The 72,089-nt window shown below is 35.0% G+C and overlaps 1 protein-coding gene and 1 non-coding gene across 2 annotated transcripts; one reads left to right on the forward strand and one right to left on the reverse strand.

Moving 5' to 3' along the window:
* Positions 1–24,333: 24,333 nt before the first annotated feature.
* On the reverse strand, positions 24,334–24,653 carry LOC138832826 (large ribosomal subunit protein eL39-like). The gene has a single exon (XM_070030951.1). It carries the CDS (start codon positions 24,651–24,653, stop codon positions 24,498–24,500), a length of 156 nt encoding a protein of 51 aa, XP_069887052.1. The 3' UTR covers positions 24,334–24,497.
* Positions 24,654–48,615: 23,962 nt separating this feature from the next.
* Positions 48,616–48,722, forward strand: LOC138833038 (U6 spliceosomal RNA). The gene has a single exon (XR_011373757.1). It is a non-coding gene; the product is annotated as a U6 spliceosomal RNA (small nuclear RNA).
* Positions 48,723–72,089: the final 23,367 nt, after the last annotated feature.

The following is a 72,089-nucleotide window of genomic DNA, read 5'->3' on the forward strand; positions in this document are numbered from 1 at the left end:
AATTCTATTTAGCTTGCCCTCTCCACACTCAGCAAAGTAATGTAGTGTGTCCCTACAATCAGTCTCATATACAAGGCCAGAGTACCTTAAATTACCATGCACTCATAATTGTCAGCAAGAGCTTCCTCATTGTCTATAAATCCTAAGTCAGTGTTCCAAGACAAACATCTAATAAATTGTTTAGAAAGAGATCGTTTGACCCATATAGATCATCATGTGTCCAAAAGTTACCCCCAAAATAGGAAGGGTGACAGGAAAAATTCAAGATCTGAGGGAAGATTTCTTTCTGGGGAAATTTTGCTTCTAACATTCGTGTTATCAAACTTTGAGGTAAGGCCAATGCAACTGTCATTTTCTGGTGAAGTGCAAGATGCTTCTTAGTCCTATTATGTTCAATTAAAAAAAGCTACAATTAAGTGATTCTAAGGACCTTCTTAGTACCTTGAGTAAAGTGCATCTACTCTAGAAAATCAAGAGATTGGGGGATTGTACAATTAAGTCTTCTTTTAGTTGCAAACAGCCCAGCAAGCAAAGTTTATCTTTATTGTACAATGATATACTTCTGTGAACTGTAAAAATATAATGAACAAATTATAAATACAATCTCTCCATTATAATAAGACAATTAGGAAAAATATAACACAGTTTGTAAAAAGAAACAAATGATTGGTAAAAATATTAGGTTGGCTATATAATGAACTAAAATGCATGGATACATATGTGTTTATACATATTGTTTTGGCTTGACCTGGGTTGTTTTCCTGATTTTTAGAAGTACTTCTTGTAAATAAAACATTCCAATTCTTAATATATCTGCAGAAAAACCTCTCCGAGTGTATTTTTGAAATATTTGTAGACATGCTATGCAAAGAAATATAGAATTTTTGTACTATCCTTTCAAATTTTCTGTTTGAGAGGAGGAGATTTTAAGATTTCTGTTCAAGGAGCCCCTCCTTTCTTCTTATTTCAGATTCAAGTATTTCATTTACTTTTGGAAAATAATATCCATGGATGACATACAGATTAGTATAGAAAACTGAATATGTAGCAATGAAAAGTAAATGAGTTAAGATCTCATGTTTTTCAAAGATACTCTAATAGATCTATCCTTAAATGGGTTTATGGGGTATAGCTGAGCATCTAGTACCTGGAAAGAACTATAAGCCAATGGACATTAAAATGGATGGAGAAGGTGTAGCCCAAAATGAACTTTAAATAGCTCAGGGGTATTCTTAAGCAAAATGGAGGTTCTAAACAATAGTTTGATGTAACATCTTTTTCCTTTTCCAAAAAGTAGATATACTCAAAGAGAAATCAGAAGAGCTGACTTATTTTTTTATGCAACCTCTTATATAGTTAACAGAGGGGAAAAAAACGAACAAAAATCTGTATTCTTTACCTTAATGGACACCATATATACTGAATTTGAATTTCTATTTCTGTGGAATTCACATTCTGTAGACACAGAGGATATTAAGTGAGAAAGTTAACCATAACTTAATGATCATTTCCAGAGACTGGTGTGATACTGTTAAGGATTTTGTTGCCTTTTCTCACAGAAATGCATCAGAAGACATTTACTTAACGTGGGAGACAGTCCAAGTCAGGACAAGCAGAAGGTTACAGTCTCACAGTCTTAATGCTATTCAGGTTTGAAATTCTGGGGCAGAGAGTTTGCAAACTGTTCTTTAAGAAACTAGACATCTTGTGTACATATTTATCTAATTTGGGGAGGGGAAGGGGAATAACAAAATGCTGAAACAAGGACACAGGATGACCCATTGCAACAATGATACTTACAAGACACTGTTGGAAATGAACTTTACTTACTACAAAGAAGGGGGTAACAATGCTCCACAAGAAATGTACTCATTACCTTACTGCTGTAACTATAACCTCTCTGGACAGCAGCTTTACAAAACAAAAAGGAAAGAAAAGCAAAAAAAGTAAAGAAAAGAAACTAGACAAGTATATGTAAGAGGCCTACTTGTTCCCAGTGAGGCTGGAAAAGAGGGACTGTTTCCTTGCTGGTTAGTTTTCTCCTGGGTCTTCTAAGCATCAGTTCAGAGTTCCCTCTTCAGTCTTGGAGCAGCAATTCGAAGTGTATGTTTACCACTGATTTACAGGCCCAGCCACATGGTGCCCAATAGGTGCCAACAGTAGTTGGCAGCATTCAGTGGTCTGAGTCTCACAACCTTCTTCCACCACAAATCTGTTTCCATAATTGCCACATCTTTGCTTTGCACTACTAGCCTTAATCATGATAGCTCTTTTCTGCAACATTCACACTTTTCTCTGTTCTGTCACTTTTCAATTATTAGTTAAAATTATTTGTAATAAGTTATTTCTGTTCAAATAACTGGAGTGATTTCTGACCATATGTCCAACCAAATTAAGCCCTTTGATAAAGGGCATAATTTTCAGTAAGACTTTTATAATATTAATTAGAATCCTGATATCCTTATTCAGGAGATTAGAACTGAAGTTCCGTTGATTAAATTTGGTACTAATTACTTGTATTTTATTTAAGCATATATACAGTTCTTAAGTGCACTAATATTTGTGATATGTTTGGAATATTTCCTGGTACAGAGAAAGAATAAATGCTTCTTTCTGTGTGTGTGCATATGTGTGCGCACGTATCTAATACATGTATGTATAAACATGCTATATATTTTATATTTATATGATATGCTTATATACCTGTGGCAGAAATAATATAGAATACATATATAAGATAAAATTTGAGACAACAATGTATTATTGTTGTTTAAGTAAGTAAATATAAATTTCTACAGCAGTTTCCTCATTAAATTTATGAGTCTCCCATAAATACATTGAATGATAAATGTTTGCTGTGACAGCTTCTTGTTTTCAGAAATCTTATGTCTTTCATACACATTGTCAAACTTTATGTTGATTCTTCTGTCTTCTATCTTCCCTGCTGTCTGGATAGAGTGACAGAAGTCTCATCTTCAACTAATTTACAATGACCCCAGTTATTCTGTGGTATTTCTTTAATCAAATTGAGGGGAGATATATTACAATTTGCCATTTGATCACTACAAAGTAATCTTTTATTACATAATTAATTTTTTAAAAGTGCCAAACCTTTTTGTAGCATACCTTACTAGATAGATTAGTTGGTAAGAATTGAAAGAGAAACAAACATTTCTCTGGGATAGTATGTGAGATTAGTCATTTAAAAATTAAAAACTCATAAATATCATAAATGATATTAATATTCTCTTCAAAATATACCTAATGGATTACCATTTATCTGTGAAACTGGACTTTTCTCTTGAGATTTATGAGATGTCTATTCTAAGGAATCAATATACTTTCTTTAAATTTTGTGAATTTATCTGTGAGTATTGTACATGCATAAATTGTTAAAAATCTCTTTACTTTGCATTAAGGTAGTTGCTTCATAATTACATTTACTTTTAATGCTGAACTGATTTGCATTTAGCTAAATTGTATTCACATTGAACAATTTATTTTAGAGAAGTTTTGTGAATCATAAAATATGCATTGTTTTCCATAGTGTGGTATTAAGACAGAGTTGGCCAGATATCTGATGTGTTCATTATTTAGAGCTCTGAAATCAAAGGTTCAAAGTGTTGATTGAATTCTACACAATTTGAGTTTAACAGATTATCACAAAATGTAAGACCACGAACATTACAAATGAAGTTTATAAATTCTGTGTGTTTTTTGAAAGATATTGAATTTTTCTTAGTTGTTTTGTTATATGAAAAGAATTTATAATTGCCAGACAGATGTATGTCAATACATCAAATCCTTAAGCAACAACTCTACAGATAAATTGATTCTCATATATATATATATTACAGCTAGTTATAGGTGTATAGTCTGGTTATCTATTTTTAAACTTGATTTGGAATTCACTATAATAAGGTATGTTCTGAGTCTTTCAGTAAGCTTAGAAATTCTACAAGCTACTTTAAAGCTCCAAGTATCAAATGCCAAAAAACTTTCGTGGACATTACATTCTAACTTTAAAGACAAAAACAAAATATAGCCTTCTAGTTAGTTTTAAAGATATACAATTCTCTCTTCTGAATAAAACTCAAAATATGTGTTTTTTTTGTTAATAGGAAAAACCTATCAACAAGTAAAAATTATGCCTGATTCATTTGCATGAAACACTAATTCTCTGAGTCTAGAGTTGTGACATTTAGCTAAAGACAACTTTTAGGCAATTGTAAAAAAAAAAAAGATTTTGAAAGTTCTCTTCGTAATCCTTTAGAGTTCTTAGTATGACTATTTTCTTTTATAAAACCACATGGACTTAATGGAATTGTTTACAGAAGAAGAAATACAGACTATCACCAAAGAGTAACAATGAAATAGTGGTAAGCAAAGGCAATTTATAAATAACAAATAACCTTGAACTGTCTGTGGTTCTTTTATGTGACTAATTCACCTTTGGCTATATGCTACAATCCTCAGAGTCTCTAAGGACTGTTGTCTTTTAGTCAACATTTCTGTTAGTTGCCTTTTGGATTAGTTCATTAACCACTTACTACCATAGAGCATTTCAGGGTAGATCATCCTTTTTGTTCTTGGGAGGAAAGGAGAAAGAATAAGGCAGGCTGGAGTGAGAGAAACCATAGCTGCTTTGCAGAACTCTTTGAGGACTGGACACAAATTACAGCCGGACTGGAAGACATCAATTTCTACCTTCAAAATTGTGTAATTGTGCCTAGGGCCAGTTCTCTGTAACAAATAGGATACAGAGTCCTTTCAATCTATATCCTAAACTTCATATCACTCTGTGGCAAGGGCAATAATCAGAAAATTAATTAAGAAGTCACTGTGTGCAAAAGCATTTTAAATGATGTATTTCATTTTGGAGGAAGGAGCAAAGAAAGAGAATTGGAAGGCAGAAAACAGAAGAGAACTTGGAAGTTGTTATTTGGAGATTATCTGGATATTTTGTGAAGCAAATGAGAAACTTCAACAATGTCATTTATTGGCTTCTAAAACTACTCTTGCAAAATCAGGAAATTCATCAAATAATGAACTGAATCCCCAACCATTCTCCACTATTTATTCTATCTCATCTTTGGAATGTGTCTGGAAGAGGAAGCCATGTGTTTCAATAGGAATGATTTATGGGTTAGTTGTGTTATCCAAATTCACTTTAAAGAAGTTACAAATATAGAGTGCCTTTCAAACATTATAAAGACAAATAGCTCTTTCTTTAGCTGTTTGGAATACATGAGATGATAAAATATGCAATATAATCCATTTGTTTTTTTGCTCAGGTTTTTTGTGTGAGAAGCCACTAGGTGACAGTGTGACAGAAGAAAATGAATATGCCTCTGTGCAGTCATAGACACCCTCAGGGGCAAGGCTTACATACTTATTTTTTATTTTTTTGTTGGTTGATGGGCTTGAACTCTGGGCTTGGGTGCTGTCCCTGCACTCTTCAGCGCAAAGTGAGCGCTCTCCTGCTTGAGCCACAACTCCACTTCTGGTTTTCTGATGGTTTAGTGGAGATAAAGAGTCTCACTGACTTTCCTGCCTGGGCTGGTTTTGAACCCCAATCCTCAGATCTCGGCTTCCTGAGTAGCTAGGATTACAGGTGTGAGCTACCAATGCCCGTCTTGGATTACTTTATTTTTAAAGTAAAACATTTAATTTGAAAAATAAACAAAAACTACCACTTATAGAGTTACTGTTAGGTTAAAAAAAGAGTAAAGAATGAAATATTTTTTCTCATCCTCCTTGTCCCATTCGACTAAAATTTCTACCTCCACAGGATTTTCAGTACAAGGTGCATGCATCTGACAAGTCTCGTGATTTGTTTTAAATAGCTTTATTAGCAGTGTAGAGTGGCTTATGCCTTAATCTCAATACTGGTAGGTTGAGGCATGAAGATCTTGATTTTGAGGCCAGCATGAGTTACATAGGTTATTGCAGATCAGCCCAGGCTACATGGGAGAAACTATCTCAAACAAATAAAGCTTTATTATTCCAAAACAAAATCACATTTTTAAATATGTACAGACATATATATTCCTATTATCATTGTCAAACATGTAGTAATGTGATGATTATAATATATACGTAGTTCATTTTTACATTTTATTAGAATCAATTAGTTGTACAAAGCCTTTAGTCTTGACATATAAATACAATAAATCTTTACAAAGCCTTCTGAGGCTTCCTGTGTGATTTCTAGCTTCAGCTCCCTGCAAATAACATAAGTTTATTCTTCTTTATGGCTGAATAATACCATTGTATGTGTGTTTGTATATATATAATATACAATATATGTGTGTCTATATAATATAATATTTCCTATATATTATGTAATATATTTATATACTTAAATGTATATAGTTTATATTTTATATATATATACATACATAACATTCTTGAATCGTTCATTAGTAGTAGGGCATCTGAGCTGTTTCTGTGACTTGACTATTGTAAAGAGTGCTACAAGAAACATTGGTAAAAGGCAAAAGATTTACATGATCTGAAGAGAAACCAGAGTATAAGAGGAAGCAACAATGCTTGATAAGAAATGTACTCATTATCTTGCCCATGTAGTTGTAACTCCTCTGTATGGTATTCTCACAGTAAGAAAAAGAAACATTCGTATGCTAGTGCCTCTATTGTATCCTGACTTCCATTATTTCCAAAAATATTTCTGGATTTTATGGTACTTCTATTCTTTTTTGTTGTTGTTGTTGAGGGGCTTGAACTCTGAGTCTGGACGCTATCCTTCAGCTCTTCAGCTCAAGGCCAGCACTCTACCACTTGAGCCACAGGACCACTTCTGTTTTCCAGTGGTTTATTGGCGATAAGAGTCTCATGGATTTTCCTGCCTGGGCTGGCTTTGCAGCTCAGACCTCAGACCTCAGCCTCCTTGGTAGCTAGGATTTCAGGTGTGAGTCACTGGCCAGGCAGTACATCTATTTTTTTAAAAGAATCTTCATACAAATTTTTGTAATCAACAGGAGAATTTCCTCTTTCCACACATTTTAACATTCTCTATCTATCTATCTATCTATCTATCTATCTATCTATCTATCTATCTATCTATCTATCTATCTGTCATCTATCCATCTATTTATTGGAAGTAATGAGTTTGTACTCAAGGTCTCATGCTTTCTGGGAAGGTGTTCTAAAAAATGTTCTATGATTCCCTCTTCAGTGTCTAAGATGTTTTAATTAACATCTTTTTGCTTAAACAAAACTGTAGTAATAAAGATTACATTTCTTGAGTTCCATGAGTTATTCTAACTAATGATCATCCTTGTGGTGGTAGTGACATCTCCCAAATTATAACTAGCTTGTCAGAAATCAGGGTTTGTGGTTTGTGTTGATGTGAAGATGTCTTCAGGGGGACAATTTGTTCAACCTGAAGTTTAAAAAGTACATTGCAAGACATCATCTAAAAAGCTCACATTTCAAATCAGTCATATATACTTTGGTAGATATTTGGGTTGTTTTTCAAAATCACCATATAATTCTTCTTCAAAATTCCCTCATGTATTAGTAACACTTGCCTATGAATATCTCTTTTTAAATTAAGCAGTAAATTAACTCTATTTCTCCCCATGTAGTAACCTATTACATATGAAAATGTCTTATATATGAAAATGACTTACATATAAAATTGTCGATATAAAGATGTCAACTTCTTTGGTGAACTAGCTTCTTCAGCAAGAAATTGAGTTGTGGTATCTTTTTCTTGGGAATGGAGTTGCTCATTTTCATGTTCTGCCTTCAGGGAAAATGTTACACAGAGAAGCATTAAGTTAAGAGAAATGAAGTATCTTAAGCCATTGCTTTACATCAGGTTTTTTTTTCTGTCAGAAGGGACTCTAATAATATGAGAACAATGGCATTATTAGACAGACATATTTGGGCTTTATCTACTATGAATGCTACAGAAAATGTATATGCTTGAGATCCAATGCCAAACATTCTCTACCCTCTTTCTATTTATATTACTGATCTTACTGCATGGGAGCACTTTCCTACTATAGGTAGACTTGACTAAGGACTGCTGTATCCTCATAATTTCATTCATAGTCATGGTGCATTGAAAAGATACAAATGTTAGTTCTAAGTGACCCTGAAAATATCAGTATCAGCCCTGTGGTATAGGGTGGATTGGGTAAGAGTTAGGAGTGACAAAAAAAGCAGATACAAAGTAAAAGTGAAAAATACAATACATTCATTCCAATATATTCCCAATATGTTTCAATCAGTGTATCTCAACCCACAAAAGAAAGGTAAGCTCTGAATCAAGATGTGTAAATGTTCACATAACCATTATCATACAGTTTGAAAAATATTTACTGTATGTCTAATATATCTAGCACTTTAAAATAGCCATATTCCCTCTTAAATATAGAAAATGAGATTACAAATAGAAAACCACATGATTGAAATGATAATATATTTAGTAAGAACTATTTCAGAAAAAAGAGTGGCTGAAATTTCCTATAGAATATATAGGTATAACTTCCATAAGAATATATAAAATATTCCATAGAAATTTTCTTTTCACTCTGGTATGGTATAGATGCCAACCTAAGATAGGAAATGCTGAGTACTACTAATCTTATGTATATAATAAGGAAACATGATAATATGCATTCTCTTAAAGGACCCCCTATTGCACTGAACATTACCACTTACGTGGTCTGAGAAAGAAGGGCTTAATTAACGCCTTGGATTTTAATAGAAATTCAGACTCTTGGGCTCTGATACAGCCCTGTTGACTCAGAATCTCTGTGAATCAAACCCCAAGTGAGGTGGATGAGAATAATTAGTATAGGGCACAGAACAAATATTTTATTGAGCCCAAATCTCCCTGTTTCCAAGCTACTATTTACAAGTCAATAAGTCACCTTGTGGAGCATGAATTAATTGCTTAGTTCACTAGCATTTATTTAATGTAGTGAAGGTCTAGGCTGAAAGAATTAATTAAACTGACAAATTATATTCCAGGATGAAACTGTATGGCCATTTGAATTAATCCTCAGACTCAAATTTACACAATTAAAATATGTCAAGAAAAGTTTTCCCATGATCATGGTATAGGAAGTAAAACCAATAAAAATGAGTATCTCATTTTTAAAAATAAGGATTTTTATTTAGTCACGTGTAGTGACTTCACTATAATGATAGAGTAGAGATGATATTTAAACCCATACTTTCAACTGTTTGAATTTGAAAGCTTTTACCCATGGACATGTAAAATTGCACATTCTAGGAAACAGTATGTGCCCTTGTATAGTCGTGTGTTGTATTATATATACAACAATGTAACAATAGTGCAGGTGATAAACATCCTTGACCAGGAGAGAGAAAATCCTGACACTTCTATCATGCCCCTTGGATCACCTGCTCTGGAGGGAAGGAGGCTGGGTGTCATGAGGATCTCAAGTCACTCTATGGAGAGCTTTCTGTGGACAGGAACCGAAGGCTCAAAACTAAAATCTATAAATGAGGGAAAGGTAAGATAATTCTAGACATGCGAAAGCCAAGTGAATCTGTCTGGAAAAACTTGCCCTTCATGAAAGGCAAAAGAGAGTTTTATTGAAACTAACAAATTTATAAATGAGTAATAGGAAAACATGGTAGGTATTTGAAACTCACTGGAAAGAGTAAGTATACAAATTCAGGATGCTATCATATTTCAAGGGTGATGTGTAAATCATATCTTCATCACGAAATACTAAATACTATAATACTAAAATAATTAAAATCATACTTTGTGTAAAAACAGGTAATAAAGAAAGATGTAAAATAGGATGTCAAAACTTCACAATGTGGAAAGAAAGGAGTAGAAATGTAGTCCTATATTTTCTATCTTTTTTGTTCTTACTTTTAATGATCAGATTAAATTGGTATCATTTCAAGATAATTGACTTATTGTAAGCCTTATGGTAACCACAATGGTAAAATTTATAACAAATAAACCAAAATGAATAACAAGTTAAAATAAGTTACTAGATTAGCTAATAACACAGGGTATATGTGCATGAGTAAAAAGGAAATGAAATAACAATAAAACTAGAAAACAACTTATTAAATATCTTTAATAACATTTCACCTATTGTCAACTACCTTTGAATGTCACTAGTTTAAAATTTCCAATTAAAGGACATAACGATAGCTGGGTGCTGGTGGCTCATGCCTGTGATAATATCTACTCAGGAGGCTAAGCTCTGAGGATAACAGTTCAAAGCCAGCCTGGGCAGGCAAATTGGTGAGTCTATCTCCAATTAACCAACAGAAACCTGAAAGTGGTGCTGTGGTTCAAAGTGGGAGAGCAGTAGCCTTAAGCAAAAGAACTCAGGGACAGTGTCCAGGCCTTGAGTTCAAGATCCACAACCAAAAATTAAAAAAAGGACATAATGACTAAGTATATAGAACAAAAATAAGACTGAACCATAGGTTCAGTACAAGATATCCATTTTACCTGGAAAGACTTTCAGACTGAAGATGAAGCATAAGTTAACATTCCATAAAAATGAAATTTTAAAGAAAACAAAATTAGCCCTACTAACATGAGAAATATTAAAAGCAGGAAAAAGAGACAAAGCAGGTTACTATATCATGCATAAATAATCAATTTGAATGATGACAATTTTTACAAGTGTGTATTCTTGCACAGTGTTGTATAAACTAATATAATACAAATATTAATAGACACAAATAAGAACAAAAATCCAATAAAACAATATTCAGAGAACCTAATGCCTTACTATCAGCAATGAACATATCAACCAGACAAGATGTCAATAAAAATTAAAGTAAAATATTTAATTACTAAATATAGTAAAATGGACAAGATGGATCCAACAAATATTTATTGAACATTTTATCCTACAGCTGCAGTATGCACATTCTTCTTATTCTTATCCATTCTCAAGGATAGATCACAACACAGGCCACAAAACAAGTCTCAACAAATTTTTTAAAAATTGAAGTCAACAGAGCATGTTTCCTCCACACAATGTAATACAGATAGAAATGAACAATAAAAAAAACCTTGGTATCAATATAGGAATGTTGAAATTATACAATTTAGAACAACCAATGTATCAAGGAATAAGTCAGGAAGAAATGTTTAAAAACATTGACATAAGTGAAAATACAGCCACAACAACTCAAGACCTATAGAATACTGCAAAAGCAAGACTGAAAAGGAAGTTTATAGCATCAACATAAGCGGTGCAAAAGCAAAATATCACAAACAAGTAACCTATTGTTATATCTCAAGGAATTAGAAAAATAACAAATCTAAAGTTAATCTCAGGGAAAAACATCACTCGATTACAAAGAAATGAAACTAGAGATGAAAAGTGAAATATGAAAAGTGAACATAATGAGATAAAAAAGATAAAGTGGTGTTTCAGAGACTTGTACTTATCACAGTACTGTTCATGATCACCAGGAAATGCAAACAACTTAAATGAACATTAGCTGAAGAATGAATGAAGAGCATTCGGCATACATTCCCGTTTTAACACTGTTAAGTCATACCAACAAGGTGTGCTATTAGTGCCTAAGGAGTGTATTTAACCTGATTTAATAGTGAGACAATGTGTACATGCATTACAGTATCATATGTTGCCCCCATTGATACCTATAATTTTATTTTTATAATTTTGTTTGGTTTGTTAAGATACATTCATTTAAGAGATTAACATCCATTTCTATCCTTAATTATACCCAATTAAGAACCCCTTTGTTATGGAAGGCAATATATTACAGCAAGATTGGGATATGAATAAAGAATATAGCAGTATAATCTTTTGTTTGATGGCATAATGCAAATTTGTGACACAACAATACCATCATCATCCAAAATACATAAGTCGTTGCACATATGTGGTTAGAACTGAAGATACAGTCCAGCAAAAAGACAAAACTGTGGATACTTACATACCGACATTAAATTCTTCTTTATATTGCTATATAGATTTTTCTTTATTGAAGGGGAAATCTCATATATTCTAATAATCCGGAGTTTGTTTGCTTTATGTGAGTATCGTCTTAGGAATGCATATTACGGCAATGGGAGTATTAATGCCTTTCGAGGTTAGAAACATTTCTTTTAAGCTGAGGAGAAAATATTCTGGGAATTTGTCGTTGATGAAAGGTAGCAGCTACCTTCAGAGACTTTCCAAAAAATAGGTTCATTTTTCATATCTGCTCTATTTATTATCATGATTCTTACCGTCCAAGGACATCACTTTCCATTAAAGGGATGAGCCTTCGCCATCCCTTAAGGCAACTCAATAATAATCTCCCTCGTCTGTTCCTACTGAAGCTAAGAGCTGTGACCCAAAAGTTAAGAAAATGCCTTTTACTTTTCCTGATTCTGTAGCAGATTTACTATAAATCTTTTTTTTTTTTATTGTGGAAATACCATACAAAGGGGTTACAATTGCATGGGCAAGATAGTAAGTACATTTCTTATCAAGCATTGTTGCCTCCTCCTTTGTTTCCCCATACCATCCCTTCCCCTCTCCACCCCCCCACCCCCCACCCCACCAAAGTTGTAAGTTTCATTTTTCCATATAATGTCTTGTATATATCATTGTTGGAATGAGTCCACCTGTAACCCTACTTAAACAGTTTGTTTTTTTCCCTTCCCCTCCACAAATTATATCAACATCAAATACAGTGAAAGCAGGGCTTATACCCTGGGGGAGGTACATACAAAGCAACAAAGAAATCATCGTATAAATATGTCGGAAACAATCGCAAGAAAGAAAAATACATTTGAATCCTTATCTTGGGGTTCATTTTGTCTAACATCAACTTGTCTGACAGTTTCTGTTAGTCTCAGACATATACTAGTTATTGCAAATAAGGGAAACCATGGGACCTATAAATCTTAGGAGCAATTTTTTTTCCTTTCTGCTGATGTGTTTTCTCATATGGAAAGTGGAAATCATGTTTTTCGTCTTTTCCTCCTTTTCATATAATCATTTCCAGAAAAGATCCACTAACTTCTCTTATGAAATCAAGTTAAATAAATGACAGATAGTATGTTTTATTAGGATAAGTTTAGCTTAAGAGAGAAAGACAAGGCGCATGAGGCAAGCAAATAGTGGGTTGAAAAGTAAGGGTGAGGGCTGGGAGGGTGGCTCAGTGGTAGAGCGCTTGCTTTGCATGCATGAGGTTCTGGATTAGATTCCTCAGCACCACATAAGCAGAAAAATCTAGAAGTGTCACTGTGGCTTAAGTGGCAGAACTCTAGTCTTGAGCTGAAGAGCTGAGGGACAGTGGCCAGGCCCAGAGTTCAGGCCCCATGACTGACAACAACAACAAAAAGTAAGGTTAACCAATGCAGCCGTGATACTCACTAGACACTATTTTGGAGATAAACTTTACAACTAGCAGGGAAGGGAGTTGGAGGGGAGGGAAAGTGGGAGAAAATAATAGAGGGGGTAATACTGCTTATGTAACTATAACCTCTTTGTATATCACCTTTCAATTAAAAAGATAATTTTTAATAGCCTTAGAAGATTGAGCTAAGATGTTAAAGGTGTAAATAAGAATGGGAAAATTTGATAGAAGTCCTGGTGACTGACTAGAACTCTTTATAGGGTGTCTACTGCAGTCAGGTACTTGAATTCAGTTATCTATTGAATGTTGTAGAGGCCAGGCGCCAGTGCATGCCTGTAATCCTATCCTAGCTACTCAGGAGGCTAAGATCTGAGGATCACAGTTCAAAGTCAGCCTGGGCAGAAAAGTCCATGAGACTGATCTCCAATTAACCACCAGAAAACCAGAAGTGGTGCAGTAGCTCAAGTGGTAGAGTGCTAGCCTTGAGCTGAAGAGCTGAGGGACAGTGCCCAGGCCCAGAGTTCAAGACCCATGACTGACAAAAAAAAAAAAAAAAAAAAGAGTATTGTAAGATGTGACTCACTCAGAGATTTTAAAATGTGTTGTACAAAGGAGTGCTTATTCTGTCTTCATGTAGAAATGTATGCCAAATGCAAAGTATTGAGCCGAGTGAAAACTGGGAATAGTTAAGGCATTTCCTTGGTATGTTATACAACTGGAAATAGAAGACTACACCTGAAGTTAGAAAAGTCTGTGTCCTAATTAAAACAAAAATTCTGTCATTCATTTGTTCTGTGGCCTTGAAAATAGCCCCTTGTGTGTTTGCTTACCTTTCAAGTTCTGTACTGAGTGAAATCACTTCCTGTTAGTCCCAAGCTCAGTGCTAAGACAGAGCTCTTCAACTCTACTGCATTCCTTTCACATGTAGGTGTCACTGGCATATTGTGAAGCTGATGGCTTAGTCACAGGAGAAAGTGTAGTATAGAGAGGATTCCTAGTCACAGATATAGTAGGAAAATTCAACAGAACCACTAAATTTTGAAGCTACTCAGATCTCTGCCTTTAGAATCACCAAGAGATTAATTTTCTGAAGTTTCAGCATAGAACCCTCCAAATTTGTGCACTTGGCTGTCTTGATGCTTTTATTTGGGCTTGTTTTATGCTTCTAGAAACCTTGCCAAAATGTGCAGTTAGCTTTCTTTTCTTTTTCAAAACATGGCTGTTACTTATTCCCAAGTTAAATGTCACAATAGATCTTGTATTGTGCATATTGGGATTCCAGAATTAAACTCAAAAACTGGAATAGGAAGCACGCAAACTTTATAATGCATAAGGCATGGGACAGCAGAACTGCTGAACTATACCAAATTGAGTGTTTTTTGGTCATATTTGAATTACTTTAGAAATTCCTTTGTATGGTTATACTGTAAATTAAACATGTCGATGCCAGATGATGAGTTTATTCATTACAATATACACATCAAATGCTGTTAATTATCTTGGAGCTGTCAGGTTTTTTTCCATGTTTATTCAACTTCATTCTCCGATAACCTGTTCTTCTCAGTTATATAATGTCAGTTTCTTAAATGTTCTATGAAAGTGAATATATTTAAGGACCTAAGCAACAACAGAAAAAAAAGGCAGTGAGATTATCATAAAACGTAAGAAATTTCTTAGCCATAAATGATTATAAAGTACTTAACAGTCATAAACGTTTTTGTGTATCTTCACATTGTTACTCAAATTCCAAATTTCAGTAGCTGTAATTAAATTAAATTTAACATTTAAATTTCAGGAGGTAGAGGTGACCTTTTACTCAAACTTTCCCTTTAGAATGGCTGGGACCTTCTTAAGGAGTTCTTTTAATTGTCAAGGCTATAGAAATCTGTATGCAGTGGATTCAAGAACAACAGGATTGGAATTCATGATTCTGTTTAGTACACACATCCTTCTAATAAATTAGCAGAGATAGCATTTCCACCTTCCTTGATCTTTAATTCAGGTTTTCAATTAATCATCTCACAAAAGCCTTTCTTCCTCCTTACCTCTTCTGAAGCCAGAAACAAACAAACAAACATTAGTATAGAGAAAAGGAATTTTCTCACTGTTTCTGTGCTTTCTTGCCTTTCACATTTCCCTCTGACTTCTCTGGTATTGCCTGGGCTGGTTTTGCATTATTTTTCCACCTAGGATAAAATAGTTTTCCTTCTTCTATAGAACAAAGGGAAAACCATGTAATGTTTTCTTTGCCTTCCCACTTTCATGATTCTTCCCTTTCCTTCTTTTTCCTTCCTTTGCTTTCTCCTTAATTAGGTTCCAAGAAGATGGATATCTTTGTTCTCAGTCCATTGTCCTGAAAATGAATTCTACTCTAAGGTCAGAAGTGTTCCTTTTAAAGCACAGACCTAGTTGCAGCTACAGAACATATTGAGAAATAACCCCCTAAAGTTTTCTGTTTCTCATTAACTTTTAAAAGCCTTGCTGACTACATGCGCTCATTACACTGAGTTGTAAATGATGTTTGAAGAGAATGATTCCAGCCCACTCAGTGCACAAAGAGAATACAAACAAGCATTCTGCAATTGCTTTTCCAAGGTGATACATGCTATAATATTGAGCTGAGTTACTGCTATGAAAGCTTGAAATCCCAGAAGTCTCAAACCTCTGAAAAACAAACACAAAATGAAAATATATAATTCCTTCTGTGTTGACTCTCTCTCACCTCCCACCATCTTATTAAACATAGGCCAAAGCTTTCTTCTCTAAGATAAAGTTTCACATGAAGAACTCTGACTTCTTACTCCTTTTTCCAAATTTCTTTCTGGCTTGTTTTAACTCTTTGTTTCCTCATATTGTGTGTTCATTATTTATTATATTATTAATAACATAACCTTCTCATATTATTAATGGAAACTAATGCTGGCAACCTGAGTAAGTAATACTGATGCAACCAATAGCCATTACTCTTCCTATGCAACTTGACATCACATTATGTTGCCATTTTAATAAATGGTATTATATGTTTATTATGTAGCCATTTTTATCAGAGTATTGCAGAGGTGTGTGCTGATCAGAAGGATGACAGACTTTGTAATCAAAATTGTGGTTGTCTGTTTCTGTGGTTTTCTGGAAAAGGATTCTCTTGTCTTTTAAAGGACTAATCTACCACCACAAATTCTATTAAAGATTTTCTTCAAAGTAGGAAAGCATCTTCTGAAAATTTACTCCCAAAACAAGAAATACAATTTTCTTGATTAAAAAAAAAGTAAACTAAGATGCAAGCATCATAAATAATCTTAACAGGATGAGGAGCATAAACACTATCCTCAATATCTTACTCCTATAGCACTAAGGACAAATCTGTACTTCATTGTAATGAAAAGTAAATGACTCCAGAGAACACACTTTGATATGGCTTACCTGAAAATAGGCCATATCTTCACATACAAACTATGCTTGCTCTGAGAACAATATTCTGTTCCAGAGAAGTCAGTCCCACCCAAAGTCTGTAACAAGTGTTTTGTTTTGTTTTGTTTCCCCTTGCTACTAGCATGTGGAAGAACAGAAAGGGTATTGTGTGCGTGCACGCATGCACGTGTGCATGTGAGCACTTATGTGATAATGGTGATGGTAAGCTTGTGGGAAGCAAGCTTATTCAGCCAAGCCCCTGTGCTATGCCCTTCTGCCACCTCAGATGGCGCTGTCATTCTTGGAATCAATCACTGTTCAGTTCCTCTACATGGGGAGGGTAGTACTGAGACTTGCTTTAATGTCTCTACTCCTAAGATCATTTGTTACTGAGGAAAGAGATTACCAATAAGAAAGTGGGGGTCAGATTGTACCATGTAATATTAGACTAGATCAGAATGCATGGAGTGTTATGCTTAAACAAATAGATATGGAAATGTTATGTTTTTAGCATGTTTGAACGCACAAATTTTTAACAGCAACAAGCATACTGAGCTTCTAGATCCTGATCTCAAGTACTATTCTAAACAAATACTCCTTGGAAAAATAACTAGTTTTAGTGTCAGTGTGAATAAAATGAAGATAAACCTGGGACCTGTTGTGTTGCCAGAGAATAAGAAAACACTGAAAATATAGTGAGCAGGTTGAATACACAGACACCAAATGAAGAGTTTCCAAGATTCAAACTGAAACAAATTCAGCAAAAAGGAGAATTAGAATAATAGGTTTTAACTCAATAATGAAAAATTGCCCGTAAGATATTGTACTGAATTGAATAAATGAGGGAGAAAGAAAGCTTTCTTTTCCCCATGCAATTCCAATTAATCAATGAGAACTAATGTCTCTCAATTTATGTTAGTTTGATATTTCTTCATGATTCAATTCAGGTTGTGGAGTATGAGCAAAAATACTGTAATAATGATGTTGTCTTGTCAGTAAAGTCAGAGACATATAGTTATCACTTGTTACTGGCTATGTGAACTTTGATTACTAGGTTGTGAAAACACTGGGATTTTTGGTGGCATTTTCAAATGGTAATAGTGAATTTCTGTCGTTTCTTTACATGGGTAGGAACTCTACCACTTGACTATGCCCCTAGTCCTTTTAGCTTTAGTTATTTACTTGGTAGTACTAGGATTTGAATTCAGGATTTCAAACTTGCTCAGCTTGCTTGCTCAGCTGGTGCTCTAGCACTTGAACCATCCTTCTACTATTGTTTTTTGCTGATTATTTTGGAGATGAGGTGAGTGAATTTTTCTCTTTCAACTGGCTTTGACCTTCAATGCTCTGGATCTCTGCCTGCTGATTAAGTAGGATTATAAGCATGAACCATTGTAGTTCTGTGACTTCAGTTATTTTTCAAATTGGGTTTTGTACTTGTTTCGGCTGGCTTGAACTGTGATTCTCCCCCTTTATACCTCCTGAAAAACTTGAATAAAAGGCACACAAAATCACATGTAGATTTTATTAATTCAGATGGGAGTCTCATGAATTTTTTGCCCAGGCTGGCCTTCAAAAAGATTTATCTGATCTCTGCCTTCTATGTTGCTGAGATTATGAGTGTAAGCCACCCATAAACATTTGTTTTTAAAGTGATTTTCCTAAAACTATAGCTGTTTCTGTTAATGTTTTAAAATTTTACTAGTATTTTATTTCAGATGAGGGTTTTAGTATCTGTCCCTTTTTTCTGATTTTTTTTGATTTTTAAAATAATATTTCAAGTCAGAAAAAAGTTGAAATATTTTCTTCTTTGTATTTACTTGTTCTCTTGTTATACATGAATGTGATCATTTTCTCCTCTTCTAATACTTTTGTTCTCTTTTTTTTTTCCTGACCCAGTGTGGAGTCTGTTTACCAAAATGCCTCATTAAAGTATTCTACATATCCATTATTTTAGCTCAATGTGTTAGTCAGCTTTTGATTACTCTAACAAAGTACTTGAGATAATTACCTTATCAAGGTTCACATTTGATGATGTTGGTTATTGACTCTAATGGGTTTGGGCCAGTGATAGTCCAGCACATCAAAATAAAAGTAATGTGTAATGAATCAAGGCTGATCCCTTTTGGCAGGGATATAAAATAAAGAAAATGGAATGTGCTGGAGTCCCTGTATAACCTTCAAGGGCACACTTTCAACAACTTAAGACTTTCTACTGTACTCCTCCTTCCATTCTCCAAAACAAATCAAAAGCAGTGACAAAAGAGAATAAAAAGAAAGGAAAAAGAAAGAAAGAAAAGAGATAAAAGAATAACACAGTACAATAAAAACCTGTTGTTTCCCTTTCTTGGAGTTCATTTCAATAAGTATCATTTCAAATGATCATATGCACATAGCTATTAAGCCCTTGTAATCCTCTCCTAAGAATATCCTCCTTTGGTTTCACTGTAGGAATATTTAGAGTCCTATTCAATTAATCATGTCAAGGTATAACTTTCAATGTCTTTTACTATCCATGGGGTTGATTCGTAGATTTATAGGTATATTCTAATAATTACAAATGAGGGAAAACATGCAGCCTATGTTTTATTGTGCCTGGCTTATTTCGTTTAATATAATTTTTTCCAGGTCTTTCCATTTCCTTGCTGATGTAACATAGACTTCCATTGTATATATATATACCACACATTCTTGATCCATTCATCCACTGAGGGACTCCTCGGTTGATTCCATATCTTAGCTATGGTAAACAATACTGCAATCAACATGGTTGTGCTGGTGGTGGCTTTAGTGTGGCCTGGTTTGTGGTCTTTTTGATAAATGCCCTAGAGTGGGATTGATGGATCAAGGTGGTCTTGGGAGCAAAAAATGAGGAGACCATGAAGGAGAGGGGTGACATTGTTCAAAAAAGAAATGTAATAATTACCTGATTTATGTTACTGAAACCACTTTTTAGATCACCTTTGCAATTAAAAAATAAGGATTTCTCCTGCCCTCCAGCATGTAAAGATTCTATGTTCCATTTGTACCATATGCCAGGAACCAAGTCATTAACACATGGCCCTTTAGGGAGGGTTCCAGATCCCAACTATATCAAGTGATCACACACACACACACACACACACACACACACACACACACACACACACACACACACACTTTTATTCATATCTATTAGTTTTAATTGAATTATAAATTCCTCATGCAAACTTATGCTTGCACCAAATATTTCATTCTTTTCCTATCATTAGTTTCTCTAATTCATGATTAAGGTTATTTTTTTCTGTGAATTGCTCAGCTTAATTAGCATCATAATCTTCAATTCTTTCCTCTGTTCTTCCTTTTCTTCCCTTTCCTTTCTTTTCTCCCTTCCCCTCAATGTTCTACTAAACAATGTAGAGATACTATATCAAACAGCATAGGAAATAGTTTACTCAGTAGAAAAGTCAGTGCTATGCATCCTCCTAGAACTTGGTACACATCTTGAGATTTCTATTAGCATATTGGACTTTATCTGGTCCATTTGCTTCTAGAAAAAGAAAATACTCACTGTTTATGTGTCACGAAATGGTTGACTGCCAATGAAGGACAGTGTGCTAATTCATGTTTTAAGACTATATCTACTTCCAACTTTTCTCCATTCTCATGAATCAAAAAAATCGACCAGATGACTCTGTTGTGTTCTATCCCTGTGCCTCAAGGTTGTTTCTTTCTGTGTAAGAAGTTTGTTATTAATGAACATTAACATTCTTCTAAATACAAACATGTGAATAAAATTATCTACTTAATTGATGCTTTTTATTGTTGTTTACATGCCTAGCTCTACAGTAGACTGTATATCTGTCAGTATGTAATTGTATACACATGAGTTAACTGGGTGGGATGGACTATTTTTCAGAGATCAAATCCATATACAAATACTTAACATTTTTAATCATCTGACATCTTTAACTGTTCACGTAGTGGTGTCTGTTTAATTTTTTTAACATTGAGAAGTATTCTGAATGTTGAATTTATCATACACTTTTTCTTTCTTTTTTTGCAAATTTTTTATTGTGATTAAGTGATTAATAATTTCACAAATTTCAGAGTATTGTGGAATAGTGATAGTTAAAGTCACAAACACAAAACAACAAAATGAAGATATTTTCTTGTAGCCAACTACAGTTTTTAAGGAAAAATAATCTTCAGCGATGTCTTACTTTTTCTTTTTTTGCCTCAGTAAAAGGAGAAAACAGTATTACCAATTAGAGTCAAGACACCCTAACATTTTCCTATGATAATAGAAACATGGGTCTTTATTGTTTGAAAAAGAGCTTGGTAAAGGCGGCCACCAAATACCACATAGACAGCTTAATCAGTTTCAGCTTCAGCTTCTGACTAGAACATGCTTGTTGTGTCAGGCTCTCATTTTACTTTTAGTGCTGTTCGCTGTCATCACCTCCCACACAGGCTTTGCCCTTCTAGTGCTATCTCTCATAAGAGGTTAAGAAAAAGTGGGGGGAATTGCTGATCAGCCAGTGGGAACTGTCAAAGCATCAGTCATTTTGGCCTTTCTCCCAAGAAACAAAACAAATTATTCTCCCAGCCAGGCTCCTTACTGCCCTCTGGGCCCAGGTCTAAAACAGTTTGAACTCTCCCATCTGGCTCTCAACATGTGATTGTGTCACTCCATCAGGAAGCCACTCAAAGGACATTTTCTCCGTTTGATTTATATTTTCCTTTTATCTCTCATACGCTCCCAGAAACAGTTTTCATGGTCCTGCTTTATCTTCCCTGCTTGCCAAGATTCTTTTTATTTTCCCTTTATTTTCCATTGTTCTTCCATTTACTAGATTGGAATCTAGTAAACGGGCCAAGTCTTAGCATTTGTTCTAGATTTTATATTGTCATACAATGTAATCTATTTTGTTTGCATTTGCATAATTCATGCATATTTTTGAGCGTCAGATTTCAAAAGACTTAGATTTCCATTAAACAGTTAAATATTTGTACCTTGACACAGATAATATATATTTTATGTGTAGTCTTTCAGAAAAAGGTATTTGTGAATAGATAAAATACTGATGATTGAGGGACAATATCCTTAAATGTGTTGAGTCAATATCTAAAAACATATGGGAGTAATGGTATGTGAAAATGATTTTGTTTGTTCATTTTGGTTTTGGGGGGAATAACTTATTTTAAACAAAATGCAGAACTCTGAATTCATTGCTGGTTTCAACTTATTATGTAGCTAAATTTAATAGAACTTGAAAATAGTAGATCTTAGATATAAAATAGACCTTAGAATGCCACCCATTGCAAATGTTTACTCCTAGACTTTCAGAAGTCTTGAGGAATTAAGAAATTTTCCAACTTACACTAAATTAAAAATTGAAAAATACATGTGAGAAAAACACAAAAGACTTTCTCAAGAGAAAATACATTTGTACTCATTTTATATTTCCAGTTTTCTATTCCATGTTCACTTTCTTTATACCAATGTCAAGACATTTTCCTAATTTAACTTAAGAGAGAAACTCGTTTCCTGATTTCCTTCAAGGACTTGTAGTGAATTGAGTGAGACTTTATTTTTCAGCAAGGTAAGGATTTCTTGCTACTTGCTGGTTACTGACTAATCATCTCAATGAAGAATGCCTCCAACTTCTTGTGTGTGGGTGTTTGTCTGTTTAATTTGTGCCAAAGCCTTACAGACAGGTGCAAACAGAATATCTACAACTCATTGCAATCCATAACTCATTATTGAATATGAGTATAAGAATGAATGTGAGTCCTACAATAGTTGTCAGTGTTTTTTTTTAACTAATACAAGTTGGCTATGAGAATAAAGATGATGTCAAAGCTATGACAAAAAGAATATATGTATATATATATATATATATATATATATATATATATATATATACTTTTGTCTGTTGTGGGGCTTGAACTCTGGGCCTGGGCGCTGTCTCTGAGCTGTTCAGCTGAAGGCTAGCGCTCTATCACTTGAGTCATGGTGCCACTTGTGGTTTTTTTGGTGGTTAATTGGAGATCAGAGTCTCACAAATTTTCCTGCCCAGGCTAGCTTCAAACCTCAATCCTGAGATCTTAACCTCCTGTGTAGCTAGGATGAGAGGCATGAGCCATCAGTGCCAGATGTACGTAATTTTATATAGATATATATAGTTATATGATACATGTTTTTCTTGCACATATACTTTTAGACCCCATAGGTTTTACTTTGTCTTTGTAAGTGATACTGAAATCCTGAACAGAATGAAAATTAGTTGATCTGCAACAGAGTATGAAAGGAGATTCATGTTAAATGTAATAGTATGAAGGCTATTCTGAGATGTAATGAAATGTCTCATACAATATATGCATATACTCTATATACAAATATAGAGTATATGTGTATATACATATAATATATACTCAATATACTGTCTATGTGCATATGTAATAGAATCCAGCTATTACAGACCTTTTCTGATTCACCAGGGTACTTTCAATTGTAACATAGCCTAAAGTCATTTTAGTTTGTTCCATAAATCCTACAGGTCTTAAAAGATACAGAATTATTGACCATGAACTAGCTTATTATTACCAATTATATAAATATTATCACTAAATACTCTCCAAGTTCACAAGTAAAACAAATTATTTTACTAGCTATATATTTTTTATTTTAATCAAACTTAATCAGACTCCTTATCTGTGAAAGTTGAAGCTCATTTAGAAATTCAGGGAACTTACATGCACTTTAGAGTGGCTTATTTATTTTCTTACTGATAATAAGATGTTTTTACACTTCTACCACATACTAAATCCTGACAAAGTAGAGGAGGAATAGACGGACAAGACTTTTAATTTCACCAATGTTAAATTGTAGAATGAAATAGCCAATTAAGTCTTCATAAAATAATAGTCTTCATAAAATAACAAACAACTTTTTTCCCTTAAGAAAGTTTTAAAAATGTGTTTATTTAAAAAATACATATAAACCTAACATGTGCAGAGCACAAAGAGATTGGTGTAAATGTCAGGGAAAGTTCTATCTCTCAGATTGTTTAGTGTCTCTTAATTCTACACTTACCTCTGATTTGTACTTCCATTCAGAAAATAAATGCAAATCAAAACTACATTGAGATTCCACCCCACCCCAGTTAGAATGTCTGTAATCAAGAACTTCAATAAAACAACAGATGCTGGAGGAAATGTGGCCAAAAGGGAACCTTACTGTTGGTGAGAGTGTAAAATTGTTCAACCACTCTGGAAAGCAGTATTTCCTCAAAAGATCCGAATAGATAGCTCTTATGACCCAGCAATCCCACTTTTGGGCATTTACACAAACGATCACAAAGAAGGCTCTACTAAAGCAAATGGCACAAGTATGTTTATTGCAGCATTATTTACCATACCTAAGATATGGAACCAAACCAGATGCCCCTCAGTAGATGAATGGATCAAGAAAATGTGATATTTACACATTGGAATTCTATGCCTCCATCAGAAAGAATGACACTGCCCCATTTGTTAGGAAATGGAAAGACTTGGAAAAATTCTTTTTTTTTTTGATGATTCAAATGTAATGTTTATTACATGTTTATTACTGTGCCCATGATTAAAATAACCAAAGAAAAATCAATTTAAAAAATGCCCAATTGTCAGTCCAGGCAGTATTGACGTTTCAGCTTGACTGGTTCATGGTAGAGCATAAATATGTGGGCATCTGAAGTAATTCCTTACAGACCCAGCTTGTTTCTTCTCCAGTGTCTTCTCTTGGAGTTGTATCTGATTTTGTTACCAGTTTTCATCCGAATCCACTGGGGAATGAGGCGATTTTGCTTTTGTTTCTTGGCCAGAAACTGCTTGATTCTGAAAGTCTTGTGAGAAGACATGATGGGAAGTGCTGGAAGGCACAGTAACCACGATGGCGAACAAAAGCTGAAGAGCGGAAAAATTCTATTAAGTGAAGTAAGCCAGGCCCAAAGAAACATAGGTCCCATGGTTTCCCTTATTTGCAATAACTGGTATACATCTATGACAAGCAGAAAAGGTAAAAAGCTATGTACCTATGACCATATAAAATAATGTTAAGCAAAATGAACCCCCAAATAGGGACAAAAGTGGGTTTTTTTGCTATTGTTTTAAAAATATTTATAATGTACTATGTGATTTTTTTGCTCTTTTATGTTCTTCCCCCACGGTGTAACCCCTGTTTTCACTGTATTTGATGTCGGTGCCCTGCACCTTGTATATACATTTTTCTAATTTGGGGAGGGGAAGGGAAATAACAAAATGCTGGAATAAGGATACAGTTTGACCCATTGTAACAATGAGATATACAAGACACTATGTTGAAAATGAATTTCACAACTTGGGGGGGCAGGAGGGAGGAGTTGTCGAGGGAAGGGATGGTAGGGTAAAAACAAAGGAGGAAGTAATAATGGTCAATAGGAAATGTACTCATTACCTTACTCATGTAACTGTTACCCCTTTGCACAGTATTTTTTACAATAAAAACATATAAAAAAGAAAAGATGTTAGAGAGGAGAATATATAAAAATAATTTTTTGAAATTCTGAAAAAAGCAATTCTTTATTACAAACTTACTGGTACTAGATAATTGTTGAATAGAAGTACTTTTACTCATGTATCGTCTTGTTTCATATCCATACATATTCATTCTTCTTGCTCAAAGTCAACCTGTTTGTCTTTTTTTCTCCTTTTTACAAAACCAGTATATGCTTGATTCATTGTTCTACTTTCATAGCTCCACTAATATTTTAAGTTTCCAAACTCAAAAATGATAAACAAGAAATATCTTCTATACCTAACACCTCCCACTCAAATCTCTCTCTCCTAGCCCTTTTATTTTTATCCTTCACAGATTTTCTTTAACTTCCATGGAATGAAGGCTACTCCAAATGTAGCATTGTATGCCTCTGTTTTGCATATATGCGGCCTTCTGTTCCTGAGTATCTTTATATGTTGTATACTTGGTTTCTTCACCTTTTGAAATACTGATATGGTATTTCTATTGCATGAATGTCACAAAATTTAATAAGCTGAATAACATGACATCATTATTAATTTACTCTTTAAGACCTACATAAATGATAATTTTATAGAAATGCATCATGCATGAAGTTACATGCCTGCACAAAACAGCCACAGATAACACATAATATAACACATGTAACTTCTCTTCATGCATGATGCATTTCTATAAAATTATCATTTATGTAGGTCTTAAAGAGTAAATTAATAATGATGTCATGTTATTCAGCTTATTAAATTTTGTGACATTTATTATCTGCAAAACACTTACAATCTGAGTGTGAAGAACTTAATTGTTTTCTATTGGAAAATCTAAGGACAACATATATAACTGATTTTATCTAACTGTAAAGTTCATCTATTAATGTAGATATTATTCACTGCTCTATCTTCACTCTTCTTATTTACATGAAAACTTGGACTTGAGTGGATTAATTTAGTACTGTTAATTTGGATCTAGATGCTAATAAATCTCATCAGGATTTTGTCTTTGGGCCCAGTGTTCTCCAAGAACTAGCATCTTATATAGGTGTTGATAACTTGTGCAAATTTATCTTTTGCTTCTCATGTGGCTGGTGATATTACCACTGCTCTCCTGGTAGATCATAAATGTCAGAAATAGTTTGTGCATATTACATTTTCTTTATTAACTTTTGGCAAAATTAAAATTTGGTACTTAATATTTAATTTAACATGCTTTCTCTTTTTTATAGTTTTTTCCTCACAGAAGGAGTTTATTGGATAACAGTTTTTAATAAGCACTAATTTAAATAACATTTCAGACTTGCATCACAGAGGACTACAGCAGAGTGAAAAGTGATAGCTTTCAGATCATTCTCTCTCATGACTTCTGGCTTCTATTATGCACACATACTTTACTCATATCTGATTTTCAATCTCTCCTATTTTCACCTCATAATGCACTAGTGGTCAGCATTACAACTTCTTACATGCCTCATTCTACTGTAGAGTCTCAGCAGAAATGGTGAAATCCCAAAGCTTAGATGAAGGCGGTTATTTCCAAAGTTTCCCCTAACACATGAATGGTTAGCAGTCTTTGGCTGATCTTGTCTTAATATTCTTTTGTTTTCTTAGTAGGAAGTTATAATTCAGTGCTCAAAAATATAACTCTCATAGAGTTCAAAGAAGTTTGGAATTATTTACTGCATGGCTGCTGAAGTCCAGAGTTTTCTCCAACCATATCATGGACTAGACTCTATGGAGCCATCATGAGAAGTCCAGATATTTTTGGTGACTTCTATTATTGGCTTGGGTGCTAAAGCAGTTCAGTTCTTTTTGCTCCAGTTAGCAATGCAGCCCAGGGCCAGGTATATAATCGTCCACAGCTCACAGCCCTGCTTCGCCTGAAATATCTGGCTGTGTCCTCAAGTGAGGTAATCTTTTTATCCAGTCATCAAGTTTACTTTGACAACTGCAGAAGCAGACGTGATCGAAGTAGAGGCTGAGAAATTTAATGCAGTGAGTAATTCTGAGAAGGATAAAGAAAAGTACTTTCTTCCAGGCTGGTAAAAGATATGAACACATTAGCAGACTGAAAGGGGAAATTTAACATTCCATTCCTATTCACATTTCTTTAAAATATATAGCTGAATACATAAAACACCAATCTTGGCCAACTTTTCTACAGGGACCACAATTCAGTGATTTCTGAATTTAATCTTTCATTCTAAACTAACAAAATAGATACTAAGAAAACATAAGTGACCTGGTCCCAGGACATGGCTAATCAGTAGTGATCTAGAACCACAAGATGCATAATCTTCCTGTCATTGGCTGAAGAAATGCCAGTTACTTAAAGCAGCTATGGGTAGCATCAAAACTGATAAATGTTTCAACATATGTGTTAATCAATTTAGACTTCCTGAATCTGAGCTCCTTTGAAGTACTATATTCTGTAAATTAATCCTGTAATAGTGTATAATATTACAGTAATTCCATAGTAGCAAGAGACTGAAGTCTCTTCTGAATACTATATCCCTCCAATGCTTAATGGAAAGGGCATTTGATGTTCTCAAAAGTGTCTTGATTGTATTCTTGCAAATGTAGCCCTTCTAAATATACTTCAGCAAGGACACTGGACTGATTATGCAAATGAAGTCACTGTTTTCTAGGTCACAGCAGGCAGACTTCAATATAGAATGCACCACCAGGAATATCAAGGGGTTCCTGTTGCTAGAATGTAAGTGCCTTCTACTGACAAAATTTGACTGGAGTTGAAAAGACATAATGTAACTTTAATCTTCCTACTCATTTAAAAGAGGCTTCATTGGCTACTCCAGCAAAGATAGACATGTTTGGCTACTCAACTAGATAAATGTGAAAGTTATCAACTAAAATTTATGTCTCCTATTTTGTCATTAATTCTTCACAATCTTGTAAGTTGTTTAGGTCTCAGATTTCTCATCTGAATAAGTGTGTTTATTATTGAACAGAGGTAGGGAACAGATTTTTAAACTATGATTTATAACCCTCTATTAATATGCCCAGAAAAAATGTGCTCCATTAATGTTAATTATTGGGTTTCTTCAGACACAAAACAATCAACAATGTTGCTAGTATTATTTCAAGATCTTCAGGAAAGCTGATCATTATGTACTTGAAAATTCAGTAGAATTTTTATGTATAGACTTACTGCACAATTTCTCTTGAACTATAGGTCAATATCTATATTGGGTACATATATACAGAGAGGAAAAATACATTTAGGTACTAGGCAATAAACAGTGGACATAGACTAGGACACATCAGAACTTGTGCTTGCTTCAATACTTAGAATTGGTGATATGTGAAACCCTACACATGCTCAAAAACTTGGTGAGCCTCAATTAACTTGTTAAAAATGAAAGAAACTTTATACCATGAAAGGAATTTTTGTTATTCTAAACTTTTTGTAAAAGGAAGTCATTACGGCAATAACGTCAAGTACAGGGGTTTATGAGTGCTGAGGTTTGTTTCTTTCTCTTTCTGTCTTTCTTTGGGAAAAATTCAGAAGAAAAAATTGATTCTTTTTCTGGGGAGCTTGAATTTAAAACCCAATGTAAGTAAACAGCATAATGAAACCCAGCAAAGATTGTTAAAAATGATAGGAGAGGTAAAAGATATCAGAAGAAAGAGTAAAATAGATGGGATGAATTTTACCCAAGTAATATCTGCATATTATAAGGATAAAAATAACCACATGAATGGATGATTTAAAAAAACACCTTTTAGGTGTTAGGTGAATACATTCTAGTCATCTAGTATAGTATGATGGTTATAAGTCCAAAATGCTGCATCATATACTTGGAAATTGTTAAGCATATAAATTAAGTAGTATGAACATGCACATATACAGACACTGACAAAGGCACACACACGCACACACACACACACACACACACACACACACACACACACAGAAGTAGCTATGTGAAGTGATAGATGTGTTACTTTGGCAATCATTTGATAATGTGCATATAGCAAACCATCATGTCTGTACCTTGAAAGCATGCATAGTTTTATTAGCTAATTATACCTTAGAAACAATACCATCTATCATTTTGCATGTTGCTTTCTAGTTCTCTGTATTTGTGCATGGTTATTACATTTGACATTGATCCAGTATCTGGTTACCGTGATGTTTTAATACTAGTATTATTCTATTGCATGCTGCCAAACACCTGTGATTACAAGCTTCTTCCACTATATGTTTCCATAGAGAATAGATGATGCCTAATCTGTCGGTGTACTTCACTGTGCCTTTCATCTTTAGTAAGCATGTAAAGAATTTGTTCTAGATGTTTGTAGGTCTTTCCTTTGGCTGGTTGTGTAATTTAAGTTTAGTAAGCCATTATTGTTGGAGACAGCAGCTTGATATTAAAACTCTGTCCTACTAATTTGTGTAATTCTAAGCAAGACTCAGTGCTTCTTTTTTTTTTTTGACTCAATGCTTCTTAGGAACTCCATATCCTGGTTGCAAGGGGTGAGTGAATGCTTTGTTTGCTGTAGATAGCTACTATGGAAATGGAAAGATACCATGGTGTAAGTAGCATTCTGAACTCAGTGCCTGGTACAAAGTTGGAACTCAATAGCAACTCACTCTTCTTTTTTTAATGCCTTTTTTTTTTTTTACTTTTTTAAGCACACTAGACATTTTTCTAATCATCCTATTGTCCCTATGCGTGCTTTAGAACATATATTAGTCTTCTTTCAGCCTACACAGGAAATCTACCTTTAACAGAATCCAATAGATCGGTTCAGATAACAAAATCATGTGAGAACATAGTAAAATGTTTGAAATAAGATTATAATAGGAAGATTTCATTGTGTGTGCATTGTTTATTAGGGGTGAAATATGTCCTAGGAAATTAAAGATCTTTCCCTTAAAATACTATGGTAAAGACAAGAAAATAATGTATGCAGTGCTTTGTATCCTATAGGCTGATGATTTTTCACCAAAGTCCCTGGCATTGTAAATTTGGGATGGGGAAAATGATAAACTGATACAGGTTGCATTAAATTTCCCATGGAAGGAATATTAATGATTAGAATCATTCTCAGGTCAGAGGTTGCCAGATTAATGGTATTTGGGAGGAAAGTAAGTCTTTTCATCCTTAAATTATTTTAAAAAGTAAATAAACCATTGCCAAGGAAGATTGTGCTTTAACTCAGAAGTCATGCATTTTTTTTTAAAGATAGTACTAACACTCAAATTAAAAGCAGAGAATTCACATCTCAGAGAATGACTTGCAGACCCCAGGGCCTCTCACAGAGAACTAATCTCCAGACCCACTTAATGACAACAGTTTTGACCCTGCCTGAAATATATGCAGTTCCACATCAGTAGCAGATAAAAGCTGAGCTGGGAAACAACAGACCCTTTTTCAAATTGGATAACAATTTTCCATTCAAGGTGAATCGCTGACAAATCTCTACAGGAGAACTCTGCAAAGTATTGTCTGTAGCTGAGCCCATCACAGTTCAACAAGATTGCATTTTGGTTTATTTTTCATTTCAAAGTATGTGTCTGTATGTGTTTTCTCCTCCATTTCTACCCGTTCATTTCCCTCATCTGTGAACTCCTTTATACCAGAAGGAGCTTCAGCAGAACAAAGGTGTTGAAAGACATTCAGACAGGCACAATGCTCACTGAAAACATATAATAGGAGTTAACAGCATGATTCAGACAGAGAGAGAGAGAGAGAGAGAGAGAGAGAGAGAGAGAGAGAGAGAGAGAGAGAGAGAGAGAGAGAGAGAGAGAGAGAGAGAGAGAGAGAGAGAGAAAGAGAGAGAGAGAGCCATTATTACATCCTAGAAACTTTCTTTGATCGAGAAAAAGAAGGATGGAATTGATAAAATAAAGAAAACAGGATTAGAAAGTTAATAAATTATAGGATTCCTTTGTTCAGACACATTCAGCTGTCACTTGGGACTTGAGTTAATGGAAAATGCTCATTTTTACAAGTGACATCCAATCCAAAGGATATAAAATGAGTATAGAAGGTATCCTTGTTTCTATGTGTCATAGTGCTGTCATAAAATAAAAAAATACATGCAGTAAGTGTTAAGTGAGTGTCTGATACATGACAGTTAGCCCCTAAATAAAAGATTGTATTATAGGCATGGAATAAATATTTTCATAACTACTCAATTCAGGTCTTTTGAATTACTGTTGAAGACATTATTTTTCCTCCATGAGTTCCTAACAGCCTGGCTTCTTGATATTTCCTCTTGTCATAAATACAAACTAGGGAATAGGCAGAAATAACAATCATATGTGTGGGACTAGTGGACTAGTGGAGGAAGTCTTAGAACACAGTAGGTGTATAGGGCTTGCGGTTGAGGCACTGAGAAGCGGATGCACTTGAAGCACAATCCAGTCAAAGAAAGTTATGTTAATAGGAGAAACACTAGTTTCTTTGGTAGCCATGGTAAATTTCTGTGTTCATTTATTACCCTTACACACTTTGGGTTTGGGTTTGGTTTTCTTTGGGGGAAAGACTAAGTTAGAGCCAGTGTTGAGAGGGATTTTCAACTTCCTCTTTGTTCTCCCCTCATCATACCCCAAGAAGCAGTGTTCCCTTCTCCATTACCACAAACTAGACAACTGAAAAGACAGGAGAGGCACATCAGTATGAAGATAACTTCAGAAGGAGGGTAATTGTAATTTTACAAAAATGTAAGTTTGTGGAGAAAGAAGCAATAGGGGAGTTGAGGATATTGAGAGATTTTTTTCTCTTTCTTTTTAAGAAGCAATGTGTTTACTCATAGTACTAGACTTTTGGGAAGAGCACTTAGGCAGGGTAATTGGCAAATGCAGCAGTACTCCAGTGGAACTCTGGAGGCTAAGGACTGTTCCATCAGTACCAAAGTGCCTGATGATGAGAACCCAGTTCTCTGTGGTCTGAAACGAACATTAGTTATGGTAAAGAAAATTTTTTTGCAAAAATTAAATAAGGAAATTTGTGAAAACATGAAGTGAACATGTATTAAGAAATTGATTTCAAAACAAGGGAAGCAATTTGTTAAGGATCAAGGGAGAATTTGTAGAATTGAGATACATATAAGAAATCTGGAATACATTTGCTAGTAGAAGTAAAAATATTGAATATCCTACTAGGCAATAAATGATAACATTTCCCATTATTGTTTCAACTAGGAGCAATTCAATTCTATCTCTACTAGATGAACTTCATTTGCACAGTTACGAATGGTAGTCATTTGAGTTGCCACGAGAAAAACCATTTGCAATTAAACTTCTACAAGTGAATTAAACCTCCAGAACATTCAGTAGCTTATGCAATAGAAAATTAATTGACTTATTTTCTCCTATACAATCAGATTATACTCACAGGGTCCACTGAGTAACACCTATCATACCAATACAATAGTAACCACAGTAACTTTTGCCCATCTTCAAGCTTAGACTTTGTCTTAAATTTAGACGAGAAAGAGGAATGTTTTTCAGTCTTCTGTCTCTGTATGTCAGACATCAATAAAAAGGGCTTACATTTAAGGAAGGTGAAGAATCCTTATTCACTTTAGAACACAGCCATGTTGGAACAGTAGCTCCACTTTCAGAACTATCCAAATTTGGAAAGAGAATGCTTTTCATTTTCCTGTCACCTGACATCTGAAAGAAAAATTATTGCCTTCATTTCTCTCTTCTTAGCCATTCTCAACATATTCTTTGAAACAAAATAAAATATCCTTTTGCCTGCAAGGAATAGATTTCTTAGGTGATTATTAAAGCATAACTGCATAAAGTATTCTGTTTTTAGGATATTATGGAGTTACAATTTTCCATCTTCCCACCTGAAGACACACTTTGTTTTTAACATTTGCTATGATATAGTATCAATAATAGAGGAGAATGAGAGCACACTAGAGGAAAGGGACTCAGCACCGCAGCCAGCTGCCAAGACTATATCCAGTAGTCTCAATCTTTGGGAAAATAAAGTGGCCTAACCATGTCATATATAATCAAGGAAAAATTAGTATTAGGAAATCCAGTTAAAACCCAGCAACAATTAGATATAGTTCCATTTAGACAGCATTATGTTAACAGGTGTACATCAGAACAAATGTGTATCCAGTGAACACAGTCTACATTTTTTGGTTAAAAAAAACAAAACAACAAAAACAACAAAAAACCCCTAATGTTTGAGCACAACTCATTGGTACTTATTCTAGAGTGTGAATTACGCAGAATAACCAAAGTGAGTCTAGGCAATGAGCAGTATAACTTTTGAGGAAACAGAAGTTGTGTCTAGCATATTTTCCTTATAAAGTTTGTTTAAAGTAATTTTGGTGAGATGGACAAAGAAGATGCAGAAGGCTAGAGGAGAGCCGAGCGCTGGTGACTCACGCCTGTAATCCTAGCTACTCAGGAGGCTGAGATCTGAGGATCACGGTTCAAAGCCAGCCCTGGCAGGAGAGACCGTGAGACTCCCATCTCCAGTAAACCACCAGAAAACAGGAAGTGGCACTGTAGCTCAAGTGGTAGAGTGCTCACCTTGAGCTGAAGAGCTGAGAGACAGTGCCCAGGCCCAGAGTTCAAGCCCCACGGCCAACCAAAAAAAAAAAAGGCTACAGGAGAATCCTAAAAACACAATTAAGTTCTTGATCCTTAACTAAGAATACTGGAGTTACAAATTTTATAAGGAGTAGGATGCACACTTGAATTAAGAAGACTTTAAAAATTGAGGTAGAAGTAGAATTAAGAATATAAAATTGTGAATAAAGAATTCATAAAGATCCATGGAACAAAGAGAGAAATCTGGAATCATAAAACAGCCATCTTATTCATCTCTCTTGCTATCTTAACTAAAATATAAACTAGTGTCTTAGTAGGTGATTTTTTAAAATCCTCTTATAGACTTTTACAGAGTTGTTAAGTAAATTGGCATGTCTATCTTCAAAGCCTTACACTTTTATATATATTCTGAAGCATTTTATTATCTATTTTCTTACCTTACAGTATATTTATGAACATTATACTAGTCCTCTGAGCTCACTATTACTGATTGTTAATATCCAGCAATTTAGTGGATTGTTACTTTTATCGTTGTAGTATTTATATCAAGGTAACTAATACTTTCCTGCTGCTGAAATGTCTACTTTAGAGGTAAAGAAAATTGAGGCACAGAAAAGTTGGTAACTTTTTCCAAGATGAAAATGGGAATAAATTGTGTCAGAGGAACCAGTCTCAATCACCCATCCATGGACATGTTGTGGGATTCAGTACTATAAGAGAATATGTAGAACTAAGTAATGCAGTTCCACTTGATTAATTTAATCCAATAGCTAAACTAAGGAATAGAAAGATATAATGGTGCATACATAGGTAAAAATGAAAAAAATGGGAGATATGGTTGTAAGAAGATTTAGATGCTTATGTTCTTAAAATGGGGTTGAAATGATTAAAAACTCACTCTTTCAAATGATTGTGTCTTCTGACACTTCATAGTTGACATTTCTATAGCTCATTTGTAGCTGTGTAGGTTAGCAGGGTGATTCCTCTCAGTAAATAAATATAGTATAGTAAATACAGTATAGTAAGCTAATACTGTTTCTATATATTGCTACATCAAAACGGTAATAAATATAGTCATTACACTAAAATGCCAAAAATGGATAATTAAGTTTAAAAAGTGAATTGCTGTTAGGCCTTCACCCTAGTCTATTCCTGTTAGGTTTTTAAAAAGAGGTTGCCGAGTAAGAACTGCACCAGCACGCACATGGTATTCAGGTAAAGGGTAGGTTTATTCAGTAGACCTGCTGGGACCAGGCAAGGGTGGCACTCCACGTGGCTGGGAAAGGCCTGGGAATGAGAGAGAGCTGGGAAAGAGAGGAAAGAGCTAGAAAAGAGCAGAAAGAGGGGTAAGAACAGCAGCACTCACGTGGTATTCAGGTAAGAGGTAGGTTTATTCAGTAGACCTGATGGGACCAGGCAAGGTTGGCACTCCATGTGGCTGGGAAAGAGAGATAGCAAGAAAAGAACAGAGAGAGAGCTAGAATAGAACAGAGAGAGCAAAAAAAGAGCAGCAAGAGCAAGAGAAGAAGAGCAAGAGCAAGAGCAAGAGCAAGAGCAAGAAAAAGAGCAAGAGAGCGTCTGGGCCTGGGTTAGGCCTTATGTAGGGTATGGGCGGGGAAAGGTGTGTCCACATCAAATTCAGATGTGACCTCAGCGGATGCAAATGTGACCTCTTCCAGGTGTCCCAGTTGCCTAGGTAATGCAGGTACTGGGTGGAAACTTTGCTGCGAGGAGGGTGGAGTCTGCTCGCCATCCAGGAGCAGACCTTACAATTCCTGTATTTACTCAGTATTATGCAAAATACAAATTAATTTTTCTAATAAGATTACGGTTTCTCAGTTATGATTCTAGTGCTGATTTCAGTAATGTACTTTTCTTCTGGGAGGGAGTGGGGGATGTGACAGAGGGAAAGGATAGTAAGAGAAAAACAAAGGAGGTGGTAACAATGTTAGACAAGAAATATACTCATTACCTTACTCATGTAACTGTTACCCCTCTGTACAGCATCTTTACAATAAAATATTTTTTTAAAAAAGAAACTGAAAGCAAAACATCACTGCCAAGCTTGTTAAGAACACTAGAGGAAAAAGTAGGAAGAGTACCAAGATAAAATTTGTATAATAGTTCATAATTTACCTGATATTTATGAAACACTTTGGTTGCATCATTTATTGTTATGTTTGCTTTTAACCTTTAATATCAACATCATTAAAAAAACTGAGAGATTTTATTTTAAAGAATGATGTTAGCTGGGATGATTGGCCTGGATTTATTCCCTCCTTAGAACTTAAATATTGGAAAACCCATTTGATTAAGTATTCTACCCTTCCAGAATGTTGTGTTTAATTCTATATGTCTTTTTTGTAAATGGTCCATTCTCCAAATGCTAATGGGGTGGTCTTGATTACACTCTCTCTCTTTACAATAGCAATGCTTGCTGTTTGTCTCTTTACTGTCATTCCTCTACTCCATGTGGTAGTTTTAGTGCTTGGCTGGAATATGTACCCCCACTGAGACAAATCTGTGTGAACTACCTGAGGGGCAGGGCTTGTGCTATGCAGAGGTCTGTGCCAGATGAAAGGTCAGGCGGAAGGCAGCAAACTTGCAGGAGTTTCTCAGCAAGTGACTCTGAAACCCTTGGACTATGTAATAAAGATCCTTTGATTGGTGTCTGCTGCTAACAAAACCCTCTACATTGTAGAAAAATAACAAAAACAGTTACAGGAACCACAGTAGTGTTTCTTTAAAACATACACACACACACTTGCTTGTGTCACTCATTTTAAACTATTAAGAAAATAACTATCTGTGAACAATTGCATGCCTCACGTTGATTATGTTTGATTCTCTACTTTTTATGATTAATCTTGATTCACTAGCCCTGGTTATCAGACTCATTGCAGAGTGTTTGGACTAGCTGCTATCTTGCATTAATTTGGAATTAATAAAACCAATGTATCCAGGCACTGGTGGCTCACGCCTAGCTACTCAGGAGGCTGAGATTTGAGGACCCTAGTTCAAAGCCAGCCTGGGCAGGAAAAGCCATGAGCCTTTTATCTCCAATAAATTACTCAGAAAAAAGCAGAAAGTGGTGCTGTGGCTCAAGTGGTAGAATGCTGGCCTTGAGCACAGAGAAGCTCAAGGATAGCACCCAGACCCAGAGTACAAGCCCCAGGACAGGAAACAAAACAAAAAATAAAAATAAAAAAATAGATGCTCACAGGTAGAATGTTAAAAGAAACCTCAGAACTGAACAATTGTATAGACTAACTGACATTTAAAGAATATTTCAACCAGCAACATCAGAATATACTACATGGAACATTCTTCAAAATAGATTTCAGTTTTAGGTCACAAAGCAAATGTGTGCAAATTCAGAGATATTGAAATCATTCCCTGCATTCTCTCAGACATAATGGACTAAAATTAGAGCTCAACTCCAAAAGCTACCATAGAAAATTCTGTATCACATGGAACTGAACAACACATTGTTTAATCACCAGTGGGTCATTGAAGAGATCAGAAAGTAAAACCAAATTTTTAAGATATTTAACAAAAATGAACACACAAAATACCAGCTTCTCTGGGACTGCAAAGGCAGTACTCAGAGGAAAATTTATAGCTCTAAGTGCCTACATCAACAAATTGGAGAAATTTCAAATCAACAATTTAATGCATTTGAAGCTCCTTGAAAAAGAGCAACAATCCAAATCCCAATTTAGTAGATGGAAATAAATAATTAAATCAAACAATTTAAACCAACTAAATAGACCTATACTAAGTATTGAAATATAAATGGTAATTAAAAAAACCCTCACCCAAGAAAAGCCCAGGACCAGATTCAAAGCCAAATTATAAAAGGCCTCAAAGGAGAACTCACTCAAATACTCCTCAAACTCCAAGTGAAATTGAAACCAAATAAGATGATACTAAATGAAATGAACCCCAAGATATGGACATAAGAGGTTTATCTTTGTTGTTTTTAATGAACTATGTGATTTTTTTCTTCTTTTGTATGTTCTTCTCCCTATGGTATATCCCCTGTTGTCACCATATTTGATTTTAGTACCCTGAATTTTGTATATATATTCGAGGAGGGGAAGGGCAATAACAAAATGCTGAAAATAAGGGCACAGGATGACCTGTTGCAACAATGATACTCACAAGACACTAAGTTCTGGGGGCGGGGAGTGGGCCTCTTTAAAAATGGTGCTGGCAGAATTGACTATACACGTGGAGAAAATAGAAGTTCAATTATTATATATCACCCTGCACCAGAATCAATTCCAAATGGATCAAAGACCTCAATGTAATATCAGATAGCCTGAAATACAGGCAGGAATACAGGAAACTATAGGGCTCCTTGGCAGAGGTAGAAACATTCTCAATAAAGACCCAGAAACACAACAAATCAAAGAAAGGTTGGATAAATAGGATTACATTAAATTTCAGAGGTTCTGCACAGCATAAACATAGATAGCAAGATCAATAGAAAGCCCACAGATTGGGACAAGAGCTTCACTAGCCATACAATGATAACGACCTCATATCTAAAACATACTTGGAGCTCCAAAAAATTAAAACCTCCAAAAACAAATCTTCAAGGAACTAACAACCCCATTAATAAGTGGGCTAAAGACTTAAAGGGAGACTAATGCAAAGAGAAAATAAGAATGGCCAATAGAAATATGAAGAAATTTTCAACATCTCTCACCATAAAATAAATGCAAATTGAAACAATATTGAGATTCTACTTGAATTCAGTTGGAGTGGCTATAATCAGGAAATCTAATAACAACAAATGCTGGAAGGTATGTGACCAAAGGGAACTCTACTGAACTGTTGGTGGGAATGTAAACTTGTTTAACTACTCTGGAAAGCAGTATGGAGGTTCCTCAAAAGACTACACATAGAGCTCTGCTGTGACCCAGCAATCCCACTCCTGGGCATTTATTCCAATGATCACAAACAAGGCCACATTAAAGCTGCCAGCACAACTATATTCACTGTAGTATTATTTACCCTATCTAAGAAATGGAATAAATCCAGATGCCCCTCAGTGGATGAATGGGTCAAAAAAATGTGGTATATATACACAATGAAATTCTATGCTTCCAACAGAAAGTATGACATTACTCCATTTGTAAGGAAATGGAAAGACTTGGAAAAAATTATATTAAGTGAAGTAAGCCAGACCCATAGAAACATAGGCTGCTGCATTTTCCTCATTTGTAATACTTAGTATACGTGTAGGATAGTCCTAGCAGAGGATCAAAATTGCTCAATAGCTATATACATATGACCTTATAAAATGATGCTGATTGAAATGAACTACAAGATATGAAGCAATAGGGTTTTTTTCTTTAGTTTTTTTTTTCTTTTTTGGGTCCGGTTGTGGGGCCTGAACTCTGGGCCTAAGCGCTGTCCCTCAGCAATTCAGCTCAAGGCTAGCGCTCTACCACTTGAGCCACAGCGCCACTTCTGGCTTTTTTTCTTTTTGCTTATATGGTGCTGAGGAATCAAACCCAGGGCCTCAGGCATGCAAGGCAAGCGCTCTACCACTGAGCCACCTTCCCAGCAGAAGTTTTTTTTTTTTTTCTTTAGCAGTTGTTTCTTTTTTCTTTAGCTTTTTCCTTCCTTTGGTTTACCACTTGTTGTCTATATTTCAGTACCCTTTGTATTATATATAAGATTACCTGATTTGGGGTGGGAAAGGGAATCACAGAAATTGTGATACAAAGGACAAAGGATGAACCAATGCAACAGTGATACTCATAAGACACTATGTTGGAAATGAACTTCACAACTTCGCAGTGGGGAAAGAATTGGAGAGGGAGGGAAAGTGGGAGAAAATGAGGGAGAGGTAAGACTATTGTACAAGAAATTTACTCCTTGCTTATCTTATGTAACTGTAACCAATCTGTACATCACCTTTACAATAAAAAACAATAATTCTGCAATGAAAAAATGAGTAAATATAAAACATAATCATATTTATTGCTGTTTTTAATATCTTAAATTGTTAGGAATTTAAACTGATAACATATCTACTTTTAAGGACAGAAATGCAAATAATATGAAGAATCTACAAATTTAGATACTGGGTATTTAGAAATTTTAACCCATTGTATACAAATCTTTGACTGAATAATTTAATCAGTCTTTTCCATGAATCATAATCCCCAGAAGATATGCAAAAGTATTGTGACAGTCTTAAAAAACAAAAGGGTATGAAAAATGAGAGGTAGAAAAACTAATTTCTACAATTGTATAGCTCTGAGAAACTTGAGTTTCTTTTCCTTGGTATTTCAGGAAACGTTTATTTAAATATTTCCAAACTGTACACATGTATATTTTCCATTATTAGAGAATACTTTATTAGTTTCTGAAATGAAATACACATAGAAGAGTCCTTACATATTCAACACGGTGTATTACCCTTGTACAAGTGGAAAAAATTAAATTTTAATATTTCCAGCTGTTAAATGGTGTACTATGCCAATTTAAACTTTGATACTTTTCTCCAGAGTTGCTAGAAAGGCTGAAATTTCAAATATTAAATTTATATACGCACAATACACATGCACACATGCACACACACATATGCACCAATAGTAGCAGCATGCTATGCATCAATGGCAGTGACAGATTTTCAAATTTACACAATAATTTTAATAAAATTATAGAGACATCCTTCTCACTCCAGTTTTGTTTGTTTATTTGTGTGGGGTTCTAAGGCGTTGTACTGGGGTTTTGACATTTAGAGCCATATAGTTCCTAAGCAGGCATGTCCTGATGAGCCATGCCTCCCAAATTTTTGCATTATTTTTTGTTGTTGTTGGTGGTGGTTATGGGGCTTGAACTCTAGGCCTGAGAATTGTCCTTCAGCTCTTCAGCTCAAGGCTTGCACTCTACCACTTAGGCCACAGGGTCACTTCCAGTTTTCTGGTGGTTTATTGGAGAAAAGTGTTCATGGCCTTTCCTGCCTGGGCTGGCTTTGAATTGCCATCCTCAGATCTCAGTCTCCTGAGTAGTTAGGATTACAGGCGTGAGCCACTGGTACCCGGCTTCACTACTGTTTTTGAAATTAGGTCTTGATTTTTTGCCTGGGCATGTGACAGGACCACGATTTGTCCGTGGAGTGACAGTCATGTCCCTCTATACTCAGTATCCTTTGTTGAAAAGGAGTCTTCTGAATTTTTCTGTCAAGGACAGCCAAACTTGAACTCCTCCTGATTTTACCTCACCAAATAGCTAGGCTTACAGAAGTGAGCCACCAGTGTCCAGTATCTAACTAAAATTATTATGCACTAATATATGTATACTTTATATATGTACTTTGTGTTTTTAAATATTTTTATTATCTTAACGTAGTTGCACAAAGCAGTTCATGAATACAGTGCATCTTGATCCATCTCACCCCCTTCAAAATTCTCACCCACTGTTCCCACACATGCCTTCCCTCACTTTTATTAATTTTAGATTATGTATCATATTTTTTGCTATATAACAAAACAAATTATACAATGTGATGACACAAGATACTGTGTCAACCTCTTCACCCCTTCCCTTATATTTCTCAATTGTGTTGTACATACAATGAATTGTTTCTTTTCTTTTCTTCTTTTCTTTTCTTTTCTCTTCTTTTCTTTTCTGTCAGTTGTAGGGCTTGAACTCTGGGCCTGGTTCTGTCCCTCAGCTCTTCAGCTCAAGGCTAGACCTCTATCATTTAAGCCACAGTGCCACTTTTGGTTTTATGGTGGTTAATTTGAGATAAGAGTCTCAAAGACTTTCTTGTCTGGACTGGTTTTGAACCATGATCCTCAGATCTCGGCCTGCTGAGTAGCTGGGATTACAGGTGTGAGCCACTGTTGTCCTGCTTATACAATGATTTTTTTATTAATAAGTTTTTGTATTATGAAAATACCATACAGAGGGATTACAATTACATGAGTAGGGTAATGAGTACATTTCTTATCAAGCATTGTTGCCTCCTCCTTTGTTTCCCCTTCCCATCCGATTTGTTGCCTGCCTTATCCTGCTTCTCACTTCATTCTTCTATCCTTTCTCCTTTGGCCCCAGACTCCCTCTTGCAAATATGCATTTCCTGGTACTTCTTCTGTTGGGCTTTGATTTAGTCTTTCTAAAGAATTACACCGTGAGTGACACTGTTCAAAAAGAAATGTACTCATATAATTTTAACTATTTGGTACATCACCTTTGCAATTAAAATTTAAAAAATAGAATTATCCTATTTGATTTCTGATTCATTTGAAAATTCTTGCTTTCCATCTAATATATTTACATGTAGATTTATAGGCACATTCTAATTTTCACACACGATGGAAAATATCCAACTTATATTTCTCTGGGTATGGTTTACTTTGCTTAATATAATTTTTTCAAGTCCTTCCATTTTCTTATGAATAGTACAATATCATTCCTTCTGATGGGTGAGCAGATTTCCCTTGTGTGTATATATCACATTTTCTTGATCCATTAATCATTGAGGGACATCTGGGTTGATTACATATCTTGGCTATGGTCAATATTGCTGCAATGAAATTTCGTTTTTTCTTCTTTAAACTTATTTAAAAGTGAGTTCAACTTCTATTTCTTTGAATTTTCATAAATCTGATTTAAGCTAGGTAAGAGAGAAATAAAATTTAAAATATCAGCACACATTTTCAAAGATAAATTTTTATAACATGTATTTCAGTGATATTTAAACAGTGCTTTTCTCGGGGCTGGGAAGTGGCTCAGTGGTAGAGTACTTGCCCCACCTGCATGAGGCCCTGTGTTCTATTCGTCAGCACCACATAAACAGAAAATGCCAGAAGTGGCGCTGTAGCTTAAATGGTAGAGCACTAACCTTGAGCTAAAGAGTTGAGAGACAGTGCTCAGCCCCACGAACACCACCACCACCAAACAAAAAACAATGCTTTTCAAATAGCCCAAGTCATAATGATGTACATTCATTAATACTTTTCAATAAGTCTGTAAAGTAACAAAAGAAGAATTTAGGACTTGAGGTATCAGGATGGCATTAAGATTGAATTCTAGTTCGGATCAATGACCCAGTAGATTTTTCTACTTTTCTGACCATAGCTCAACAGTTAATAATTAATCCAAAGAAATCAGGATGAAGGGAATATTACATTGCATATCTATCACTGAATAATTTAGAAATTTACACTATTTGTGATTAGTACTATTAGTTTCTTGCACATTTTGTTTTTGTCAGCAAGAAATGAATGGAGCATCCCATTTAGTGCTGCATATTTACTTCATATCTATAAATTGTATAACATTGCATTTGAGTTTACTATATGCTTTAAAAAGTTGACTTATATTGCAGTGTATTTAACATTGCTTGGAGTGTAAGATTTAGTTCCTTTAATTCAAAGTGGTGGATGAGTCCAAGATTTTGTTTTTAAAATATTAGTTGTTATAAAGTTGTATTGCTCAGTGGACTGCACTTGGAAGCCATAGTTCTCATGCCTCAAGTTCAATCCCTTGAACATACCATCTATAATGAACTGAGACAGTTCTTTGCAGCATCTTCCACCCAGAGGTGGAATTTATTCTTTTATCTTTTTGGATTTTGATGAGTCTTGCAACTTGCTTTGGCTATGAGAAGTCAATGGAGACAACTTCAGTAGAATGGGACACTTTTCACATTTTGGCTGAATTTCTTGGAATCCTGTTCCTACCATGAGAGCAATCTCATTGTGCTGGAAGATCAGAAACATATTAACAGAGGACATTACACTTCTATTAGCCTATTGTTCTTCTGAAGTTCCTCATTTTTTTTAATTTTAAGTTTTATTTTTATTGTGAAAATACCATACAGAGGGATTACAATTACATGGGCAAGGTTAATAAGTACACTTCTTATCAGGCATTGTTACCTCCTCCTTTGTTTCCCCTTCTGATCTTTTCCCATCTCCCTCCCCTCTTCCCTCCTCCCCCCCCCACCCCCTGCAAGTTGTAAAGTTCGTTTTCGACATAATTACTTGTACATCTCATTGTTGCAATGGGTCCACCTGTATCTCTATGTAAATGGTTTGTTTTTGCCCTTCCCCTATACAAATTATACCAACATCAAATACAGTGAGCACAGAGGTTATACTGTGGGGGAGGGACATACAAAGCAACAAAAAATCATCTTATAAATATGCTAGAAACAATCCCAAGAAAGAAAAAAAACATTTGAATCCTTATCTTGGGGCTCATTTCACCTAACATATAAGTGACAAGTTTAAATGTACTGACAAACCACATTGGGAATAGTTTATAATGAAAATTAAACATATTGCAGAAAACATATGGTCTAGAGATTGTGACAAAGCCTATGAACATATTGAAAGTAAACAGACACATAATCAAAAGAAGTGTAAAGACTACCCACTAGTTAATTAGCCACTCTCAGCAAAGTGTAGGAAACAAGTTCCCACCTTTATGACCAAATATTTTCAGAGCATGAATTGACTTAGCTACAATGAGCCTACCCCCAACCAATCACCAGAAATGTCCAGATGCCAACCTATAGACTCATAAGTAATAACCAATGACTGATGTTTTATGTCATAAATTTTGGAGTCAGCTTGTCTATGGTGATAGATAGCTGATCATGTTGACCTGTTCTTAATTAATCCCTCTCTGTTCTTCATAAAGATAATTGTGAGTTTGAGTTATCATAACATGGAGGGAGTTTATAAGCCTGATTTGATGCTATTAAGTATAAACATTAGATTCTGAAATTTTGGTTTGGCTGTAAATCAGGCTAGCATCTTTTCTGATTTCTCAAAATGCATTGCCTGAAAGCAGTCTAAATACTCACAGTCAATGCATAAATAGCTAGAAAAAACATTCCATCTCTTTTTTTTGTTTGTTCCATTTTTTGGGATATGTCTTTAAGGAGTTTGTTCCTGTGTCTTAGCTAAAATTCCCATTTGGACTATGGTTTTCTTCCAATAAGTAAGCAATGGGCTTAAAGTATCCTGAAAGTCCATCTCTTACCCTAGGGAGACTCAGTAGCACCAAGCCTTTGCCACTGAATTCCCCCATTGCATTTCAAGTTAATATTTTGGTTTTGCTTATAAGAAACCTTGAGGTGAATATGACATTTTTATCACTTGAATGATTTATTAAGTTTTTATTGCTGAAATATGTTAGAAAATATCAGCGATAAGATATCTCACAAGTAAGATCCATTGTTGATGTAAACAACTAAGAACATTCTGGAATATGACATTTCCTCTATATTTCTCATTCCATTTGGAAAACCTTTAGAAATATGCCTCCTGGTCCATAGGGATGGGAAAAACAGCTACTTCCTAGCAAACATAAATGATCTGCTTAGAGGCTTTGTTTCAAAACCTCTTTATTCTCTTTATTTTTCTTCCTCTGCAATTGTCCTCCATGTCCATATCCATGTCCAGCTTAATATTTAAATTTACATACTCGATCCCATACACCCAGAAAAAAAGTTCCATAGAATAGGTCATGTTTATTACTTAAAGGTCTTTCCTGAAATCTAAATTTTAATCATGCAAATTCACTCATATAAATGATATTAACACATAATGATTTTATGATATGTTGTTTTGAGAATGATACCATATGAGGGGGAGGTTGATATTTTTAATTCCCAAATCTACAGAAGGAATTAATCAGTGTTGAGATTTTCTGACATTACATAGTTGTCCACGTTTGTCTATGTTTCAACCAGATCAAAGTTCCATATATAAGTAGCTGTGAGTTGAGATCATTTGTATACTTGTGACATATACTCTTGCATAGAGTGACTAAGGAAAATAAGAAAGAAGGGAAGCTCATGGACCATGTATGTATCTGGCCTCCGGGATAGATGGTCTTTCCATTCTCAAGGCTCTCCATTGTAAAACATAGTGATACTTCGTATTTTACCATCCTATAATTTCTCCTACAATATTTCAGTTACCTGAAATGTTCAGATTCTATAGTCATTCATTATGTGAAAGATGATATCAGTTTACTACAGGATTCTAGAATACAATCAACCACAATCTTTTGTTTGCTATAAAAATTAGGATGGGGATACTAGATTTTGCCCAGTTAGGAGTCTTGGATTTTCCAGGCATGTGATTCTACTAATGGCACTACATCTTTCTGAATAGAGGGTCAAAAACAAAGACCAAATGGAGTCTGAGATCAATAATGTTCAAGATGACAGCATTGCTTGCAGAGTAACCTAGTATGCAAATGAGGAATTGCTAACTTTGATTCTGGTGACTTTGAAAAGTTAATAAAAGCTGAAAGATACTTAATTATTAGTGATCTACCAAAAAGGTAAGATACATTTTATTAAAATGACTCTCCACCTGATAGTATATATTCCTAATTAATTTACACATAAAACTTTGAAATGATGGTGGTAAGGCTGATTCCAGCTGATGTAATTTTCTCAGATTAAGTTTCAATGAATCTAATGTTTCAAAGAAATTATATTGTGATATAAATGAAAAAGCCCCACTGGAAAGGCAGATCATAGCTCCTGGTGTAATAAAAAAGGAATACTGCTTAGTAGGAATGAGTTAAATCTACTCCTGTGTTCAAGCATAAGATTCAGGAGGTTAATTCCATGACCCCCCTCACAGATTCTAAAATTGCTCACATAAATCTCCTCATTTATACATGTAAACTGGGTTGCATGTTGTGCAAAGCAAAATTAAGGATTCAGCAGGGAAAATTCACAAGAAATGTATGACTAGAGTTTCAGAGTTTGAATGGAAGCTATTTGTACATTTGGAGATGTTCTCCAGTGATTTCGAACATTAAACACACACACAAAAACAAATAAAAATAAGCAAAAAGAAAGCATCAGGGAAGGGTCTGAAAGTCTACCTCTGCTATTGCCTTTGAGCTTGGACAGTGTAGGTCAAACACTGAGTCTGGTTTGCACATCAAAGACATCTGAGTATCTTTCCATGTTATACTTTCTGCAGTTGTACCTTCCGCAGTTGTGTGATGGCATCCATGCTTCTAGGTTATCTGAACTGCTTAGCAAACAGTGCAGACAACAGACTACCTGGAATCAAAATCTTTTGTGAATGGATTTTAAGAAAACGTACCTGAATCAGGTGTTAAGTTCAAGTTGGAGAAACATTACATGTAGAATGTTAGTGGGTAAATATTCTGCTGTATGCAATTTTATAGGATTGATAGATGAAGATGAGAGTGGTGAGAAGAAGGAATTACATCCTCTTATATAAATGAAAGTTCCTTTGACTATCAGACTGCCAAAGGTACATGAAATCTCCCTTATTCGCATTTGATTCCCTTCACTTGAAATACAAACTTCTTTGGTCCGGTTCTGTTTGCTACTTAGGCTTAATCAAACATTTCTTTTTTTCCCAAATAGACTTAGATTTATTATTTATTTCTTTATTTTAAATTGTGTTGTCAAGGTGAAGTACAGAAGGATTACAGTTATATGAGGAAGGTAGTGAGTACATCTCTTGTAGAACTTGTTACCCTCTCCCTCATTTTTTCTCCCACTTTCCTCTGCCCCTCCAACTCTCTCACCCCCTAAGTTGTATAGATCATTTTCAACATATTGTCTTGTGAGTATTGCTGTTACATTTGTTCCCCATTTGTCCTTTGTCTCACCATTTTGTTGTTCCCCTTCCCTTCCCTAATTCAGATAAATGTATATATAAAATACCCAGGGTAAAAAAAAAAATCAAATACAGTGACAACAGAGAGGAACCATAGGGGGTAAAACACAAAAGAAAAAAGAAATCACATAGTACATTAAAAACAACAACAAAGAAAAACCTCTTGTGTCCATTAATGCATCCACTTTAAGTAGGACTTTCAGATTTCTAGTTTGTTAAACTCACCACTACTATATTGCTTTGCCTTAAAAAAACTTTTTATATTATTATTAAGTAATTGTACATAGAATTTTCAGTTCTACAAGTCAAGTTAGGAGTTCAATACAGCTTGATAAATATGACCCCTTCCATTGCTCTGCTTTGCCTTTTTATTCCATCCATCTTCAGCTTTAAATTGATTTCATAGTCAATGCCAACACTTTTTAATTTTCATGTGCATGTGCTTCACTTCCTCTTTTTACTCATCCTGGTGACTAGGGCTACCTCTTAGAAATGGATAAGTGGAAGAAAATTTATACTTTTTAAATGTTGTATTTTTGTGTTTAACATGCTCAACATTCTGATCAAAAGGGAAAGGATGCCAAAATTAACTCTATTTTCTCTTTTGTAACATTAAATCCTGAATGACTTAAGCTTCTGCATTTTTGTTCCTAGACCCAGCACACTAATTTATTAAGTGAAAGTTCCATAAGTTTTTTGAGTAAAAGTTTTGAAACACATAAAGGTAATTATAAATTGTGGGTTTTTATTTTTTTTAATGCATTGTACTATTTTGAGATAGTATTTTTCTTCTATACTGCTACATTGCCTTTTGCAAATATCATTAGAGTAGACTCATTTCAGGACCAATAACATAACTCACCTCAGACACTTCCAAGGCAATAACAGCTCTGAACTATAAATTGCTGACAGTATTTTAAAAGCTAACCCTAATTAATAAATACACAAAGGAATGGAAAAACCTGGAGGCAGAACTGAATTATAAACTTCTCCCTAGAGCTAGGATCTTCAGAAAGTTCACATTTTGTTTCATCACTTAAAATAGGTCCAAAAACAGGAAAATTAAAACCAATGAATGCTTGAATGCTTTCAAAACCTCTTCTTGTGTTCGCTTCGGCAACACATATACTAAAATTGGAATGATACAGAGAAGATTAGCATAGCCCCTGCGCAAGGATGACACGCAAATTAGTGAAGCGTTCCATATTTTTTAGGTCCCATGGTTTCCCTTATTTGCAATATCTAGTAAATGTATGAGTCAAGCAGAAAAGGTCAGATAATGTGATGTTAGGAAAATGAACCCTTAGATATGTATTTAAATGTTTTTTTCTTTCATGCATTTGTTTCTAACTCATTTATAAGATTATTTCTTTGTTGCTTTGTATGTCCCTCCCCCACAGTATAACCCCCGCTTCCACTATATTTGATGTCAGTATAATTTGTGGAGTTGATGGGGAAAAACAAGTTGTTTAAGGATTCAGGTGGACCTGTTGCAACAATGAGAAGTACAAGTTGTCATGTCCAAAACGAGCTTTACAACGTCGGTGGGGGGGGGGGGTTGGGGGGGCCTTGGTATACATTTTAAAATATGTCTCTTATGACAAGTCAAATTTTTAGCTAAAAGAATGTATATTTTAAAAGGTCTAAAAGTACATATTATTCTCAACATATTTTTCAAGTCATAAAAGTATGATTGACCTGAAACCTTTATTTATAGTGTAATGAAGACTTAGGGATAATATAAAAATGATTAATTTAAAGGAATAGACATTGTATGAGGCTTCAATCTCTTAAATAAAAATATATACTACTAGGTGACTAATCCTAGTTGTATTTCAAAATTAGTACTCATTGTGTTATGAAATAAAATCATGCAGAATCCTCCTTAAATGAGTAGGCTGGCATCAGATTTTAATGATGGAGAAACTGAGGCATACAGAATTGAGATATACTGTGGCGATAACTTTGGGGCTGCTCTCAAAACCAATGGACATAATATTAATGTTACAGCCCATACTCACAGGGCTCAGGAATCTGCACCTTAAGAAACAGCTCCATGTAACTCTATTGTAGATTTAAAGAGCACGCTTTTAAAAATGTGTTTATGTCTTAGGGACATGGGAGTGAATTTCTGTTATCCAAGTTAACTGGGAGGTAGAGACTACAGAAATAAAGTTCAAGATGAGGTGCAATGTCAGCTAGACCCTGTCATAAGTCTGAGTGTGGTGGCACACGTGATTCCAGCTACTTAGTAGGCAGAAGTAGTAAGATTGCCATCCAAGGCTTGGTTTGGAACAATATAAGCCCTATGCAGAATATCCTAGAAAAGGAACTGGGAGCATACCTCAGGCTGTAGAGTATTTGGCAAGCCAGCAGGAAGCCTTGGATTTATGTCCTAACACTGAAAGAAAAAGAAAAATAGAAAACACTTCGACAAAATAACAAATGACATTTCGTGCAAAAAATACATTTAAGCATAGTTGAAAAAATTTAAATAGTCAAACATTCTCTTGTTTCTGTCATGTCATTGTTATTAAGGTTGTGCTGAAGAAACTGGGTACAATTAGCTAATAATCTAATATCATTTTTTAATGTAAAGAAAGTTTGCAATTCTGTTGATATACATTTTAAAGTGGATTATTTTTGTACATAAAATCAAACTGAAATGCTATAAATTCATGACTACTGTTTATCTTTAGAGAGAAGCAAACTGTTAAGCTTGTTTAGCAAATGAAAATAAAGATGGCTAAAATTCAATGAACAGGAGATTCTAAGCATTTCACCTGCTTGAGGCCTCAGAATCCTCTCAGCTGGGCGCTAATGGGTAAAACCGAAGTTAAAAACTAAATAAAGCCCATGTACTAAGTGACTAACATTTGGCTTAGGGTACAGAGTGCATTCATTGGTTCAGACCCATCTGTGTAATCCAAAATCTATTTTATGGTCAGCTGATTAGTAATCTTAATCTCTCTGCAGATTTTCTAACCCAATATATTCACAAGTTATTGGAATTAAAGTGTGGATGAATATCTCTGAGAACCATTATTCTGAATACCACAGGCTTTTTACTTCAAATATTTTATCAAGGTAAAACTCTTGCCGGGTGCCAGTGGCTCATGCCTGTAATCCTAGCTACTCAAGAGGCCGAGATCTGAGGATCGTGGTCCAAAGCCAGCCAGGGCAGGAAAGTCCATGAGACTCTCATCTCCAACAAAACACTAGAAAACCAGACTTAGCGCTGTGGCTCAAGTGGTACAGTGCTTGCCTTGAGCTGAAGAGCTGAAGGCCATCACCCAGGCCGGGGGAGGTGGAGGGAGAGAAAGAGAGGAGGATGGAAGGGAGAGACAGAGAGAGGGGAAGGGGGAGAGAGGGAGAAAGGAAGACATGGGGAGAGAGGGAGAGAGGGAGAGAGGAAGGGGGAGAGGGAAGGGGGAGAGAGGGAGAGAGAGGGAGGGAGAGAGACAGAAATATTACCTCAGCATAGAAATAAATGAGAACATTAAGGTAGATTTTGAGGGGAAAGTAGCTACAACAAGATGTGTTTTTAGTTGGAAACTAGCTTTTTATGCAGAAGGGAAGCACTCTACAAAGTGGACTACAAAGTTAGTGCAACGCAAAGCAGGGGATTTGGTAGTAGTTAGAAGATCTAGTACCATATCTCCATGGCACTTTGTCTAAAGGTACTATCTGAAGTACAGTTGCAAATATTCATGCAGCAATACTCACAGCAGCTGCAGAAGAGACACTACTTCCAGTGAAGGGTTTCTGAGCCGAACAGCAATGGTATCCACTGTAAACTGTTTTGTGTTATATTATGTCCTTCAAATGGGTGTCAAATCTCAACCCTCACAATCTCAGAAGTCTTTACAGGGGTAATAAGGTTAGGTCTGAATTCAGGAGAAATGTTACCTTTATAAGATGGTAATATTTGGGTGCAGAGATAGGCCCTGAGTTTAGTTGTTGAAAATAAAGAACTAGAATGATGTTTCTATATGCCAGGATCATCCAAGACTACAAAAACCAGGAAAGATTTGCGGAAAGTTCTTCATATGGTCATTTTCAAGAAAGCATATTGCTACTCCTATTCATCTGAGTTTACAACATTTTTCCTCTAGAACTGTGAGACAAAAATCTCTGTTGCTCCAAACCACGTGATTTCTAATATGTTGTTATAATAGCCCTAGAGAACCAATACAGACCTTAAGTCACAAAGCCTAGAAAAGAACTCTTGAGTTATCAAAAGTAGTCATAGTCCTGAGCTTCTCATACAAGTAGTCTTCCTTCACATTGTCAAATGGGAATATTCAGCATTTCCTATGACTATAATGATAATTAATAATAATAAAGTAATCTAAAATGTGTCCTAAAATTTGAGAGAATAAAGATTGACCTTTTCCAGATGTTTATGCCCTACCAGAAAGTTTTGTGAATTGCACTTCTGTATTCACATTCTCTACTTCAAGTGCACTGATAATGAATTCACTAATTTATTTATTTGTAAGACAGGTCATATATATAGTGATATATATGCATGTATGTATAAATATATATGTACATTCATACCATATCTAGGATGTGTCTTGATACAATAGAAAATTGGAAAGAATTATTGGAGAGTACTTTCTCCCCTAGGAATCCCAGAAATGTTAATAATAGCTTATTATATTCTAAGATAATAAAATGCACAGAAAAGAGGAGCCTGCAATATTCATGTAGTAAGCAGGGAATAATGGGTTGGGTCAGCCATAGAATGACATGGGTTCTTCAGGTCCTGCTCTTAGCCTAGTAAGCAATCTGAGAAATAATGCAATTATAACTGACAGGCTTATGAAATGGAAACATGATTAGAAGTAACTTCTGCCAAATAACCCCAGAACACAATAATAGTACAGTTGGGAGAAAGCAATTCAGCTACATACAATACTTGGCATTTGTGGAGAAAGGAAATCTACAAAGCTCTGAAATTGTATGATTGTATTTTCCTGCGAGACACTGAATTCTACCACTCTTGACCTAGTAGTCATTGTGTTATAAGTACAGATGGCATTTTATGCTGACCTAATGCTACTTTAAAATTATAATTGAATTACTTATATGTCTCTACCACTGTGCCAAAGGCAAAACCTGGGGACTCCCAAAGAATAACTCTAATGAAATGACCAGAGTGCCATGATTTTTTTTCCCAATTCAAGCAGTAAATACCAGATACAATTGCTCAGGCCAGCTTTCTACTACTCCACTCATTTTAAAATAAATTTCATCCTTATAGAAAAAAGTGTACAAAAATCACAAGAATCACAAGAACTAACACTGGTTCTTCTTAAATTATTTTTTAAATAATTGAAGCAGAAACAATTCTTCTGTCCTCTTCTATAAGACTAGAATGTCCCAGACTCCAAATGTAGAAAAGACTACATCAAAGAATGTAGATGCAAATATCCTCAACAAAATCTAGCTAAACATTAAAGGTTGTTCACCATCACCAAAGGGGAATCTTCTATGGGGACAAAGAATGAAGAATTTACACAAAGCAATAAATGTGGCACATAAACAGAATGAAGGACAAAAACTGTGATAATTTCAAAAACAGAAAAGGCATTTGATAAAATTCAATACTCTTTCATAATTGAAAACTTGGTGAAGTATTTATGGAAAGAAAAGAGTATAATAAAAAAAGAGTATAATAGCTTAATAGGTTTTATATACATGTATGTAAATATCAATATATTAAAATATATAACTAATATCATATGAATGAGAAATGTTGAAACTTTTCTTTAACATTTAGACTAAGACAAGAGAAATAAAGGACACTTTTTAAAAAAATCAGGTGCTGGGCTTATGCCCATAATCCTAGCTATTCAAGAGGTTGAGATCCAAAGATTATGTTTCAGAGCCAGCCTAGGTAGACAAATTTCAGAAAATCATGTCTTCAATTAAGCAGTGAAAAGCTGAAACTGGGACATGATCTGGTTGTAGAGCACCAGTTCCATGAGTTTGAAATCCAAACCAGAATGTGAGAGCCTAAGTTCAAGCCATAGTGTCTGAGAAAAAGATGACTATCTCACTCCGTGCACATGACTAAATGAGAAACCTCCAAACTCCACACAGCCCACACATGCACACACATGAACACATGCACACATGCATGCACACTCACACATACACATAAGAATAAGTAATTTCAGTCAAGTTTCAGGATATTCAGCAGACTGGCTGGAAGCTAACTCAGAGTATATAAATGGATTATGGGATAAAAAATAAAATACATGTACATAATAGAATATGATTTGCCACAATAAAGAAGAAAATTATGTTATTTTGAACAAATTTCATGAAACTAGACATTATTATAGTCATCAAACAAGCCAGACACAGGAAGACAAGTACAACTTGGTTTCAGTCATATGTAAAATCTAAAAACGTTGATCTCATAGAATTGGAGAGTAGAATGGTGTTTACTAAGACCTAGAGAAATTTGGTGATAGAGGAAGGTGAGGAAGAGTTCGATCCTTGGGTCAAGAGCCAGAGTTGAATAGGATGGGGTGTTCTTGTATGGTAAGGTGCCTACAGTTCTTACAGTTAATGTAGAATGACATCTAGCTTCAGAAAGCTAGAAGAAAGGCTATTTTTAATGCTCTTAAATTAAAAATTATATTTGATGATATGAATATGTTAAACAATTAATTTTTTCTTAATCTCCCAATCTCATAGTTATACATAAAAGTTAAAAGCATATATATCCCCAAATACTATTAAGAGTACTTCCGTATTCAGGAAAAGATACAAAGAAATATAGAAAGGGAAAAGCTGGAGATGTAAAACACATTTCACTATATCACTTGCAGTACATTATAATAGCCTTCATCTATTTCTTCATCCAGTTTTTATCTGGAGAATCTATACCCACATGCACAGAAAAGGAGCTTGGCCTCTGATAGTGTGTCCCTGCCAGTGTGTTCCTTTACAGCCCTGCTTCTCTTCTTGCTTCAGTACTTCGGTGCACACCAAGGCCCTCTGCATCCTACATTTGCTGTGAACAGTTTCTTAAATGTCAAATGTATCTCCTTTAATTTCTTAGAACTGAGGCTCTGAGGATTCCCATGTGACTTCTAAGGTCCTGTTTGATGTGAGTATGAAAGAGTGTCTGTATATGAAAACACATGAATATTTTTGCATGGATTTCTGAAAATAAAATCTCTCAAGTAAAATTATATCCTGTTAGAATATCTTCAAATACCCACATTTGCTGATCTACAGGGTTTCTTTGCACTGCATTTTAAAATGCATATGAGGATTAGGATTGCTTGCTATTGACATTGGTGCCAAATTCTTGCTTTAATGAGATTTTGGTTGAACAAAGGTGGAAAACTTAATAAGTATAATACCTCTCACTGAGTTTTAAAGGCTGATAATTCTCAAGTGCCTAGTAAAACTAAAGTACCTTGTCAAATAACTCAAGCTCTATACCGATTCTAAGATTAACTTGACATTCAGCCCCTCTGTGGAGTTGCAAAATATACTCAGCTGGCTCTGAGGTTACTGTTCTGAGTAATTTGAGTTCAGAAATTATGTTTAATTGTAAAGATCAGTAGTGAGCTGCTTTTTCAACATGCAAAAAATTGCACAGTGTAAGAAATTACTTCTTTACTTTTTTTATATCATTTAAATGTCATCAACGATTTTCTCAAGTGAAATTTGCTCTAAGTTTTGAGGTTTAAAATGATTCCAAAGAAATAGACCCTATAGAGGGCAATTTGGCTAAATTGCCAAAACTATAAATGCATAATCAATCACCTAAAACTTTCTAGGTGACGAAATTATGATAATTTATGCTAAAGAAATATTAGCATGTGTAAAAATAACTCACTCAAATGCATGCTTATTCATTTTTATTTGTTCAATAATTGTAAAGATGGGAATTAACATCAATGTCTAGCACTAGTATAGTTATTAAATAAATAATATCTCCATAGAATTATCATGCAACTGTAAAGGATATATATATATATATATTTATTTATTTCCAATGTATTGTTAAGTGAAACCAAGAAACGAAGGTACAGAACCATGTTTATAATAAGATTTCTTTTGTGAAAAAAAATGTCAGAGGTTAAGACATTCTCTAGATAGATTCACAGTGAATCAACAAACTAATTATAACCTACATGTTGAGGTAATTGCCTTTATAATTCACTAGAGAAGACACTGTAGGACACAGACTCCCAATAGACACATATGATTGTTTCCAAGTATTGATAAGTGCTTTTAGAGCTGTTAGAATATCACAGCTCTATTGTTAGAGTTGCTTTCCAAGAGAAAGCTACAATTAATTTTTGGAGACCTGGAAATTGTATTCAGTCAATGATGTCAACTGAAGAAGGATGACAATGAAAATCCCAGTGAAAGTAGCTAGAATGTCACCCAACCAAGGCACTGCAACTGAGTTCAAGGAACAATTCTTGATGTATACTACCATGTGTTAAATAGCATTTTGAAAACTGAGGATACAATAGTGTCTAATCCATGATTTGGCCCTCAGGGAGCATAAAGGCTGGTAGTAAAAATGGCTTTATGATCCATAAGCTGAATTATAAAACTTTTGGTATTGATCATGAAACAGAAAAATTGCTTTAGATTAAGAAATTAATATATTCTGTTTGTGGATATACAAGGGTTAATTTAACACTAGAGTGGCAAGTTTGGGTCACTTACTCTCACTTACTTTGTCAACAGTTGAGTAATACATCTGTGCCAGAAAAGATACAGAAAAAATTTCTATTACAAGAAACTTTTTGAGAAAAAAAAATATTGATTCCTTTGGAGATCCTTATTTACTAAGGCAATATTCATTCCTTAAAATATATATTCTTGGCATGCACTGTAAAAGATACTTATAAACAAAGGAGCTTGAGAAGTCCTTCCATAGAAAGCATCAAGGTAAAGTAGATATGTAACCTAGTCCCAAGGACTTCTATAAATTCTCAAACTTCCCTGATTCAATTTTCCTCTAACATTTCAAGAAGTAATTGAGATCACTTTATGTCTCCGTTACATACAACTATAAAATAATGTCACTGATCTCTGAGGTGCTATGAAACTTATTTCCAAACATCTCAAAAAGCATTTCCAATACAACTAACTAAAATTATATATAAAAAAAACTTTTCCCCAAAAAAATAGTTTAAGAAAAGCTATTCTCATTTGACACAAAAATATTTGAATCTAGCTGGCTAGATCACAGGCCCAAGCCTGTGATCCTAGCTATTAGGAGTCTGAGATATAAGGATGGTTGTTTGAAGCCAGCCAATACAGGAAAATCCATGAAACTCTCATCTCCAACAAACAACTCAAAACAAGCCGGAAATGGTACTGTGGCTCAAGTGCACAAAGAGGCTCAGGGACAGCATCCAGGCCCTCAGTTCAAACCCAGGACTGGCCAAAAAAAAAAATCTGTCAGATACAGTGACGATAGTTCCATTAATGAAGCTGTGGAGATTAGGAAGAGGGGAATGGGCGGAAGAGGGATTGAATCTGATATAGTTATATGATCTGAAACCTCCTTGGGCAACTAATTTGATGCTAATAAAAAATACGGGGGAAAATGCTTGAAAAAAACATAGACTCAGCCTATGCCGTTAGGAGCAATCATTCCTTTCTTCATGACAGACTCGGTCTCACTGGGACCATGAGAGAGGATACTGTGGACTCTTCACTCACTGTGACACTGACAAGTTGCTCAATCTGGAATGTTGCAGATAAGCAGGACCACTTCCTCTCCTGCCTTAAACCAAGGGTACAAGTAGAATAAATATTGGACCACCCTCCTTTTTCTTCCCCACTCCAGCAGCTTCCTTCTCACTTCTATTCTGCCTAGAGAAGTGCACATGTATTTCCTACTGGGTCCTGTTGTATCCTTTTGGGAAACTAGCAATGTCTCCCACATTAGAGATATGACAATCAACTAGGAGCTAATGAGAAATTTAGAGTATGTGGACACCAGACTTACTGCATAGGATCTACAGTTAACAAGATCCCAGGGCGATTCATCCACACATTAAAGTGTAAGAATATCTAGCCCAGGCTACATCCCCAGTATACTTCACACAAACATTTTACTTCCTGCAAAGAAGGAATTGCAAAGAAGGAAATTATATTTTAGGAGAGAAATAGAAAAATACTGATCTGTTTGGAGGAGTCAGATTAAGTAGAATTTTAATTGAATGATAGCTTTATTCTTGCAAGTGGTTTGTTCTCAGTCCTGTATCTAATTTGCTTAATAATAATAACCGTTAAGTCCTAGAAAGATTTGTTTACTTATTACATTGTTACTTGAAATTAGCATGATTTGAGCAGAAACTATTGCAATGCAGGGCATATCTTAAGGATTAATGACAAAGAAGGAGAAATAGCTGGCCTGGACAAAGAGGAAAGTAATTATTCCATCAAATTATTCATTATTAACACAGCCTTATTGTTTTATCTACAGAGCAGAAAGGAAAGGAAGAAAAAAAATAAAGAAATGGCGTCCTATAGCTATTTTTTCATGCCCTAGGCAGCTTGATTTTGTTGTTTGCTAATATTTTTTGGAGGCTGTCCTAAAAAACTACTGCTTTACTCATTAACCTTTTAAATTGCTTAAGGTTTGCAGCACATGGTGCAATATCATCTATTGCTTTGACCTCAGCATTTCATTTAGTTCACTGCACTACTCCTTACCATATGTAGGAAATGTACTGTCAGTTCCAAACACATTATGCAAATGCTATACCTAGACATTATTATTCTGTCTTCCATTAACTCTGCTCCACCATCAGCTTGGCCTCCTGTGAATCAGTAGTGTCAAATTACAAATGTAGATGTGTGGGATTTGGTGGGGAGATTGGTCGGTGTTATACCCAACAGTTTCCTACACAGTCAGCAGAAAATCAATTGTATTGGGTTGCACAATATATTTTGCATGTTCAGATGTGACAGTTGTAATATATCCTTAAAATGGAAAATCTTATAACATATAAGACTCAGGAACTAGTTTAGGAAATCATCTTATGTTTACAGAGCCATGGAACATCTCTCCTCAATATAAATACACATCTGTATGTCTGCTGAAATATCTATCTAGACATGGGGGTTAATTCTAGTCTAAATAACGAGTGGGCTGATGGATTATCATAAAATCTTAAAGGCAAAGGTCTCACTTTCTACACATCAGGCTATGCATAATATGTGTGCGTGTGTGTATGCACATAAATAAGCTTTATTTCACACACTAAGCAAAGTGTTATGCCCTAAATAAAACTGTCTGCCTTCGTGTGCAATAAAAGGTATTTGAATTTATACAAGACTGCTTGAGTTTACCATTCTCTGTATTTCAAGAAGGGGAGCTACCCACTGTCTATGAGTAGGTATTATAGATCATTCCTTATTAAAAACACAGCTCTTGAAATACAAAAGGTCATTTTTTTCATAACATAAATAAGAATTTTGCTCACATGATTTACTCTTTTCTCAGTAAAACAGCTTAGCATTATGAGTAATAAACAGGTAGCCTAAGAAATATATTTTTCCCTGTTCCCAACCTCTCATATTAAAACCATTGATTTGATTCCCTTTGGTCTCAAACACCCTTCTCAGTGTGGAGTAAAACTTAAAGATTTCCCATCAGTGCATAGGTATTATCTGTATAATTAAATAATTGGGGCATCTCTGCTTCATCAACAATATATTCCATCCCATGTACATGGAAAAACACCCCAAAATATCTAGATCCCATATTAATGTGTACATTTGTAGTTAATAGAATGACAAAGTTTTTGAAAGAAAGTTCTCTGAAAGTAATTTTGCCTTATGATTGTATTTATTTTATTTTGCCTTCTAGGAATATGGTTAATTTTTCATTACTATGTAACAATTGCACAGAGTAAGGAACTTCATTATGGAATTTCCATACATGAATATAAAATGTACTCTGATCATGTTTACTGTCTCTATTACTATTTCTATTCCCTATCTGAATGCCAGACCTGCCCCTCAATTAACTCAACTCTACAGAAAGAAATTTACCATATTTAAAAGCAATTTAAAAACTAGATTTCATTGTAACAATGAGATGTACAAGTCGTTATGTTGAAAACGAACTTTACAACTTTGGTTGGGGGGTGGGGGGAGGAGGATTGGGGGAAGAAGAGGATGGAAAGGGATGGGAAGGGGAAACAAAGGAGGAGGCTACAATGCTTGATAAGAAATGTACTCATTATCTTGCCCATGTAATTATAACCCCTCTGTACAGTATTTTCACAATTAAAAAAACAAAAAACAAACAAAAAATTAGATTTCAAGATACCAAATGTATCTAAAGTACTTTAAATGACAAGGACAAGTAGCCACATTGGCATGTATATAACCTGGTCTTTGACCTTCAACAGGTCATACTATGTCTATAATTTCACATGTTGTGAAATGGGCATATTGTTATGAGATAGGTCTTTCTTTCTTTCTTTCTTTCTTTCTTTCTTTCTTTCTTTCTTTCTTTCTTTCTTTCTTTCCTTCCTTCCTTCCTTCCTTCCTTCCTTCCTTCCTTCCTTCCTTCCTTCCTTCCTTCCTTCCTTCCTTCCTTCCTTCCTTCTTCCTTCCTTCCTTTCCTCCCTCCCCCCCTCTCTCATTGGCTAGCTTTCTTCCTTCCCTTCTCTTCCCTTCCCTTCCCTGCCCTGCCCTGCCTTGTTCTGCCCTGCCCTTCCTTTCTTTGTGGGCCAGTCTTGGGACTTGAACTCAGGACCTGGGCACTGTCCCTGACCATCTTTTGCTCAAGGCTAGTACTCTACCACTTGAGCCACAGTACTACATCAAGCTATTTTGGTAGTTAACTGGAGATAAGAATTTCACAGTCTTTCCTGCCCAGTCTGGCTTTGAATCATGATCCTCAGATCTCAGCCTTCTGAGGATCTAGGATTACAGGCTTAGTCCAGCAGCATGAGCAATGTGAGTTTTAATTTTAAATATTTATATGGTTCAATTTTAAGACAAAAATTAAATATGAAGTACAATACATAATCTAAAAATTCATTATGGAATATATTAAGACTTTATAGATAGCATATGTATTGTTCAACTAGGGGAGGAGGTATTGAGGGAAGTTTATCTCATGCTCCTTTGAAAAAGATATTGTGTAGTGACAGAAGAAAGCATAGATCAGAACAGTTTCTGGCACACACCACTACACATTAAAACACTGTCCCCAGCAACCTTAAAAAGCCTTTGATTTGTGTGAACATTGTACCAGCTCAATAGATTGCTTCCACATTGTTTAAATGCCAACATCAGGGGATATTGATCCAGGCATATTTTCTTGCAAAAACCAGTTGAGGTATTTAAGCACCAAAGATCTTGTTTTTTTTCTGCATTTTTATCTGTGATTCATTTCCTCAGGCTTTATGCTTGTTCATGGTAGGTGAGGCAACAATTTCTTGACATTCATTTAAAGCACAGAGTTGTAAGAATTAGATTATGACTTAATTGACTCTTTTATTTCAGGGTTATAAACTCTTATGGACTCATACAAACCCTGGTCTGTGAATTAGTGTACAATTAAGAATGTATTAGAGCAAACTTTCCATATTATGTGTATTTTTACCAAAGTAAATACTTAAATAAATTACCCAGTCACATGAAACTCTTTTTTTCATGAACTGATTTGTTTGCTCCAAGAGGCAATAATTTAAGATTAGCCCAATCAAATAAGCCATGATCATCTATTGAAATATCTTGTAACTTAAAGTCTTGTAACTCTTATCAGATTTAACATTTATTTCCAAACTGTAATTGGGAGAGAACTTTATGGATTAAGTTAGAAGATGGAATTTGGAACTGATCCAAGACCTGAGGAGATAATGTTAACAGTGGCAAATGGCTTAACTTCTAGGTTTCAAACATTTTGTATTAACTATATGTATAACAGACATTCCTGAAAATAGAGGTTTCACTGCATTACTTAAAGGTACACTAGTAATTAATGACTTGTTAGGAAGAATATAACAAATGTTTGGCAACAGAAAATAAAAAGAGATGCAGAAACTTCTCTATTAGAAAGTATATGTAAGCTGGGTGTTGGTGGCTCACACCTGAAATCCTAGCTACAGAAGACCGAGATCTGAGGATCATGGTTCAAAGCCAGCCCAAGCAGGAAAGCCTGTGAGACTCTTATCTCCAATAAACTACTAAGAAAAAGCCAAAAGTGGCGCTGTGGCTCAAATGGTAGAGACTAGCCTTGAACAGAGAGAGGCTCAGGGACAAAGCCCAAGCCCCAAGTTCAAGCCCCAGGACAGGCAAAACAAAACAAAACAAAACAAAAAGTATATGTATGATCATCTGCACATAGCTATTGAGCCTTTGTCAGCATGACTATGCATATCCTCCTTTGGTCTCTATATGGGTCTAGAGTCCTATAAAGACTATATAATTTGTCATGTCCCAGTGTGCTTGGTCTCATTCAGTATGTTTACTTGTAGATTCATATGAACATCATAATTACCACAAATGAAGGAAACCATGCATCATATTTTTCTTTAGCTCTGGCTTACATCCCTTAATATGATTTTTTCCCAAGTCTTTCCATTTCCTTACCAATGGTACAAAATCATTCTTTCTGATGGGTGGGTAGAATTCCACATTTTCTTGCTCATTCATCCATTGAGGGACATATAAATCTTATAAAATAATTTTCTGGGGTTGGGAAGATGGCTCAGTGATAAAGTGCTTTCCTCGCATACATGAGGCCATGATTTTGATTCCTCAGCACCACAAAAACAGAAAAAGCCACAAGTGGTTCTAGTGGAAGAGCACTACCCTTGAGCTGAAGAGCTGAGGGACAGCACCCAGGCCCAGAGTTCAAGCCCCATGAGCGACCAAAAACTTTTAAAAAATAAAAAAAATAATTTTCTATGAAATGAACTTCAAGACAAATTAACAAGAGACATTTTCAGTTGCCATTGTTGCTGTTTATGTTGTCTTTTCCTTTTGTCTTGTTTGTTCATTTCTTTGTATTTGGGAGGGTAAGGAAGGGCACAGAAAAGGTGGAACACAGGTGAACAAATTCAACAGTGATACTCACTAGACACTGTGGAAAATGAATTGGATATCTTGTGGATAGCAGAAACCTGGGAGACAGCGATGGAAGAGGAGACACATTTCAAAAAGAAGTGTACTCATTACTCATGACCTGATTTATGTAACTGTAACTCCTCTGTATCCCGACTGTATGATAACAATTTTTTACAAAAGAAATCACAGGAGCAAGGCAGCAGCCTGGCGTTCAGTATAATCTCACAAGATTGATACTAGTGATGATTTCAGTTATTAAAAAGAAGTACATGTAAAAGTAAATAAACCCATTATTCTTATCACACCAATTCTCTCACAGGGATTTTTTTGTGTGCTGGTGATGTGCTAGGTATCAGCAACATAATCTGGCCAAGTTTCTATATAGAGGATGAGGAGAAAAGGAGAGAGGAGAGTGACAGGGTATCCTGTGTGTGGATCTGTGGCTGTCTTCTCTATTTTATCTTTGGTCTATTATATAGCAAAAGTACTCTGCAAACATTTGAATTCAATCAGGTACTTAGACATCATGTGTAAGACATGTTTATGTAGATTCCAATAATGTCAGGCATTCTATACATTTTGTTATGGATAAGGATGTCTAGATATGTGTTTGTTCTTGGTTGACAAATTAATGCATTTAAATACCAAACTTCTTACAACAATATGACTGAACTGTCCATAGTACTTTGTTTGGATTGTGAATTTTCCAGTTTGTATGTTTTCACTGATGTATCCATTAAATACATATTAAAGTTTGATTATTTGATGGGCTCATAATGAATGTTTGACCCCTGGGAGAGCTAAACATCTATTACCATGTAGCCTATTTTCTAGTGAGTTATGGAGAGAATAAATAAGTAAACAGACAACAAATATCCTAACTATAAAAATTGCTTATTAACTCCCTGAAGGAAACAAATCCAAGTAAATAAAGGAAACTGTATACAGTCACTTAGTTTAACATTGCTTATATACCACTTGAAATCTGTGACCTAGTTTACAGAGAAAACACTGTACTTATAATGAGTTTGAACTCTCTAACAAGGAATATGCAAGCTAAGGAGTTACAAAATTACTTTTGACACATGAAGTAAATCTACAAACCCAAATGTAGATGGTAAAACTTAATAGCTCTGAAGAGAATGCTGTGGAGGTCAACACTCTCCTTTAATGAACCATTAACACTTAAAGATATGCATTAAATGATGTTAGGATTAAGACATAGCAAAAAAGTGAGAAGATTTAATGACCAACTTCATATTCTTGCTACAGGGCCCACTAGTTTACAAAACTCTGATCAGTAAATGAGAAATAGAATTATATGTCAGACAATGTTTCAGCACAAAAAAATGAAGAAAGACCAAATTCTGAACAGCAGTATGTAAAAGGATAACTCATTTCTTTTTCAAAGAAAGCCATGTATAATTTTCTTCATTAAAAGGTAAGGAATTTATTCTCATGGTAACAACATCTTCATGTATTGATTAATAAGAGAAAAGTGAAAATACCGTATAGAGGGGTTACAATTACATGAGCAAGATAATGAGTACATTTCTTATCAAGCATTGTAGCCTCCTCCTTTGTTTTCCCTTCCCATCCCTTCCCATCTCTCACCCCCCCGCCCCCCCAGGCCAAAGTTGTAAAGTTTGTTTTTCGTTTATCCATTTATTAGTATTTTATGAACAATCCATATGTCATTTTATGCTTGATTAGCTCAAAGCAAGAATAACAACATAGAAAAAGCATCTGTGATTCATTCGTGAGATCTACTTGGTGGCTTATAAGTTCTACAGTATCAAGTATCAAGTCACTCACTGAGAACTTTCCTAAGCACTGTAAAGTTGTGCAAAGAAGTTGGCTGCTTCATTACATTATAAACATATCTATGCTCATATTTAGAAAAAAATACCTACAATACAAATGGTAAATGAGGATTTTCTGATTTGTATACATTCAGGATATAAACATTGTATTCATTATGCAAGCAATATTGAACTGCTTAAAACAGAAGCAAACATGATATTTTTAAAAAGAAAGTGAAAGGTAATCTTCTGTTATTGAGTATTTATTAGAACCTTAAACAGAGACCATGTTTAGGCTTTATTTTCACAAAATAAAAAGACTGTGGATATGGAAAACAAGTAGGAAGTAAAAATATCTAAAATAAAAAAAAGATATAGCAGTGATAAAGGAGGTAAGATTGATTAGAACATGGTATAAGAATATGTGGGAGGTAGTGGTGCTGTAGCTCAAGTGGTAGAGCGCTCGCCTTGAGCTGGAGCTGAGGGACAGCGCCCAGGCCCAGAGTTCAAGCCCCACGACTGACAAAAAAAAAAAAAAAGAATATGTGGGAGAAAAATGAGGGAAGGGGTAACAAGTTTGACAAGAAATGTACTCACTACCTTATGTATGTAACTAACAGCTCTGTACCTCACCTTGACAACAAAATTGATTTTTAAAAAGATATAAACTACAAAACATAAAATAAAGTAATAATACACTAATAAAATAATATTTTAGGAATCAATACCAAATTAAAAGATGAAAACGCTCATGTACTTCAGTTCAGATATGTGTATCCAGTTTCTAATAAAGGATGCTGGTCAGAGAGCCCCTATAGCCCCAGGTTGGGAGTTGGGTAGAGAGAAGGACAGAAATCAATGAAAAACACTGATTGGATTTGTTTTCTGCTTAAATATCTGGCTCTGTGTCAGTTAAAATTCTCTTAGCCTAAAGGATCTTAAAACATGAATAATTTAAGGAATCTCGTATACTGTTGTTTTCTACATCCTTAATCTGCTACATGGAAAGTACTACTCTTATCCAAGGGACCATTCCAAAGCATTTCTAGAGAACTAGAGGTCTGAGCTTATGTTCTTAAAAATCATAGTTCTCTTTTTATTGAGTTTGAATTATGTGCTGGGCACATTTTTTTCTAAGGTTTTCTAATCTAATATCACCCAATGCTGTGAGTTGGGTATTATTACACCTATTTACTGATCATTAACTTAGGTTTGAGTGTTCAAGCAACTCATTTCTGGTTACTCACATGTTGAAGAGCTTAAGCTAAAAGCTCCTGAACATCGCTTCTGTAAGCTGAGGATTTCTGCAGAACTCTTTCCTTCTAGGTTTCATCTGCAGGGCAGGTACTATAGAGTTTTGCCACATCATATACAAAACTCTTCAGAATGCAGCAATCCAATTGCCTCTGAAATGAGAATCTCTATAAAGTTATGCTAGCCATCTAAGTTCAAATTCTAGAAATAACTTTATAAAACATATAGCCTTTATATAGGATGACTAGTAGTAAAGTATTTATGTGGATAAAGTTACTTGCAAATGTTAAAGCACTAAGCAAAGAGAATTGCAATTATTCTGACTCAACAGGGGTTAACAGCAATTGAATCATTAAGAGGCAGTTTATGTACCTGAAAGTAATAAAATATTGTTTTCTGAAATTGAGGTCTCCGAGGCAAACTTCAACATAGCTATATAGAATAAATGACATAAACAGGAAAGAATTTAGTAAAGGTGGTGTCTGTAGTTTGAAATATTGGAGAACTTGAAATGCCTTTGAAAGTAACGATGCATAGAATGAACTTTTAAACGCCAGTCTTGCAAGAAGTTTGAGTGGGAAGAGACACTGGAAATTTACTCATGTTTAGGAATGTATCAGCTCTTGTGCTCTAGCTTTTCTACAGAATGATTTACTTTCATGGAAAATATATTAAGTCAGTCATCTACTTAGAAAACTGTGTACATGTAGATAGTGAGTTACAGGCTTGACCAAATATAAAAGTGATGAATTGCAGCAAATACTCATTGTATTGCTACATTCTTAATGATGGCTGCAGAATCATGCCCAAGTATGAGATCTTTAGATTTTTACATAAACATTTATTACAGTCTCACAGTATATTTTCTTGTTATCTCTTCATTTATTTACTACTGTCATGTTTCTTTCTTTTCAGAAATATTTAGCTAACTTTTAGTCTATTTTATTATTCCCTATTTTCTCCCAAATTAAGCAACATTCATTCAATTTATTATGAATATAAATTCAGAATAGCAATTGAATCGCACAAAGCAACTGAAAGTCACTGATTTCTGGACTTGCTAATTCTAAGAATCTGTCAGTGAAGCCTGCCAAATCTGACTTATAAAAGGCCCCCTCTGTCAAATTCTGGCTTATACAAGCATGTAAAACTCCTCAAAGCCCTTGAATATGCTTTTTTCATTTTCCTGGTTTGTTCTATTAATTATGTCATTTTGTGCCTTCTGGTGCCAGTTCTATGCTATTTAATGGGAGATACCATCATGAGAATGGATGTGGGCAAGTTCCTATGTTAACATTCACACTTGGGAGCTTTGGTATGCATTTGAAACTGGGAAACGTTTAGATGGAATTCATGCATGCACACACACATATACGCATTTAAAATAACAATTACATATCTGTATAACTCTCACCCTACCTAGGTACCTACCTTTTACCTCCATACTCGCCAGAACTTAGAATACTGTGCCATTACCATTACCAAAAGCATACACAGGCATGCATTTACACAAACTCACTACAATACCTAGGCCTTCCTATTAGAGATCACATTTAGTGGTTCTGCCATGAATGCCCACAACTCTTTATCCTATAATAAAATATTTCACTAAAATAGTACTTCTGTGTCTAGGTAATTTTTTATAAGGTGTTGAAGACCTAATTATTGTAAAGTGCATGGTAAGATTTCAAAAACATATTTTGTATAGCTATACTATGTCTTAAGGAGAAAACTTTATTAGCAGAATTTGAGGCAATGAGACACTTTATAAAGGAAACACTCTTGGAATAGAAAGGACTACATATCATATAATATCCTCCAATACTACAAACTAAAAACACTTTCTTTATAGATAGGCAATATTTTTTTAGTTGCCTGACCTTGACAAAATTTGTGGTGGGAAAATACAGTGAGATGGGAAAATGCATTGGATCTCATGGTATGTGGAGTATGGTTTCATGCTCAGTTTTGCAACTAAGTTGATATTTCCGACATCCTCCTTAAACCACATCAATTTTAATTTCTTTATATATAAACTGAATTGTTTGAGATTAAGTACATTTTCTATAATACTATGTCTTTAGAACTGGGGTGAGATGATAATTGTGTTTTGAGACAAGTTACATGGAAGAAAGTATTAGGGTATTGTAAGTAATAGAAGAGGAACAATTTCTATAAGAAATGCAAATTAAGCTACTTAACAAGTGGAAGACAACTTAAAAATGTATGTACCTTCAAAAAATCCATAAACTCGGGCTGGGAAGGTGGCTCAGTGGTAGAGCGCTTGCCTTGCATGCATGAGGCACTGGGTTCAATTCCTCAGCACCATATAAGCAAAAAGGAAAAAAAAGCCGGAAGTGACATTATGGCTCAAGTGGTAGAGCACTAACCTTGAGCTGAAGAGCTGAGGGACAGTGCCCTGGCCCAGAGTTCAGGCCCCATGACCGGACCCCCCCCAAAAAAAATCCATAAACTGCAAATAAATACATTGTCATCTGAGTTTTAAAGAAGACAGTCCCCGGGCTCCGAGTAGGGGGCAGATGAATACATTAATAGGAATGCTAAGAATCTAGTTAGACTTGAAAGAAAATGAATCAATTCAGACGGAAACCCAATCAGTTCTGTTTCTAAATAAAATTTGATATTGTCTGTAGGTTGATTATTTCTTAGACAGATGAAACTTAACTTGCCAATGAATCTAGAAGGAAAACAGTTTAACAACTCATACACACTAAAAAAGCATCTTATGTGAAAACTATTTATTATAATGTGTTATACTTTGTTAGCATTTCTGTACCATATTCCAACTCAAGGCCTTGAAGCAAGGAAATATTTAAATGAAAACCTGAGAGAATCCAGACTAATCAACACAAACACATGGTTAGCATATAAATCATCTTCCATCCTCCCGAGTCTAAATACTACCAAAGCCTTTAAAACAAAGCAAGAGATGATGGAATCCAAGTAAAACTAACTCTTCAGAATATCATTAAAAAATAAAAACTTTTCACATGAGAAATGACTCAGTCTATATGCCAATATACAGCTAGTATATTATAGAGCTCATCAGTAGAGTTTAGAGGTTTTAATTTATTTTGATGAGAAAGCCTTAAAGTGGAAAAATCAAATGAGATAATACAGTTAATCCAATCTAAGCCATTTTCTGAGGTTAAAAGAACTATTTTGGTATGTTGGTTGGTTTTTTTGGTACAGGCTGAAGCTTTACCACACTTTTAGTTCTGCCTTTTTGCTCCTTACTTAGAGATAAGAGTCTCTTGGTAGCTTTATTATGGTCTTGTTTGTGATCACTATGTTTATTGAAGCATTATTTACCATAGCTACTATATGGAACAAACCCAGATGCCCCTCAGTAGATGAATGGATCAAGAAAATGTGGTATATATATACACAGTGGAATTCTATGCCTCCATCAGAAAGAATGACATTGCCCCATTTGTTAGGAAATGGAAAGACTTGGAAAAAACTTCTATTAAGTGAAGTAAGCCAGGCCCAAAAAAACATAGGTCCCAGGGTTTGCCTTATTTGCAATTACTAGTGTATGTCTGAGACAAGCAGAAATGGTCATATAAGTTAATGTTAGGCAAAAAGAACACCAAGATAAGGACTCACATGGTTTTTCTTACTTGCTATTGTTTCTAACATGTTTATAAGATAATTTCTTTGTTGCTCTGTATATCCCTCCCCCATGATATAACCCCTGTTTTCACTGTATTTGATGTTGGTGTCATTTGGGTAGTGGAAAGGAAAAAAAGAAATTGTTTAAATAGGGATACAGGTGGACCCATTGCAACAATGAAATGTACAAGTCGTTATGTCGAGAATGAACTTTACAACTTTGGTGGGGGGGGTGGAACAGTATGGGGGTGGGAAGGGGGAGATGGGAAGGGATGGGAAGGGTAAACAAAGGAGAAGGCAACAATGCTTGATAAGAAATGTACTCATTACCTTGCCCATGTAATTGTAACCCCTCCGTACGGTATTTTCACAATTAAAAAAAAAAAAGTCTCTTGGATTTGTCTGCCTAGACTGGATTTGAGCATTCAACCTCAGATCTCATCCTTCTGATTGCCACTGGTGCCAGACTCCCAGAAAAATTCTGATGACAAAATTCGTCAGAGGATGGTGAGGAATAGGTCCATCCATATTTTTTCCTATGAGAAGGCAAGAAACAGCAATGAACCATACTCAGTCTAGATGGAAAATTAATGTCTCCAGGGCTAGTAATAGAACAACTTCCTTCAGAGAATTTAATTTTAAATATAAACGTTTTTGTTTGAATAAAGGAGGACTCAGATAAAGAGAAAGCTAATAATACCTTTTTCAAGTTCTATAGTATGCCACTTTAGAAACCAATTGCATCAAGATGGGTCCCATCTCACCTTTCACACCTTTTCAAAAAAGAATTCTTGTTTTTATCATTATGCAATTGTACAAAAGGGTTTAAATTCAATATGTTAGTTACAGCAGTGTCATACCTAGATCAATCTCAAAGTTTAGTTATAGGGTTCTTTGTCTTTTATAGTCTAGCATTTAATGTCGTTTGTTATTCCAAATACTATTATAGTTTTCACTTAAAAAATGATTCTGCCACTCTGTTAGGAGATTTTGACAGTCTTTGGCAAGGATGTTTAGAAAAAAGTTCATTTTTTATAATATTTATCAGTTTGTATGATCAGTTTCAGACACACATTGGAGGTCTTACATTGTTACTGATATCCCTACCATTATTTTAAGAATTTTAATTTATACTCTGAAGATAAGAGAATTGAGACAAAGAACAGTTAAATTTCCTTTATTATGAAAACAACTAAAAACAGTTAAATTTGGATCAATGCATAGCTTATTCCAAATCTAATCTCATTTGCATTTTCCTCCTTCTGTGTAGAACTCAGCTGCATATTTCTTTTGTCTAGGGTAAAGTTAACTTTTTCACCTTAAGACTGACTATTCAATCCTCTAATCTAGGATTTAGGATTGAAGTACCCCGTTTTCCAATGACCCTTCACAGACCACCAGAGACCACGATCAATGCAAACAGCCAAGAGTCATTTATTGCAAGCTCGAGCTTGGTTCTCTGGGCACTCGGTAACCAGTGATCCTTAGAGGCCTCGAGCATAGAATCAGCACAGTTTTTATAGTATTGAACAAACAACTTTAAGGAACTTTTACATAAGAAATTATATGATTGGTTAACATTTAAAGCAAGCTAAGTTGGGCAAATATGATTGGCTGACCTTTACAGAAAAATATCCTTGTTCCATAGCTTGACCACAAACGGTTATGAGTCACACCTGGTTCAACAGTATGTATGGCATGTTTTGCCCTGGGCTCTAAAGAACCGGTCAGTCAGGACATTATATGGTTTTAACTGAAACTCTTAGCCCTAGGTCACTCAGGGGCAAAGTCACTCGGGGGCTAACACCTGCCTTAAGCAGACGCCATCTATGGCTCCAAGAATTGTTTGTGCATGGCTTTCTGTCCTAAATTCTTGGCATTGGGGCTAAAGTGTGTCACAAGTTGAGCCACAGAACTGAGATGGGATCTTAAGTAAAGTGGAGTTGCTTAGGTTTCTCAAGGATTAGGGGAGAAAATGAAAGTACAAAACAGATTTTTAATAATTAGTATATGTCTAGGATAGTCCTAACAGAGCATCACAATAGATCAAAAGCTATGATATATGACCATGTAAGATGATGCAAATGGAAATGAACTCCAAGATATGGAAACAAGAGGCTTTTTTTGCTTTATTTTATTTTATTTTTTTATTGTGAAAGTACCATACAGAGGGGTTACAATTACATGGGCAAGGTAATGAGTACATTTCTTATCAAGCATTGTTGTCTCCTCCTTTGTTTCCCCTTCCCATCCCTTCTCATCTCCCCCACCCTCCCCCTTTCCCCTTCCCCACCCACCCCTTGGCCAAAGTTGTAAAATTCGTTTTGGACATAACGTCTTGTACATCTCATTGTTGTGGTGGGTCCACCTGTATCCCTATTTAAACGATTTATTTTTACGCTTTCCCTCCACAAAGTATACCAACATCAAATACAGTGAAAACAGGGGTTATATAGTGCGGGAGGAACATACAAAGCAACAAAGAAATAATCTTATAAATGTGTTAGAAACAACAGCAAGAAAAAAAAAATTGAATCCTTATCTTGAGGTTCATTTCACCTAACATCATCTTATCTGACTGTTTCTGCTTGTCTCAGACATACACTAGTAATTGCAAATAAAGGAAACCCTGGGACCTATGTTTCTTTGGGCCTGGCTTACTTCACTTAATAGAATTTTTCCAAGTCTTTCCACTTCCTAACAAATGGGGCAATGTCATTCTTTCTGGTGGAGGCATAGAATTCCATTGTGTATATAGACCACATTTTCTTGATCCATTCATCTACTGAG

The sequence above is a fragment of the Dipodomys merriami genome, unplaced genomic scaffold (genome assembly GCF_024711535.1).
Source record: "Dipodomys merriami isolate MVZ:Mamm:240054 unplaced genomic scaffold, mDipMer1.0.p SCAF_20, whole genome shotgun sequence".
In the NCBI taxonomy this organism is placed as follows: domain Eukaryota; kingdom Metazoa; phylum Chordata; class Mammalia; order Rodentia; family Heteromyidae; genus Dipodomys; species Dipodomys merriami.

Bases quoted from the DNA above. Each gene is read 5' to 3' on its own strand.
- LOC138832826 (XM_070030951.1), bottom strand. From the start codon at position 24,653: ATGTCTTCTCACAAGACTTTCAGAATCAAGCAGTTTCTGGCCAAGAAA.